A 60,948-nucleotide genomic window follows, 5' to 3' on the forward strand; every position below is an offset into this window, starting at 1 on the left:
GGTTGTTGTTTTTTGTCATCTGAGAACAGATTTTGAGAGAAGTGACTTTACATTTTTATTATTTTTACAAACTTTATGAACCTGGATTTTTTATCATAATTTGAAGATGAGACATTCATTTGATTATTACCTCAGGGTAAAGTAGAATCTTACTTTCGTGGACGGTATTTGCGAAAGACATAAATGGGTTTGCTTCGTTTTGATACGCCCCCTCCAAATTTGCACTTCAGCTTGGAGCTTGCGAGCATGATCTCCGCAAGCTGCTCTTGTGATCCCTCTTTGGAGGGATGCGCTCAAAAGGGATTAAAATAAATATTAAGAGGGTTGTGAAGAATCACCTAAAGTCCAGGATGCGGGTTAATCCGAGGATTGTCATTTAAATCTGTGAGGAAACTTTCTCCTGGATTATATTGTTTGTAGAATCGACAAAACTGCAACGTGACGTTTCTTCCTGTATTTTTTGTAAACATCTCCGCTTTTCAATAATGCTGCTGTCAAATCAACGCAACATGTGGCGTTATTCAACAAATTTCGTGGATAACTAGTTCCATTGCTCCGTCTAGTTTGCCTAACAGAATAAGTTCCCTCTTAAGGATAGGGTAGGCACGGTTGACGTCAATTCACTGTGGCCCAGTTGTCTAAGGCGATTCGCTGTGCAGAGTTGCGTCCCTTGGGCACGTCAGCAACCTATGATTGTGAGTTCGAATCCCGGTTCGCCCCGATTATGTTTCTAGGTTTATCAGCACCATATCGTGCTCGTGGGTTTCACCAAAGTGGTAAACCTCTGAGACCTGCATTACTTCGGACTTTCCTCCCACATTAAGCTGACACGCCGTGATATAACCGGAATACTGTTAAAAGCGGCGTTAAACCCATCTCACTCACTCTAAGTTGTAGATGTGGTCCTAACCTGGGTGATCTCAGCCATTGCTTTGGTTTGGAATAGAATAACAGTGGACCTCCATTGTTAAGGAACCACTGCCGATGTTTCGTCGTGTGAATTTTACCTCAGAAATACATGGATACTTGTTGTTTGCAACGAATCCTGTCTGTGGCAACCTGTAGCGTTTTCTTTTTTCAGCGATGGTTTATTCATTGGATGTTTTGTGATTCACATCGGGGTGTATTTAGTAGGGCACCTTGTAATAATCATGCATTGTCCCACCAAACCTTGACTGTTGTGAGAACTGGAGTCTGTCCGGCCTCTCAGGAGCATGGTAATCTCGGGTGTGACGACAGCGTGTTCCCGGAGTCAGTCGACCACGTCAGCAACTACCGCCACCCATGCGTCTCAACCTGTACCAAAGCCTGACACACATGGCAGTCGGGCTGCAACGAATGCATACAATACGTATCACGAATATAGGGTAACGAATACGAATATTTCTTTACGAATAAAATAACAATTCAGCAGTTGATGTATTACTTATGATATTCAGTGAAACAATAACAAAAAAAACTAAGCCGGAAATAGCAATCAGCTGTATACATATTTTCTCCCAATCTACGGTTGATTCAGTTACAAAATACCCAGTAATATAAGTTCAAAGAATTTTGATGCAATAGTCGGAAGAATTGTATCTGAAACTATTATTTTATCAGGAATAATATATACCGTTATCGTGTTATTTTAGCTACAGCATTTACTACACGTCACGTGTAACTAGTCAGCTGGCTCTGGTGCGAGAGTCTGTTGTGATCAACTCTGACCTTTAGGGGAGGATATCTGCTAGACACGTGCATCTCATTCAGACAGGCGAAGTGACGTCATAGGTTAGAATAAAGGCTATATTCACCTACATGTGCTATTTCAGGCAGCTGCACTCGCCAGTAGTGGGGATATCAATAACACGGGACGTTGTCCTTCGCCTGCCTTGCTGCAAGGTTGCATGTCACGGACTGATATTAATTCATTATTGTTTATAATTAGTATCTAAAACAAGAACACTTATGGAAAATGAACATTGCTTGTCGAGATTCTCTTCCGAAAACATGTCGAGTTTAACACAACAGTGTCGCCTCCACAGATGGGAAAGCCAGGTGCTCCAAGTCCTTCATTAACCAGGTGCATCATTGTCGCATCATATCAGTTAAAGATTGCAAACAGTTCGAACACTTGTTCAATTAGATACGCTTTAAGCACTCATAAATTCATACCTGGAGTGTACGTTACAGCTTTGTATAATTGATTTGAGTCATCGAATGTTGATCGGAGATCTTTTTTTTTTTGTAAACGGTCACCACAACGATGGATGGGTACTGATATATCAATGTAGTGAGTTCGGTTTAATGCCTTTTTAAACAGTATTCCAGTTATATGACGATGTGTCAGCTTAATGTAGGAGGAAAGCCCGAAGTGATGCAGGTCTCAGACGTTTACCACTTCGGTGAAACCTACGAGCACGAGTATGGTGCTGATAAACCTAGAAACATAATCGGGGCGAACTGGGATTCGAACCCACGATCATAGGTTTCTTGTGTGCCCAAGGGACGCAACTCTGCACAGCGAACCGCCTGAGACAACTGGGCCACCCATGCCCCCTTTGAAACAATGTAACAATGTACCCCTTTACAAGTGTGACATGTGATGTGTATCATTATGTAAGCATGTGGTACTTATGTAACCATGTGATACTGATGTAACCACGAGGTAACTATGAAACCATATGAAAACTCTGTAATCGCGTTATAACCATGTAACGATGTGACAACCATGCCATCACAATGTAATCATGGGATAAAAATGTAACCGTTCGATAACAATGTAACTTCGTGGTGTTGCAGGGAGGAGGAGACAAGTGCCGCATCTGCGAGAAGACGGTGTACGCCCAGGAGAAGATCGAGGCAGGAGGACTCATCTTCCACAAGAACTGCTTCAAGTGCAGCGTGGAGATTTGCAAGATGCAGCTGAAGTGAGTTATTGGATTTATCGGCCATCATATGATCCCATGTTGGGAAGGGTTGGAAATGTGTTCGCTCTGTAGACTCGGGTTGCTTCCGGCATGGCTGAGACAATGATCTAAGGACCCACGGCATTGCGGTGCCAGTATCCACAGGTCGTCATTTGGCCATGGTTAAGTTTCCTGGGTCTCGCTTTGTATAATGTGGTTCTGGGACTTGATCGTGGATCTCAACGTATGTGACCAACGTCAAACCTGTATTACTGTATTGATCATTCTCCACACTTTACAGGCCAATGAGATAGCTACAGTGTTGCTCTACACACTTGTCAGACCAATGAGATAGCTACAGTGTTGCTCTACACACTTGTCAGACCAATGAGATAGCTACAGTGTTGCTCTACACACTTGCCAGACCAATGAGATAGCTACAGTGTTGCTCTACACACTTGTCAGACCAATGAGATAGCTACAGTGTTGCTCTACACACTTGTCAGACCAATGAGATAGCTACAGTGTTGCTCTAAACACTTGTCAGACCAATGAGATAGCTACAGTGTTGCTCTACACACTTGTCAGACCAATGAGATAGCTACAGTGTTGTTCTACACACTTGCCAGACCAATGAGATAGCTACAGTGTTGCTCTACACACTTGTCAGACCAATGAGATAGCTACAGTGTTGCTCTACACACTTGTCAGACCAATGAGATAGCTACAGTGTTGCTCTTCACACTTGTCAGACCAATGAGATAGCTACAGTGTTGCTCTACACACTTGTCAGACCAATGAGATAGCTACAGTGTTGCTCTACACACTTGTCAAACCAATGATGTACCTAGACTGTTGCTCAACACACTTGTCAGGCCAATGATGTAGATACCGTTTTGTTATGTTATGTTATGCACAAGAAATTGTTGTTGTAACTCTGTAACAAGGGATCAATCGTCATGGAAACAAAATGTGTTTTGTTTTTCAGGCGTGAGAACTACGCCCAAGAGGGGGGCACGTTATACTGCAAGAAACATTTCGCCTCAGAAGTGACGGCGAAAAACACGCAAAACCCAACAACCTTTTAACTCAACAGGACACCGGAGTGCCTTTCTCAGTGCATTGTGGGATACATGCTGGTCACGTGATTTGACGTTATCACGTTTTGTAGTCTTCTAGGAGAGGTCGACTCCTGTGTCAACAGGTGGCAATACGACTCTCAGTGTGCCTAGCTGAAACCAAATACAGTCCATATATATTTATTAGCAATTTCATTGGAAATATAGACGCCTAGGAGCACTTGAAATGTGTTAGAAAGCGTGCATTAAGTTAATGCCAAACCTCAGCTTTACACCCATGGGAGAGAAATGGGCACTATGGCTTCTTTCCTGGTTCCACCTACGATACGCGCATTTACACAAGCCCAAAACACATTTCCGCCGCAGGGAGGTACCATTCTGCTGTTCCACCTGCCACCCCTGTCGGCAAAGTAAACTCTACCGTATTGCCTTACTGTAGCATGCGAGTGTGTATTCCAAGTAAAAACGTTTCATTGATAATTATAAGTGAAACATCACATTTCGTTTTCAATTGTAGTATAACATTCCCTTCATAAAGTCTCGTCTTCATTAGGAGCTTTTTTTATTTTGAATGGCCCCTGGAAGAGTATCGGTGTCGCCATCACAACAGCCCGTCAGACGCCATCTTGTAGAGATAGAATTGAGTATCTTGTCAAACATCTGATCTGAAACTTCATACATCATCCAGGTTTTGTAGATATACATTTGTGACATAAAACGTTTTGTTTCGTTTACTGTCGTATGTTGTTGTTTTATTTCACGCAAAGGGTGGGCCAGTGCTGTCACAGTCAGCAACATACCAACTATATCACAGCCTAGCTATGTCACTTGTCTGTAGTCAGAAACATAGTGTAGTCAGCAACATACCAGCTTAATCACAGCGGGCTTTAGACAGCAACATCACAGTTATATCACAGCAACAGCCTAGGTGTCATCACATGTCTGTAGTCAGCAACATTAGAGATAAATCACAGCGGGTTTTAGTCAGCAATATACCAGCTTAATCACAGCGGGCTTTAGACAGCAACATCACAGTTATATCACAGCAACAGCCTAGGTGTCATCACATGTCTGTAGTCAGCAACATTAGAGATAAATCACAGCGGGTTTTAGTCAGCAATATAACAGCTTAATCACAGCGGGCTTTAGACAGCAACATCACAGTTATATCACAGCAACAGTCTAGGTGTCATCACATGTCTGTAGTCAGCAACTTTAGATATAAATCACAGCGGGTTTTAGTCAGCAATATAACAGCTTAATCACAGCGGGCTTTAGACAGCAACATCACAGTTATATCACAGCAACAGCCTAGGTGTCATCACATGTCTGTAGTCAACAACATTAGAGATAAATCACAGCGGGTTTTAGTCAGCAACATACCAGCTTAATCACAGCGGGCTTTAGACAGCAACATCACAGTTATATCACAGCAACAGTCTAGGTGTCATCACATGTCTGTAGTCAGCAACTTTAGAGATAAATCACAGCGGGTTTTAGTCAGCAACATACCAGCTTAATCACAGCGGGCTTTAGACAGCAACATCACAGTTATATCACAGCAACAGCCTAGGTGTCATCACATGTCTGTAGTCAGCAACATTAGAGATAAATCACAGCGGGTTTTAGTCGGCAGTATAACAGCTTAATCACAGCGAGTTTTAGTCAGCAATACTACAGCTATGTCACAGCAACATCACACCTCTATCACAACATTACACTTGTATTACAGCAACATCACAGCAATATCGCAACAATCATATAGCTATATAACCGTTGTCTATAGTTAGCAGTATTATAGCTCCATGCTTGCCGTAAAAGGCGACTAAGTTTGTCGGAAGAGGCGACTAACGGGATCGGGTGGTCAGGCTCATTGCTCATGTAGCTTGAAAAACATATCCATTGATCACCTTGTTTCATGTTCGTATCCAAGTGTCGGTTAGAGGTTATATGCCGTGTCCTTGGGGAGCAACGCAAAGCAACACCGAATGAGTGAGTGAGTGAGTGATTATTGCCTAACGACGCATCAGCCATCTTCAGCTGGCCGGACATGAAGAGGACATTCTCGGAGTTAAGCTACATGTTGAAAAGTACTTGAAGGCATTGTGGGAAATATGTACGAGTGACCAAGGTCAACGCCAATATAAAACATCGATTCAACGTGTTTTGGTGCTGTACACGATCCAATAAACAAAGAAAGTTAGCGGGACAATTTCTGAGCAGGAATTTTGGCTCGGAATCGAAAAATCACGATATTTTTAAGGTTCTGAAGGCGCTAGCTCCAAGAGTGTGACTTCGATTTTCTTCATCTAGGACTCATTGTATAGCTACAATGGGTGTACAGTTTTATAGGGGTATTTCCAGTGGACGTTGTTGAATTCGTCCTCGAAAGAACTTGTTGAGGATGCCTCGTAACATCCCTCTCCTGTTATAATTCTGGTATACTGACACTGGGTGTGGCCATATATCATATAGCTGCTGTGTTTTGCGTTACAAGCCCATGTGCGTTAACGTCTTTTGAATAGTATACATCCTTCATTCAGTCTTTGCGTTAGTGACATGATACATATAGAGTTGAAATCTACATACTGATCACACCACACCTTCCTACAGTAAAGTACGGTTATAACGAACTCAAAGGGACTACTAATTTTAGTTCGTTATAACCGTAGTTCTTTATAAGCTTATATACAGCATAACTACAGCAAATAGTCGGGACCAGAAAAGTAAGTTCGTTATATCTGTAAGTTCGTTATAAGCGTGTTCGTTATAACCGTAGTTTACTGTATTTCCAACCGTTTACATCTGCTGTCATGTCTTTACATTTCTATCAAAAACTAAAATCATGTTATAACATTTCCTGGGAAATCTATATCGGGGTATATCTAGCAACCTCAAGAGAGACGTAATAATGAGTGAGTGAGTGTGCATTTACGCCGCTTTTAGAAACATCCCAGCAATATCACTGCGGGGGGACACCCAAATTGGTCTTTCCATAGAGTACCATGTGTGGAATCGAACCAGGGACTTCCTAAGGGTTCAATCACAAGTCTACCCCACTGCCCCAAATACTAAATAATCTTAATGTTCAAGTATATATGCATACTAGTAAATCTACCACATTCGCCATACCCCATGATACTGGGTGTATGAATCTTAACACTAATTAATTTTTTGCATGCAAATAAATGCTTGAGAAAATGGGAAGAGGAGATATGTTGGTGCCAGTTTTGCTGAAATATATTTTATAACCTTTGCTAAATGTATTTAAAAATCCTACAAAGGACAATCCAGATTTAAATAACATGCTTCTTACACCAGACACCAGATTCGTTTACACATCATCGAATTGCCCCATTTTGTTACATTGAAATAGGTATCTGTGAGTTTCCATGTTTAATAATTTTAACAAACTGTTTATGAACAACCAGACAGGGTAACAACAAATACAATGTTTTAACGTCTTTTGGTATGACGCGGCCGGGGATCGAACCCCCGGCCTTCCACTCTACCACTCGACCACGGGGGCAGTAAGGCCCTTACAGGTAATTTGAGGGTCCTGTAAAGTAATGAAAAGCTGCAGAGTACTGTACGTTTTGATAATTTCTTGAGAGACTCGAATGAATTAGTTATCATGTGGACATTGGTCATGATAGATGCATGAAATGACAGACACCCATAACTGTTTTTGATGCGCTGACTATTGTTGTTCGTCCCTCGGGACGCTGTATTTTCTTTTTCGTGGTCCAATCTCAACATTTGTGCTACTGGATGCACATTTGTGACTCGCGTGAAACCATGTGATTTTGTGAGGTGAGGTGACATGGGATTTAACGTCGGGTCCAAGATTATTGCACTTATATAGCGACGCGCATGTACGTGTGTGTTTGTGTGGCTGCTTGTACTAGTCCGGACTGATGCCGATTTATAGTGCTAGCTCACTGAGATACCATGCCGCAGTTTAACATGAATACCCCACTCAGACACATTATACTGACTCCGAGCCGACCAGTCCTTGTTTTAGCCCCTTAATGCCGAGCGCCAGACAGGGTAGCAACAAGTGCCATCTTTTAACGTCTTTTGGTAAGACGCGGTCGGTGATCGAACCCCGGACCTTCCGCTCTCCGGGCGGACGCTCTACCACTAGACCACGGAGGTGCATGTGATTATGGTGCCGCAGTGCTTTTCCTCGTGCGGCGCCAGCGTTCAGACGTGGGAAAGAGATGCAACGATTGGTGAGGCCATTACAGGTACATGGGCTGATACAAGTGTAGACGTCAAATGTCAAATGAAAATTCGTCAGTGCAACGCCCTTAACTGTATGAGTGCTGAGGATGGAGTGAACTTAATGTCAGTGTCGACGATCGTTTCCAAGAAATTCAGGACTGTTTATTTTGTATTTGCCGCCCGTGAGTGACAACATTCTCTCAAATATGGCTTGGCCGAGGCTCCGCGCCTCACGACAGAAAAAGTGGAGTTCGCAGAACTATTTACAAGAATTATTGGTTGATGTTGGGTAGAAGAAATGTATAGAGGAATCCTAGGTATCTTTCCAAGAAGACAAGGCTGTTGTATCATGACCGATTGGACGACACTGTTGTTAGTGTGCGCCGGGAAATTGTGTTTTGAACCATGTTCGTGGATCATAACCATATTATATGGGAAATAGGTGGTAGTAGTTCGCAAAACTATGTACAGGGACTACTGGACGATGTTGGACATGGTGGTCCAGTGGTATCGCGTCCGGCCGGAGAGCGGAAGTCTCAGCGTTCGATCCCCGGCGATATCATACCAAAAGACGTTAAAAGATGGAACTTGTTGTTACCCTGCCTGGCACTCGGCATTAATCTTAGACGCGACGTTAAACCCCATCTCAACTCACCTTATATACTGACTGAATGCAGGCATGTCATGTTTGTGTTCATGGGTGCTCATGTTAAACTGCGGTATGGTTTCTCAGTGGGCTAGCACCCCCCCCCCCCCCACCCCCCCCCCCCCCCCACCCCAGATGTCAGCTGACCGAAAGCCTCCTCCTCCCACCATTGCTATGTAATATTATTTCACAGACGATACGTCATGTCGAATGTAATGAGTTTAAATATAATTTGTTTTTTTGTTGACCATGCTTGTCGTAAAAGGCGACTATGCTTGTCGTCCAAGGCGACGTGGTCAGACTCGCCGACTTGGTTAATGCATGTCATCGTATCCCAATTGCGTGGATCGATGCTCATCATGTCAATCACTGGTCTTGTCCAGATTCATTTTTTTACAGACCGCCGACATATAGCTGGAATATTTCTGAGAACGGCGTTACGCTACAAACAAACAAACAAACATCGGATGGTTTAGGGCAAAACTGTCTGCCGAGGTTTAGATGTGCAAGTTATCTCGTTCTGTATTTTTTCAAGATTTCAATGACCGATCATCGCAAACCGCCAGGTCTCGCAAAATACCGCGCTTTTTATAGACCGGTTAGGACCTTAAATTTAACTGATTAGAAAACAGTAAGTGTTAAACATCTGCTTGGATGTATATTAAAATAAACTCTTGGCATATTTGATATTCCATTTTGACATCATCTTACGTGACCAAATGCTGTGGATGTGTTTTGTTGACAGAACACATTTCTTGGGAGAGAAGCAAAATAGCTATATCAGACAAGAGCAAACAATAGGTTTATTTTTCTGCCAGAGGCCTCGCAGCCAAGAGTACATATGTAACAGACAAGTTGTTTTTTGATGAAAATACACATAGGCAATAAGAATGATGCCAAGAAATGGTGAATTAATGTGGCTTCCTTACAAATAAATCAGTCATCGAAGAACCGCACCAGACGAAGACAACGCATGTGCTGACAACGATATAATCAAAGATGGCTATTATGACAATAACTAGTGAGTGAGTGAGTGAGTTAGGTTAAACGCCGCTTTTAACAGTATTCTAGTTATATCACGGCGTGTCAGGTTAATGTGGGAGGAAAGCCCGAAGTGATGCAGGTCTCGGACGTTTACCACTTCGGTGAAACCCACGAGCACGAGTATGGTGCTGACAAACCTAGAACCATAATCGGGGCGAACCGGGATTCGAACCCACGATCATAGGTTTCTGGCGTGCCCAAGGGACGCAACTCTGCACAGCGAATTGCGGCGCCTTAGACGACTGGGCCACCAGTGCCCCCATGACAATAACTAACGAGCTGAGGGGAATAACAGTTTATCTTTCCCAAGGGAAATTAATGTCATAGATAAGATCCGTTACATTAATTCCCAAGGGAAAGATGAACCGTAATTCCGAGTTATTATCGTTCTTGCTCGTAATCAAATTTACTGCTAACGTCTCCATCCCTTACCACCTTCGATATTATTAGCCAAAACTAACGTTCCCCTACGCAACAGTAGACATGCGACTTTTTTACTAGCTCGCTATTTCCATTCACATTTGGTATATTTGTAACACCTACTTATACAAACAAAACATGCAAAACGTAATAAACGTGTTGTTACATTTATGCAAGTCAACAATTCTATCAACGAAAAGTCAACATTCGCGAGAGCGAGAATGTTACTTCCGTGTGTCCCATTTTGAATCTGGGTCAATGTCAATGATGTGTGCCAATTTTGAACAATCGATTACAATCTGTTGATTATTTATATGATATAGAAAAATATACATCTAAAATCACTTTTGCCAAAGGTCTTTTTTGCAGAGTATATAATATGGCCATTAAGACTTAGTAATTTGATTTGCCAAGATGTATACTTCACATACAAAAGACTTAAGTGCCAAACAGTTGTAATCATTCCAAACATAGGTCGTGAAAGTGTTGATCAGTTCCCCACAATTTTCTGTTCCATGGTTTGGTTCTCCTGCGTCCCAGTTGGAGTAGGTGGGAGGAGTTCCATCTGTCCAAAAGTATGTGTCATTGCACCACAGATCCCTCAGTCCAATCCAAAAGGTACCTGTATGTCAGAGTCATATGTCAATGTTGAATTTACCTGTCATTAACGTACCACCTCCGTGGTCTAGTGGTAGAGAGTTCGCCCGGAGAGCGGAAGGTCCGGGGTTCGATCCCCGGGGCGTCATACCAAAAGACGTTAAAAGATGGTAATTGTTGTTACCCTGTCTGGCGCTCGGCATTAAGGGGCTACAACAAGGACTGGTCGGCACAGAGTCAGTATAATGTGTCTGAGTGGGGTATTCATGTTAAACTGCGGCATGGTATCTCAGTGAGCTAGCACTATAAATCGGCATCAGTCAGGACTAGTACAAGCAGCCACACAAACACACACACGTACATGCACGTCGCTATATAAGTGCAATAATCTTGGACGCGACGTTAAATTCCATTTCACCTCACCTCACCTCACCTCACCTCACCTGTCATTAACAAGCTCAACGTTGGGTGGAGACAATAATATATGACAAATATATGATTATTTGATAAACAGAAGCTTGAATGGTAATTTTACTTGAAGTGGGGTGTCGGCTTTCTGTTAACAAAAATTGGATTTCCAGGTTGACCAATGCAATCAACACGTCCTGCGTGTTTGGAATACGTACCTTTGGTTGTGACCAGTGTCATTACCTTTGTTTGGGACAGAGACACCAGAATGAATATCCGTTCATTTACCGTTAATTACGTTTCATGCACAATCTGATGCATAGGGGGGCGGTCGGGCAGCCTAGTGGTTTAAGCGTTCGCTCGTCACGCCGAAGACCCGGGTTCGATTCCCGACTTGGGTACAATGTGTGAAGCCCAAAGAAGTTTGTAACAAAGAAGTTGAACACATACGCTTTATCAAAGTCCTGACCATCAGTTTTTTAACAAAGACTCCTTTTTCCCTGTTTTTGATCTTGACCAGGCTCCCTCCATCCTTCTGACAGATTGCCTGAGCGCCATCCCAATTTCTGTGTACTCTGTATATCTTTAGATAACCTGTCTCCTTACCAACAACAAACTTCTTGTATCCCTTGGGTGGCCCTGTACCATAAATGCATTATCAATCTAAATATCAGAATATCATAAATAATATCCACGCAACATGTATGTGTCACTTTTCCTGTGATCACAAACGAACAATACCTCCATATACAATGTCAAGGGGTTGGGTTGGTTGGTTGGTTTGTTGTCGCCGCACTCAGCAATATTCCAGCTATATGACGGCGGTCTGTAAATAATCGAGTCTGGACCAGACAATCCAGTGATTGACATCAGGAGCATCGATCCAATTGGGATCGATGACATGCATCAACCAAGTCAGCGAGCCTGACCACCCGATCCCGTTAGTCGTCTCTTACGACAAGCATAGTCGCCTTATAACGGCAGGCATGGGTTGCTGAAGACCTATTCTACCCCGGCTCTTCACGTTAGAGGCATATATTGTCATTACAAATTTACTAGCATTTCATCAGTTCGCTTATTTTTGTCGGTAGTATATGTAAGTGGTTTCGCTCACTCACGTCGCCCTTCATGTTTCTATTTGAAGGAAGCAGGCTTGAAAAGAATATTCTTTTCACAAGAGTGAGTGAGTTGGGTTAAGCGCAGCTTTTAACAGTATTCCAGTTCTTGCACGGCGTGTCAGCTTAATGTGAGAGGAAAGCCCCAAGTGATGCAGGTCTCAGACATTTACCACTTTGGTGAAACCCACGAGCACGGGTATGGTGCTTACAAGCCTAGAAACATTATAGGGGCGAACCGTGATTCGAAGCCACAATCATAGGTTTCTGCTGTGTCCAAGGGACGCAACTCTGCACAGCGAATCGCGGCGCCTTAGCCAGGAAAATGACGACGAACATATCATACTTGCACTAATCTGATTCAAAGAGATACTCTCCTAACACTATCATCAACAAATACCCACCCAGCCCTCGACAACCAAACCCACATGAACCCAACCCCCAAAACTTACTTAGTTTAGTCCTGGGGCGTACAACGGTGACTTTCTCTGGACAGATATTGATGGATGTGGTGGTTGGCTTCTTGTTAGCCTGTTACAAAAATAAATCGCCATGTCATTTACCAATAATAATGAAGCAAGTGCTTTTCAAAGATGGAAACGATTCGAAAGGCTTACACTAAACACCATAGTGACAAACAAAATAGGTGTATTTTTCACCTTGGTAAACGTGCTTGGGCAGACACGTGTGTGTTACCTTGATATATGTGATTTGTCATCTGTGTAAACGTGTATAAAATGTATTTTTGTCATCTGGGTAAACATGTATGTTTGTCATCTGTGTAAACTTGTATCTTTGTCATCTGTGTAAACGTGTATCTTTGTCATCTGTGCAAACGTGTATCTTTGTCATCTGTGCAAACGTGTATCTTTGTCATCTGTGTAAACTTGTATCTTTGTCATCTGTGTAAACGTGTATCTTTGTCATCTGTGTAAACTTGTATCTTTGTCATCTGTGTAAACGTGTATCTTTGTCATCTGGGTAAACATTTGTGTTTATCATCTCGGTAAACGTGTGTATGTCATCCCGGTAAACGTGTGTGTGTCATCCCGGTAAACGTGTGTGTGTTATCTGGGTACACGAGTGTGTGTGTCATCACGGTAAACGTGTGTGTGGCATCTGGGTACACGAGTGTGTGTGTGTCATCTCGGTAAACGTGTGTGTGTTATCTGGGTACACGAGTGTGTGTGTTATCTCGGTAAACGTGTGTGTGTTATATGGGCACACGAGTGTGTGTGTGTGTGTGTGTGTGTGTGTGTGTGTGTGTGTGTGTGTGTGTGTGTGTGTGTGTGTGTGTGTGTGTGTGTGTGTGTGTGTGTGTGTGTGTGTCATCTCGGTAAACGTGTGTGTCAAGATCATCTCGGTAAACGTGTGTGTGTCATTACGGTAAACGTGTGTGTGTCATCTCGGTAAACGTGTGTGTGTCATCTCGGTAAACGTGTGTGTGTTATCTGGGTACACGAGTGTGTGTGTCATCTCGGTAAACATGTGTGTGTCATCTGGGTACACGAGTGTGTGTGTGTCATCTCGGTAAACGTGTGTGTGTTATCTGGGTACACGAGTGTGTGTGTTATCTGGGTACACGAGTGTGTGTGTGTGTCATCTCGGTAAACGTGTGTGTGTCATCTCGGTAAACGTGTGTGTGTTATCGGGGTACACGAGTGTGTGTGTTATCTCGGTAAACGTGTGTGTGTTATCTGGGTACACGAGTGTGTGTGTCATCTCGGTAAACGTGTGTGTGTGTGTGTGTGTCATCTCGGTAAACGTGTGTGTCAAAATCATCTCGGTAAACGTGTGTGTGTCATCCCGGTAAACGTGTGTGTGTTATCTCGGTAAACGTGTGTGTGTTATCTGGGTACACGAATTTGTGTGTCATCTCGGTAAACGTGTGTGTGTTATCTGGGTACACGAGTGTGTGTGTGTGTCATCTCGGTAAACGTGTGTGTGTTATCTGGGTACACGAGTGTGTGTGTCATCTCGGTAAACGTGTGTGTGGCATCTGGGTACACGAGTGTGTGTCATCTCTGTAAACGTGTGTGTGTCATCTCGGTAAACGTGTGTGTGGCATCTCGGTAAACGTGTGTGTGTTATCTGGGTACACGAGTGTGTGTGTCATCTCGGTAAACGTGTTTGTGGCATCTGGGTACACGAGTGTGTGTGTGTGTGTCATCTCGGTAAACGTGTGTGTGTCATCTCGGTAAACGTGTGTGTCATCTCGGTAAACGTGTGTGTGTCATCTCGGTAAACGTGTGTGTGTTATCTGGGTTCACGAGTGTGTGTGTCATCTCGGTAAACGTGTGTGTGTCATCTCGGTAAACGTGTGTGTGTCATCTCGGTAAACGTGTGTGTGGTATCTCGGTAAACGTGTGTGTGGCATCTCGGTAAACGTGTGTGTGGCATCTATGTAAAATGTCTCTGTCATCCGGCGAAAGGAATTTGTGTATAATCTGGATAAATATGTATCTATGTTGTTTTGGATTTGTTAGCTGCAGCAGGATTTGGTGTTAAGTGGTTTACAATGAATTCATGCAATATCTCTGAGCCGGGTGAAGCCGAGTGACTGCGAGACGAACGTGCGACCAACGCAACTGTTAACCAAAGACAAAATACCGAATTGGGTAAAGTTACCTTTATTAACGTTGACGTTTTTCTTCCGAACACAGGGCAGGACATTTTTTCTGCTGCGATCGTGAAGTGTGGGCAGTTCTTATAAAGACGCAACCTTTGACACAGCTTTGGAGCAAATGGTTTGGAATACATAGACATCACCTCCAAGCTGATAACAGGCAAGACAAACAGGAACTGCTTGCGAAGATACATCTTGTTCTAGAAAATGACATGGCAAAATCTGACTTCCAGTTTCTCTTCCAAAGTGATAATGATATCCCCTGTCTTCTCAAACCTAAATCGAATCGACATAATGTCATCTTCCCGAGGCAAGAGAGTAAACTGACTATACAAGTCCAGTTTCCACCCTTGACGAACTAGGCTGGTATTATGGAGTTACATTTGGGCTGGACTAACGAGTCTATGCATAGTCCAATCAAAATCGCGCAAGGAAATCGAAATCCGGTTCGTAAACTGTCATACAGATTTCGGTCGATTGCGAGATTTGTAAATCAAGTGCACCGCCAACTCGTTGTCAGCAGATATTTTCCAAATCTTTTCATGTTCTTAATCAAGGTGCTCACGTGATTTGATGCATTTCGCGATGTAAGACCCGTTTTATCACGATATAGAACTTGATCATCGATCAGATCGTTCTGACTGGGCGCCACCATTTTGTGTGAAGCAAATACAAGTGATTCGAGAGGTGGAATCTGATTGGTCCATAGGAGAGGTTTAGAAGGGACATAACTAGTAATAGCCACTGGTGGCGCAACGATCGAGCCCAGTAATTCCAGCCTAGTTCGGCAAGGGTGGAAACTGGACTTTTAAAGTCAGTTAACTCTCTTGCCTCGGGATGATGCATAATGTTGACAGTCAGTGAGTTAGTAGCAATATTCCAGCAATATGTCGATTGTTCCTACGACAGATATGGGTTTCACACAACTGACCCATTTGGGGAATAGAACCAAGGCCTTCGGAGTTACTAGCTACCGATTTAACCACTAGGCTACTGTCCTTAAAGAAGGATTCCATATTATTTAAACATCATACCGGGTATGCAGCCATTTATTAATAATCTCACGACACACACTAAAAGTTTCGTCCAAACAGTCACGATGGTGAGGTGAAATGGGGTCTAACGTCGTGTTAAACTTAAATAGCAACGTGTGTGCGTGTGTACGTGCGCGTGCGTACCCCGATTCTCCACGTGGGGAATTTCTGGTGTCCCCCGCCTTGATATTGCTGGAATATTGCAAAATGCCTCGGAAAACCACTATGGTATCCATTAATGGCAGCAAATGACTGAAACGAACGTACAATATCGAGCGATGTGGTGAACCACCCGCACCGGAAGTTCTCGCTACCGCCAGACAAAGATCTGAGGACATCCCATTAGGGGTCACGTCAGAACGACCTTTCATCCGACTAATCAGAGCCTCGCTTACCAGATCATGAAAGTGCCATTCGGAATGTGAATTCTAAAAAAGCAACCTCGGAAAACTTTAACACGGGTTATTCCGAACGATAGTTACGGGTTAAACGGCTGAATCCATACAATGTAGACCATCTATTAGCCTTTCCAGAATATTCTTTTGTTCAAGTTTCAAATTTGTAATCGAGAATTTGTCAAAATATGTTTCGAAGCATAGTCGCCAATTTGAAATTAGTGCCCTAAAGCACGAGAAAACTGTCTTCTGATTGGCTAATGTCGACTTCTTGTCAGTCCTTCTATCGGTCGGTCAAAGTTCGCGCAAGGTCGGTCTGACGTGACCCGCAATGGGATGTCCTCAGATCTTTGTTTGGCGGTAGCGAGAATTAAGATCTGATTTTAATGAGATTGGATGTACCGATCTGGGTAAACCTTCACGGTTCGATTTGAAAATCACCCGGTAAAAGTATGATAGTTAAACGTTATATTGTGCGTCTATGTTCAAGCGTAAATCAGTAATTCTAGTACCTAATAGCACTAAAAAAATGTTATTCCGTGTGAATAAATGTGATAACGACGACCAGAAGTAACAATGTAATGTTGTTGATGAAGTTAAGAGATTCATGTTTCCAGTACACAGTTCTTTATCTCGATACATGGCGTATAACCATATCTCTGTAGCCGTTTACCCATACCCCTACACCCGTTTGCCCATACCCCTACACCCGTATGCCTATACCTCTATACCCATATATCTCCACATCTATACCCTTATGTCTCCTGTCTACCTATTTTGATTGGTATTTGGAAAAGAATAAGCTTTTGGCAAATATACCACAATCACGATTTGACTAAATCCCTTAAACATTGTTATGCACTGAAAGGAAGCTTGTTTTCACTGCCAGTTGTTACGTATTTTGATGACTTGAGAGTTACCTCCCTTACTATACACACATGTGTATTACATGGACGTCACTGTTGTTGTCTGGTGGCGTTCTGGAAACTAAGAAGTAAATCCAATGACCCACCACTTCTGTCTGGTATAACTTGATAGTTATGAAGTCTGGTAGCATTAAACTCTTAACACACGTCAAATCTGTAGCAGACATGATCATGGTCCTGTTAAGCCCCCCCCCCCCCCCCCCCCCCCCCCCCCCGTCCCCTCTCTTCAGCAATAATGCATGTCATCGATCCCAATTGCGTGGATCGATGCTCATGATGTCAATCACTGGATTGTCTGGTCCAGACTCGATTATTTACAGACCGCCGTCATATAGCTGGAATATTGCTGAGTGCGGCGTAAAACAACAAACAAAACACACTGATTGTGTTTCTGAACACAAGAATGATACATATATGTATAACATCACAATAATAACCGTAACATCCGGATATTTAGAATGTGGTCTTCTCGCGGTTTTGTGCAACAGCTACTATTGGTAATCTAACGTCATTGTTATACACCTGCTTGTGATTTTGAATTCATTAATGTCAAGATGAATAAAATGGGTCATTGGACCCCATGTTACATTGTAGTTTTTTCAGTCACTGATGTTGCAATGTAAAGTAACTGTATGATAGATACCTTGTGTTACTGTGATGCTTAGCACCGCCACTGATTCCAGATAATACCAGCTCCGTCTTCCTCTTGCTTTACCTTCTGGTGAATGTGGCGTGCTCAAACTGCCCCCGTGTCAAATATGATTCACGGTTTTAGTGCCTAGTCAGTCGTATGAAAGGAACAGATGGGTTTTCAATTAAAGTTAAATTTTGATGTTTTGGATGTCTGGCCTGTCAGTTGTGCCTACTGTAATTTCGACTACACACGACAGCGGGTAATCCGTTAAGACACATGTAACATGTATGAGTTTCCTTAAATGTCGTATTTCAGCTTATGTTACATACTTCTCATGACGGTGGTTGGGAATGTTAGGCTAGGCTTGGTGGAGGGTAGTGGAGTAGGGTGGGGGATGGTTGTGGCAGGTTAGGTGTACAGAGTGAGGGTTGTCTTGGATGGAACACTACTACAAATATATGAGTGAGTGAGTATGGTTTTACGCCGATTTCAGCAATATTCCATCAATATCACAGCGGGTGACACCAGAAATGGGCTTCACACATTGAACCCATGTCGGGAATCGAACCCGGGTCTTCCGTGTGACGAGCAAACGCTTTAACCACTAGGCTACCCGACCGCCCCTACTACAAATATATGCATGACATATCTATAGTTCATTATTTACGATCCATGTATGCATTCTGATTAAAGGTAAAAACTGTTTTTTAGAAGAAAATTTAATTGACGGTAAGAAGGCGCTGATTCTGATTACCTACTATTCTTGGTACCTACTCTAATACAGTAAACTACGTTTATAACGAACACGCTTATAACGAACTGACGGATATAACGAACTTATTTTTACTCCCGACCATTTGTTGTATATATGTTGTATGTATGCTTATAACGAACTACGGTTATTACGAACTAAAATTAGTGGTCCCCTCGAGTTCGTTATAACCGTAGTCTACTGTACACCAAACTACTATGTTCCGCCTCCGGACTAGGACAGCTTTGGACACAGGACCATGCAACTGATAGTGTATAATGACGAACACCTGCTACATCTGTGGAAACAACAATGGTGGAAGCAGTCAACTCTAGACAACTCCTGTGACTTGCCTTCCCCTTGCAGATACCCAAATAAGTATGTGAGTTGCTGGATTGCCTGATGGACAATATCTTCTAATATTTGGGGATAGAATTTGGACAGTAGTATTTATTATGTACTTCAGTGTGAAAGACTGAGTTTTCTAAGGGTGAGAAAAGTGATATTTTCATTGTAGTGAACATAACACTTGATATTTCACTGAAGTGAACGTAACACTTTGACGGAACTGTTATAAAAGAGCTACCTCACCGCAAATTGTCTCCCGTTATCATAAATGTTTGGCCCGTACACAACTGTTGACTTCCTGTTTGCGTTAGTTCCACATTGACAACCAAAATAATGACAGGTGGTCATTTATGGAGTTATATAGGTTCTTGCCATTTGTTGTTTTCTTGAAAATGTTTTGTTATCAACTGTAAATTTCTCATTTATCTCGTCAATCGAGACTGTTCGTTTCGCAAAGTGCCAATTTTTGTGACTTGACCAGCGTGCACTCCTTTGCTTCCATAAGCGGTCCCGTAGTTTTCAAGAATATTTGTTTTGAAGTTGATTTTGTATATATTCCTAACCAAATGTATGATAAGAATTTTAGTTACCTCAAATATATTTTATTACTTTGGTTTATATTTTTGTAAGATTTTACAAACTCGGAACTACCTTTTAAGCCGCAATTACAATGGGTGGTGAACGTTTAAACGTTTTACATTTGTGAAGGTAAAAATTAAATTTCCGGTAGACAACTGCACAAAATGTATAATGTATAAAATGGTCAATCTAAAAGTGTGATATCTCGACAGACGGAACAATATCGGCCAACGGGTGGGGTTAGGATTAGGGTGGGAAGAGGGAGGCCTAGAAAGACGACTACTCCCAGGCAGGTTGGAAATGTACGCTCCACTGCGTTGAGGAACAATTCATTTCTGCAGCAATAATGAGGGACCTCTGGGCTGCCACAGGAATCCGATTTTCGACGTCAGCGTTACGAACAATCAAGACTGGTTGATCAAGACGTCCTTCCACATGAATGAGTCTGACTTTGGCACACAGGCGCCTCATACAACAATGGGCACAGCCGTTTTGGAGACGGCGTTGATACAGGTACTATCCTGCAGATCCAAGAACATGATAGGTCAGGTGGTGGCGGCGTCACCATCGGGCAGTACATCATCGGGCAGTACATCATCGGGCAGTACACCATCGAGCAGTACATCATCCAGCAGTACATCATCGGGCAGTAAACCATCGAGCGGTACACCATCGGGCAGTACATCATCGGGCAGTACACCATCGAGCAGTACACCATCGGGCAGTACATCATCGAGCAGTACACCATCGGGCACTACACCATCGGGCAGTACACCATCGGGCACTACACCATCGAGCAGTACACCATCGGGCACTACACCATCGGGCAGTACACCATCGAGCAGTACGCCATCGGGCACTACACCATCGGGCAGTACATCATCGGGCAGTACATCATCGGGCAGTACACCATCGGGCAGTACATCATCGGGCACTACACCATCGAGCAGTACACCATCGGGCAGTACACCATCGGGCAGTACACCATCGAGCAGTACATCATCGGGCACTGCACCATCGAGCAGTACATCATCGGGCAGTACACCATCGGGCAGTACACCATCGGGCAGTACACCATCGAGCAGTACATCATCGGGCACTGCACCATCGAGCAGTACATCATCGGGCAGTACACCATCGAGCAGTACACCATCGAGCAGTACATCATCGAGCAGTACACCATCGGGCAGTACATCATCGGGCAGTACATCATCGGGCAGTACACCATCGAGCAGTACACCATCGGGCAGTACACCATCGGGCAGTACATCATCGAGCAGTACACCATCGGGCAGTACACCATCGGGCAGTACACCATCGAGCAGTACACCATCGGTGGCAGTACATCATCGGGCAGTACACCATCGGGCACAACACCATCGGGCAGTACATCATCGAGTAGTACACCATCGGGCAGTACACTAACGAGTAAAAATATGCTGTCATAGCTGGATTTGAACGGCGAGTAGCAAGTAGCTTTCTGGAAAGGGTTTGTGCCTGTAAAGGTCATTCAAACATATCTGCAGGATCTATCCACTAACGTAGCCATGCATCCAGACCCGCGGAGCTCTGGGTTAGAACAGATATTCGGCAACCCATGCTTGTTGTAAGAGGCGACTATGCTTGTCGTGAGAGGCGACTGACGGGATCTGGTGGTCAGGCTCGCTGACCTGGTTGATGCATGTCATCGCATCCCAATTGCGTGGATCGATGCTCATGATGTCAATCACTGGATTGTCTGGTCCAGACTCGATTATATACAGACCGTCATCATATAGAATAGGGACCGCCTCCGTGGTCTAGTGGTACAGCGTCCGTCCGGAGAGCGAAAGGACCGGGGTTCGATCCCCGACCGCGTCATACGAAAAAAACGTTAAAAGATGGTACTTGTTGTTACCCTGTCTGGCGCTCGGCATTAAGGGGCTAAAAACAAGGACTGGTCGGCTCGGAGTCAGTTTTCTGTGTCTGAGTGGGGTATTCATGTTAAACTGCGGCATGGTATCTCAGTGAGCTAGCACTATAAATCGGCATCAGTCCGGACTAGTACAAGCAGCCACACAAACACACACACACACACACGCACATGCACGTCGCTATATAAGTGCAATAATCTTGGACGCGACGTTAAACCCCATTTCACCTCACCTCACCTCATATAGAATAGTATATTGAAAACGTGTAGAATATTGAATACTATCACAGTTTCGACAAGGTATGGTATTTTAAAGTATATGTATTGATATCACAGCAATAGTAAACTTTAATAAAAGGGATAATGACAGGATACGATTGGTGTACAGCGAACTGTGAAATAAATAAAGAGATAAACATTTATAAGACAAATACTGGCCTGTGTGAATGATTTCGGGGCCCTGTTTGTTTTCAGCATCGGAATGCGCAGTCGGCGGCCAGAAGGTAGAAACTGATATTCGGAATGAAGAATATGACTGCTGTCATATATTATCTTACGAGTCTTTCTGACAATTTGCTGCTCACCGATGTGTTGAAATTTGATACCTGACAATTTGCTTGCTGTGTTTAAAATTTTACGTATTTTAGATTTATTTCGAACAGACATGCTCCCATACCAGCATTTAACTTTAAAAACAAAAATCCTTTGAATAATTGTTTTGTAAAACAGAGTGTTTTGTAATATCAAGTTTAAAATACCTAAGATGCCGTTTGATTTTTTATAAACATACTCCTGTTAGCATTCCAAATGAGTTTCGAATCAATAATAGTGCCAAGATAATTATCTTGTTCAACAAGATCAATATTTTCGTTACCAATAACAACAGGCAGAATTTCGGTCTTCTTTTTTTCTTTAACCTATAATCATTTCCTTCGTCTTTTTAACATTTAGAGCGTATGAAAATAAATCTTGCGCCATTGGACAGTTTTGAAATTTGGGAGAGATAATGAATTTCAGACTGCTTAATGAATCCGACCAGCGCTGTGTTATGTGTAAACTTAACGGTTAAACAATTATTACAATTACTGATACAGTCATTGGTGTATAAAATAAATAAGACGGGCGAGAGCACACAACCTTGGGGACAGCAATAGCGGTAGATGTCAAGGTCACAGATGATTTGATCCCTTTTACAGTCACAAATTCTACTCTGTTTGCAAGAAAAGATTCTATCCCTTTAATAATTGTTGAATTAACAGACATGTTAGACAATTTTTGCATAAGTTGAGGCTAACAAACAAACAAAACCCATGCAAAAAATTGACCAAGGTCATAGTTAAAAAAATAGACTATATTCACAATAAACATCGAATCCTGGCACTACTTAGGAATGCGACTATGCAATTGAAAAGTATATAAAAAAAAGAATGTTGATATATACTTGGAACATGCAATCGATCAGAATCTTGTTGACCGATCGTGAGAATAATCCTGTACGTCGTCACGGATGGTTGTACTATGGTAAGATCGTGACGTTAAAGACACTGCTTATTTCAGGTACCTTCTGGATAGTTCCACGTCTATCCATGTCATCAGTGTGGAGCTATCCCAGGTATAGGTCCAAAGCACTCTGTTGTTGATTCGTATCCCGCCTCTTCCCCTTTCATCATTGAGCCCGACTGACACAAACGTGTTTAGTGTAATAGTTCACAGTTAAAAATCTTTCAAAAAATGTTTTCATAATTATTTATTTATTTCGTGTTTACACATATCATTATACATGTACGAGATAAAGATTAGGTTTCTTTTAAAATATTTCTTTTACATATTTCCTACTATTACTTCTCTCCATGTAACTTTCTCAAACCAAAGACAAATATAGCAATAACTCGATAATCCCTGCGTAGTTCGGCAAGGGTGGAAACTGGACTTTTTGGTCAGCTAACTCCCTTGCCCCGGGAAGATGGTATAACATTGGACGTGAACGTTATTCTCTGGAGGCTGGGAGTGATCATTAAGGACAATGTAGTCATGGAAAATTGAAAGGGATGTACACCCCTTGTCAATATATACAAAGTGTTACAGTTTCGTCTAGTTAAAGTGCATTGCGTTGCTAAAAATGATTCTATTTACTAAATATGTCAAAAACATATTTCTTAAGGCGCTGGGCGGTCAGGTAGCCTAGTGGTTAAAGTGCTCGCTCGTCACCGGAGGACCCGGGTTCGATTCCCGACATGGGTACAATGTGTTAAGGCCATTTCTAGTGTCCCCCGCCGTGATATTACTAAAAAACATAAAAACATACTCACTCACTCACTCTTAAGGCACCTTCAATGCGAGCAGTTTATTATACATGAACAGTGATGATTTGTGAATATCAAGACACTTCTTCAAGATAATTCCTAAAGATATTTTACGTCCGCTTCAGTGACTATTGCAGTGAGTCGGGTGAACCGATAGGTTCAATCTGTCCGAGGAGATACGTGGCTTTTCGCGGATATATCTCAGTATCGCATTTTTTGCATCAAAGGCGAATCCAGCGGGTGGATGCACAGGGCCACGTATAGCCATACTATACTGTCTGTACTGATTACGACTCTTTATTATACATGTAATTAGTACAATTATATAGAATACACTTTGTTATTAAGTATCAGTATCCCGGGCGTTATTTAGTAGGTCCGACGTTAAGGACCATCCCCAAAATATACAGATCCATAACTATGTTTGTTCAGCATAAATACATACATGTATATATTTTTATATGTACATTTACATATACATACATATAGTCGGGTGTTGACTACCCGATAAGATAATTTACGTTGTCATGGCTGGTTTAGAAGATAAAAATGGCTACATTGGGCAAGCTTATCTAAATATATGGCAAATCATCACATTTTTATCACGTCTCATTCACACAAACATCCACAAAGTTACACTGCTTCATGGGCCGAAAAACGTAAACAAACCCAACTCAAAAACACGTGCAACTTCCGCTGGCCGGTGTTCCCTGTGCGCATGTGCAAAGGCTCTTTTCCGACTTAAATGGCATGAGCGGGTTGTTGAATGGTGTCGACAGGAGTGGAACGACGTGTATATATATGCAGATGTGATTGTGTGACACTGACAGGTAGGTTGGACACAATACTGGGGTGTCAGGGGAATGAATAATGGAGAATGCTGAGTCAGTGACAATTCTAGAAAAAAGTCTGTTTACATACGAGGTCTACACCTGTACACAAGATCTATTATGGTGAGTTTTTCATTAAACAATATTTCATATGACTAACCATGGGTCTGGGTAGTCATGTGGGTACCCAGGTCCTACTCAGGACCCACCCAACCCAAGTACCCGAGTTACACGTTCCAGCCCTAGTAGTGGAAAACCAATATCAAAATCACTGATAGGGAGTCAGCACAGAGATAAGGTTACAGCAGCTAGACCTACTGATGACTATACTCGCATTGCGATACAGTGCATATACAGTGAGATCCGTGAAGATTCCGTGAAAGAATAGGTCTTCAGCAACCCATGCTTGCCTTAAAAGACGACTATGCTTGTCATAAGAGGCGACTAACAGGATCGGGTGGTCAGGCTAGCTGACTTGGTTGATGCATGTCATCGATCCCAATTGTGTTGATCGATGCTGATGATATTAATTACTGGATTGTCTGGTCCAGACTGGGGGCACGGCTGGCCCAGTTGTCTAAGGCGCCGTGATTTGCTGTGCAGAGTTGCGTCCCTTGGGCATGCCAGAAACCTATGATTGTGGGTTCGAATCCCGGTTCGCCCCGATTATGTTTCTAGGTTTGTCAGCACCATACCTGGCTTGTGGGTTTCAACGAAGTGGTAAACGTCTGAGACCTGCATCACTTCGGGCTTTCCTCCCACATTAAGCTGACACGCCGTGATGTAACTGGAATACTGTTAAAAGCGGCGTTAAAACCAACTCTATTATTTACAGACCGCCGTCATATAGTTGGAATAATGCTGAGTGCGGCGTAAAACAACAAACTAACCAAGCATAAACAGTGAATTGTTACATCCTAAAACGTCTTCTTGATATTGGCTAGGTCATCTCTATTATAAATCAAGAAGAGTGAAACGGTTCAATGGATACTGACACAGAAAGCAGTAACCATGACGACCAATGTGTTGGGATGGAGGAGGAAGACAGCTGCTATATGTTCGAGTCCGATGATGCTGCGCTGAAGGGCAACTCAGACTACCGAGCGCTGCTGAAGACGATCACTAAGTTGGAAGCACAGCGCAGCCAGGCAATACGGGACATGGAGGCCCTAAACGTGGCTCAGGGGGAGGCTCTGAAGGATCCAATCAAATTTGTGGAAAAGCTACAGCAGGGTGTGAAGTTTAACTTTCCCCAGCAGCAGGAGATAGCATCGGTGCCGAACATTGACTGGGAGAAGTATCGAAGTAATGTGGACTTCACTTCCTTCGGTGTCCCGCGTCACATGACTCGACAGAAGAGGCTGCTTACAGAACTGGAAGGTGAATTATAATTAAAACAATTTCCAATTACTCAAAATTTACAAAAATAAGAACATTAAAATAATCAAATTTTGATCGATATCACAATGTTGTCCCAATTTGCTTGCCAAGGGCACTTAGTTTGGAATCCTAAATGAATCCCTGACCCTGGCTCAAATAGTGTATTGTAATATAGCTGGAATATTGCCGATTTTATCATAAAACAAACAACTACTTATGTTTCTCCGCTAACGTCCACATGACTATTCTTATCATGGTGCTTATGTTTTAGTTTGTTGTTACTTCATGTGAGATTTGAAACTTGTGTTGATGAAGTTCTCCAATGAACATGCTGAATAATTTTGGTTGTGAGGAGGATATTTCATTTTAAGTTGTGTTGGTGAATTAGTAACAGGTTACCAATGGCTTGATGCTCTGTTCAAACAATCTGTGGTGGTAGAGAATCTGTTATTTCTGGAACCTGTGGTAGAGAATCTGTTATTTCTGGAACCTGCGATAGAGAATCTGTTATTTCTTAAATCTGCGGTAGAAGATCTGTTTATATGTTGTCAGAACCTGTGGTAGAGGATCTGTTAATTGCCTGAACAAGTAGTAGAGAATCTGTTTGTATGTTGTCAGAACCTGTGGTAGAGGATCTGTTAATTGCCTGAACAGGTAGTAGAGAATCGGTTTGTATGTTGTCAGAACCTGTGGTAGAAGATCTGTTAATTGCCTGAACAAGTTGTAGAGAATCGGTTTGTATGTTGTCAGAACCTGTGATAGAGGATCTGTTAATTGCCTGAACAAGTAGTAAAGAATGTGTTTGTATGTTGTCAGAACCTGTGATAGAGAGGGAGAAGACAGGACGGGTTCCCCAGGCAGTATCACTGTTTGATGACCCTAACGAGGTCACCGTTGTCCGAGGTCGCTTGAAGACAGAATCCAAACCCCCGACCTTTAATCAGCTGTGGACTGTTGAGGAACAGAAGAGGTAAGCTGGATGTGTGGAGCTCAAGTGATCAGTTGAACTACCTTCCACTTCTCTCTACTCGGCTGGCCGGCAACACTATTTTTCATTGAGTAGTGACTCTTAACATGGTTATGCCTCCAGATACAATTCACTGTCAACTTGTTCACAGCCATTATTATTACACCATTGCTTGTCATTCTTATGAAATGTAATAAATACCCGGTGGTTGTAAGTGGATGAGACCGCCTCTGTGGTCTATTGGTAGAGCGTCCACCCGGAGAGAGGAAGGTCTGGGGTTCGATCCCTGGCCACGTCATACCATAAAATGTTAAAAGATGGTATCGTGGTAAACGTCTTTTGGCCGGGTGAGTTTAAGTTTCCTGTCATATTCGGCTGACATCACTGAACTACTCTTTACTTTCAATGCGTTGTTAATCTTTGCCCTCTCACGAGCAGGCTCGCCCACGTTGCCATCCACTAACTCACTCACTTACACAGTCATACATTATGAGACCGCCTCCGTGGTCTAGTGGTAGAGCATCCACCTGGAGAGCGGAAGGTCCGGGGTTCGATCCCCGGCCGCGTCATACCAAAAGATGTTAAAAGATGGTACTTATTGTTACCCTGTCTGGCACTCGGCATTAAGGGGCTAAAACAAGGACTGGTCGGCTCAGAGTCAGTATACTGTGTCTGAGTGGGGTATTCATGTTAAACTGCGGCATGGTATCTCAGTGTGCTAGCACTATAAATCGGCATCAGTCTGGACTTGTACAAGCAGCCGCACACACACACAAACACACACACACACATGCATGCACATCGCTATATAAGTGCAATAATCTTGGACTCGACGTTAAACCCAATTTCACCTCGCCTCACCGTAAGTGGATGAATGTTTATATTAATGTCAATAATACTACGCAAAAGAAGTCAAGGACCACCCTATTCTTTCATATTACTACAGTTAATCTATCATGCTGATTCTTTCATGTTATTGTAGTTAATTACAGATTAACTATTGCAATATGAAAGAATCAGGTGTCCTTAATTTCTTTTGAGAATGTGTATATACTATAGTATATTTTGAACAGATTTCATTGCTAGTCCACAGATATATTGAGTGAGTGGGATTTTACGCCTCTTTAGCAATATTCCAGTGATAACATGGTGGGGGACACCAGAAATGGGCTTCACACATTGTACCCATGTCAGGAATCCAACCCTTGTCTTCGGCGTGACGAGCGAACGCTTTAGGAAACCACTAAGCTACCTGACCGCCCCTTCACAGAAAAACAAGTATAAGTTGAATTGCATTTGTTTTAATGAAATGATTCCAACAGCACTCGGAAATGTTTTGACCCCACAGAAATAGTTTTTCGATCATTCTTGTTTGAAATGCTCATGTTCAAATGCCAATGTGGACACCTTCAAGAGTTACGTGAGCCGCTGGGTGATATCAGAGTGACAAGGTCATAAATGGTTCTTGTGCATCTGTTCTGCTGTGTAACCAGCTGTCTCCAGTGTGAGTTGTCTCCCTTATGTTGAGAGTTGTCTCCCTGTGCAGGTTGGAGGAACTGCTGTTGGTGTACCCCCCTGAGGAAGTGGAGGCCAAGAGGTGGCAGAAGATCGCTGTTGCCCTCGGCAATCGCACTACGCAGCAGGTGAATTGCATTCAGGAACAAAGAAGAATGAACACCATTGGCACTTTTCATAACCCACTTCTGGAAGTTTCTCTGTTGATACATGTATAATACCTTTGCTATAGTCGGTTTTTTTATCTGCCTCCTGACCTGTGAAGATCCGGGGTAGAATAGGTCTTCAGAAACCCATGCTTGCCGTAAAGGGCAACTATGCTTGTCGTAAAAAGCGACTGACGGGATTGAGTGGTCAGGCTCGCTGACTTGGTCCCAATTGCCTGGATCGATGCTCATGATGTCAATGACTGGATTGTCTGGTCCAGACATGATTATATACAGACCACCGTCATATAGCAGGAATATTGCTGAGTGCTGCGTAAAACAAACAAACAAACTCTGTATCCTAGACATGTCAGTCTCACAACTGAGTACACAGTGCATTTATGGGCATGATTATTTTCAGGCCGCCATGTTATGGCTGAAATATTGCTGACTGGGGCATAAAACAACTTAGAGTATCCGTTAAAATTACTGATACCTTTTTCTTAGATTACGATGTGGATAAACATCTAGTGCCTTAATATCTGGGTTATTTAAATCAACTGCCTGAATATCTAAACAAAAATCTCAGGGCACTGCTGTTTCTCCCATTTAGTTGGTAACACCCAAAGGCTATCAGGACTTTAAAGAAAATACATCGGTTGTGTCATAAATGACGCGTGTTGTGTCTCTAGGTGGCCAGCCGGGTGCAGAAATACTTTATCAAGTTGGCCAAGGCTGGACTACCTGTACCAGGGAGGGCTCCCAACATCGGCACTGGGAACAGGAGGGTAAGTAGCTTGGGCCTTAAGGGCAGGGAAATGTAGGTGCCGGGAACAGGAGGGTAAGTAGCTGGGGGCTTAAGGGCAGGGAGATATATAGGTGGTGGGAACAGGAGGGTAAGAAGCTGGGGACTTAAGGGCAAGGAAGTGTAGGTGCCGGGAACAGGAGGGTAAGTAGCTGGGGGCTTAAGGGCAGGGAGATATATAGGTGGTGGGAACAGGAGGGTAAGTAGCTGGGGACTTAGGGCAAGGAAGTGTAGGTGCTGGGAACAGGAGGGTAAGTAGCTGGGGACTTAAGGGCAAGGAAGTGTAGGTGCTGGGAACAGGAGGGTTAGTAGCTGGGGACTTAAGGGCAAGGAAGTGTAGGTGCCGGGAACAGGAGGGTAAGTAGCTGGGGACTTAAGGGCAGGGAGATGTAGGTGCCGGGAACAGGAGGGTAAGTAGCTGGGGACTTAAGGGCAGGGAGATGTAGGTGGTGGGAACAGGAGGGTAAGTAGCTGGGGACTTAAGGGCAGGGAGATGTAGGTGCCGGGAACAGGAGGGTAAGTAGCTGGGGACTTAAGGGCAGGGAGATGTAGGTGGTGGTAACAGGAGGGTAAGTAGCTGGGGACTTAAGGGCAGGGAGATGTAGGTGGTGGTAACAGGAGGGTAAGTAGCTGGGGACTTAAGGGCAGGGAAATGTAGGTGCCGGGAACGGGAGGGTAAGTAGCTGGGGACTTAAGGGCAGGGAGATGTAGGTGGTGGGAACAGGAGGGTAAGTAGCTGGGAACTTAAGGGCAGGGAGATATAGGTGGTGGGAACAGGAGGGTAAGTAGCTGGGGACTTAAGGGCAGGGAGATATAGGTGCCGGGAACAGGAGGGTAAGTAGCTGGGGACTTAAGGGCAGGGAGATGTAGGTGCCGGGAACAGGAGGGTAAGTAGCTGGGGACTTAAGGGCAGGGAGATGTAGGTGGTGGGAACAGGAGGGTAAGTAGCTGGGGACTTAAGGGCAGGGAGATGTAGGTGCCGGGAACAGGAGGGTAAGTAGCTGGGGACTTAAGGGCAGGGAGATGTAGGTGGTGGTAACAGGAGGGTAAGTAGCTGGGGACTTAAGGGCAGGGAAATGTAGGTGCCGGGAACGGGAGGGTAAGTAGCTGGGGACTTAAGGGCAGGGAGATGTAGGTGGTGGGAACGGGAGGGTAAGTAGCTGGGGACTTAAGGGCAGGGAGATGTAGGTGGTGGGAACAGGAGGGTAAGTAGCTGGGAACTTAAGGGCAGGGAGATATAGGTGGTGGGAACAGGAGGGTAAGTAGCTGGGGACTTAAGGGCAGGGAGATATAGGTGCCGGGAACAGGAGGGTAAGTAGCTGGGGACTTAAGGGCAGGGAAATGTAGGTGCCGGGAACAAGAGGGTAAGTAGCTGGGGACTTAAGGGCAGGGAGATGTAGGTTGCGGGAACAGGAGGGTAAGAAGCTGGGGCCTTAAGGGCAAGGAAGTGTAGGTGCCGGGAACAGGAGGGTAAGAAGCTGGGGACTTAAGGGCAAGGAAGTGTAGGTGCCGGGAACAGGAGGGTAAGTAGCTGGGGCCTTAAGGGCAGGGAAGTGTAGGTGCCGGGAACAGGAGGGTAAGTAGCTGGGGCCTTAAGGGCAGGGAAGTGTAGGTGCCGGGAACAGGAGGGTAAGTAGCTGGGGCCTTAAGGGCAAGGAAGTGTAGGTGCCGGGAACAGGAGGGTAAGTAGCTGGGGGCTTAAGGGCAGGGAGATATATAGGTGGTGGGAACAGGAGGGTAAGAAGCTGGGGACTTAAGGGCAGGGAAGTGTAGGTGCCGGGAACAGGAGGGTAAGTAGCTGGGGGCTTAAGGGCAGGGAGATATATAGGTGGTGGGAACAGGAGGGTAAGTAGCTGGGGCCTTAAGGGCAGGGAAATGTAGGTGCCAGGAACAGGAGGGTAAGTAGCTGGGGCCTTAAGGGCAGGGAGATATATAGGTGGTGGGAACAGGAGGGTAAGTAGCTGGGGACTTAAGGGCAGGGAAGTGTAGGTGCCGGGAACAGGAGGGTAAGTAGCTGGGGACTTAAGGGCAGGGAAGTGTAGGTGCCGGGAACAGGAGGGTAAGTAGCTGGGGCCTTAAGGGCAGGGAAGTGTAGGTGCCGGGAACAGGAGGGTAAGTAGCTGGGGGCTTAAGGGCAGGGAGATATATAGGTGGTGGGAACAGGAGGGTAAGTAGCTGGGGACTTAAGGGAAAGGAAGTGTAGGTGCCGGGAACAGGAGGGTAAGAAGCTGGGGCCTTAAGGGCAGGGAAGTGTAGGTGCCGGGAACAGGAGGGTAAGAAGCTGGGGCTTTAAGGGCAGGGAGATATATAGGTGGTGGGAACAGGAGGGTAAGTAGCTGGGGGCTTAAGGGCAGGGAAGTGTAGGTGCCGGGAACAGGAGGGTAAGTAGTTGGGGCCTTAAGGGCAGGGAAGTGTAGGTGCCGGGAACAGGAGGGTAAGAAGCTGGGGCTTTAAGGGCAGGGAGATATATAGGTGGTGGGAACAGGAGGGTAAGTAGCTGGGGCCTTAAGGGAAAGGAAGTGTAGGTGCCGGGAACAGGAGGGTAAGAAGCTGGGGCTTTAAGGGCAGGGAGATGTAGGTGGTGGGAACAGGAGGGTAAGTAGCTGGGGGCTTAAGGGCAGGGAAATGTAGGGGGCCTTAAGGGCAGGGAGATGTAGGTGGTGGGAACAGGAGGGTAAGAAGCTGGTGACTTAAGGGCAGGGAGATATAGGTGCCGGGAACAGGAGGGTAAGTAGCTGGGGACTTAAGGGCAGGGAGATGTAGGTGGCGGGAACAGGAGGGTAGGGGGAAATGTGCAGACCATGAGATACTGAGTTATGCCTTGTAGTAAATTTAACATTGGTCCTGTAGTGACTTGCTGTCTCCTCTTTCAGCTCAGCCGCCAACAGCGCTACAACCGTGTGTACTACCAACCTTCGACATTCCTACAGGCCTACACCCCCCCAGTCTACATGTCTGATGACGAGGACACACGGGCCTACTATGATGCTGTGTCGGAAGACAGGTTCCTGCAGAAGTACGAAAAATACGGAGACAATCTGTCATCTGATGAATCAGTGAGTTACGTCTACAACTCTTCATTTCTAGACTATCTTCTAGAATGCTTTTTGGTTGAAACTGCTCTCAATGTCGGTCAAATTGTTTGCAAAATATATATTTTGAAAATTAAACTGCTGTGGTTTATAGTTTTGCAATACGAATGGGAAGGTATGGTTTATGTAAATTGACAGTAATAGTGGGAGATATGGTGTGTATATTCAAGTTGTCAGTAGTAGTAGGAAGATATGGTGTGTATATTCAAGCTGACAATAGTAGTGGGAAGATATGGTGTGTATTTATTCAAGTTGTCAGTAGTAGTGGGGAGATATGATGTTTATATTCAAGTTGACAGTAGTAGTGGGAAGATATGGTGTGTATATGTTCAAGTTGACAGAAGTAGTTGGGAGATATGGTGTGTATGTTCAAGTTGACAGTAGTAGTGGGGAGATATGGTATGTATATGTTCAAGTTGACAGAAGTAGTGGGGAGATATGGTGTGTATATTCAAGTTGACAGTAGTAGTTGGGAGATATGGTGTGTACATTCAAATTGTCTGTAATAGTGGGGAGATATGGTGTGTATATTCGAGCTGACAGTAATAGTGGGAGATATGGTGTGTATATTCAAGTACCGGTATATCCCCATGTGTTGCCAGGACGAGGATGAGGAGGTACCCCTGGAGCTGCGAAACTCGGAGGAGTACCGAGAGCTGCTGAAGCTGAGGTCCTTCCGTGCTCACAAACTGCAGCAGACAGCTGTCCAAGTCCAGCATGACGGCTTCAGGGTGGGAGTAACCATGACAACACAAATCTTCATCAAAAACTATTTACTTCTTAGCCTATGAGTTTTTGGAGCCATAATGAATGCCTGGTTTCCATACTTGTCAAGGATCAGATGCTTCTATTGTGTGCTATATTGCTGATTTTTATCAATTTGGATTGGCGCTCATTTTATCAACCACTGGTTTGCCTGACACAGGCATGAAGCAACATTCACGCGCTCTCAGCGGTAGATATTGGCACTAGTCCAGAAGTCCTTGCCAAACTGTCCAATAGTTAAGGACCAGTAATTTGACTCTTTTTGAGGGTATTGCTATATGTTATCATTAAAAGGACTAGTGGACTAGGAATGTTAGTTTCTATCGCTGACTCTTAATATTTTTGGTGGCAAAGAATAATAAAACTTCTTTTTTTTCAAAACGCCACTTCATTGTCAAATGCTCATGTTATTTAAGACCACATGAGGATGTGATCAGATTGAATTATCAGTGTCATATATTTGTGCCAATCTAGATAAAAGCAACTCTTTGGCTCTGCTTTGATGCCACTGTGCATGGAGATCTGACAAACACGTTGGTAGGAAGTATCAGTTGAACACTGAGCAAACTTTGACTGCCGAGTCTAAATGAAGGTGGTGTTTTGAGCCAATCAGATCTCAGCTTTCTAAAACAACTCAGCTTTGCTTCGGGCGGCACGGGTGGCCCAGTTGTCTAAGGCGCCACAATTCGCTCTGTAGAGTTGCATCCCTTGGGTATGCCAGAAACCTATGATAGTGGGTTCGAATCCCAGTTCGCCCCTATTATGTTTCTAGGTTTGTCAGCACCACACCCGTGCTCGTGGGTTTCACCGAAGTGGTAAATGTCTTGAGACCTGCATCACTTCAGGCTATCCTCCCACTTTAAGCTGAGACGCCATTAAACCAAACTCACTCACTCACTCTTTTCTACATCGGTTTGGAAATTGCAACCTTAACAGAAAACTCACACACAACAGAAATATTCCCTCAATGATTTACCCTTTTTGGTGTCAATTCCATGACACTTATAAATGAAGGGTCTCCAACAGTATAATATTACAGCCTTTATTATGTTCTATTCAGAACTGCTGGTTTATGTTCATTCTTGAGGACAGAAAATATGAAAGTTGAATTTGGGAGCCTCAAAGCTGATTGGCTGATTAAAACATTCACCTGAGGCGACTTTCAATGAATGGTTTGTCAGATTGTCACGTATAGGTAGCTATTGTGGCAGTGTAGAATATCTCGTTCTGTTTCATTGCTTCAATTCGGTGGTGCTGAATATTCATTGATTCTGGTTCCAGTGCGACATGTGTGGTTGTGAGCCGATTATTGGCACCAGGTGGCACTGTATGGACTGTCTGGAGGACGACTCCGTGGACTTCTGTGATGACTGTGTGGACAGGTAGTGACAACATTGTTAATGTTTCCAAACAGATCTAGACACAGCCGATAAATTTCTATTTTCAAAAATGGGGTAGGTGGGTAATCAATGTTGTTGTTTTTATTGTTTTTAGCATTTTTAGTGATCTACTTTTTGCTCTCTTAAACTTTTGACTTTGTTGGAGCCCAGTTTTCTGCAATAACTGTGTGACAGGCAGTGACAACATTGTTAATGTCTAGCAGGTCTACTAAACACATACGATAAAGTTTCATTTAAAAAGACAGGTAGATGGGTACAATACTTTTTTGCTCTTTTTAACTTTTAACTTTGTTGGAGTTTAGTTTTACAAATTTGCAAATTGGCCAGTGGTAATTATCCCCACCTGACCATATAGAAACAGGGTCCTTCCGCCATTCCTTCACATTTTGTTTCAAAAACAAAACTCCGAAACCAATTAGTATTTGTTCATGAATCTTTTTTCAAAACATAAGGCATGCACTGAACTGGTGACGTTTGCTTTTAAGGGGTGTTTTAGTTTATTTTATTTTTTCATTTTCATGGCAACAAGGTTAAATGAGGGTGGGGTTTGTTTCCAGAGCATTACTCATACACCATTAGATGTTACTTCATGAGGTATAGATGAAAGTTGGTGGTTCAGTCAGTTGGCTGCATCGTACCAAAAGATGGTACTTGTTGTTACCCTGCTTGGCATTTGAGATTAAGGGGATAAATCAAGGACTCGTCGTTGATATATCAAAGACTTTGTCTTTTTGTTTGAACTGCTAACCCAAAACCATATCAAACCTTTTTTTAAATCTTTAATTCAATTCTTTATTGCTCAAAATGATTTGACATTCAATGTCATGGCACTTATCATTGGCTTGATTTCCTTGCCATGATCACTGGATTGTCTGGTCTAGACTCGATTATTTACAGACCACCGTCATATAGCAAGAATATTGCTGATTGTGGCGCTAAACAACAAACCAACCAACCAACCTTGCCATGACATTTTCATAGCATTGGTTTTGCTGCGTTTTTATTGTGACCAAATTTGTTTTCCAATCACAATTGTGAAAGGCTTCGGTTCACAGAATGATATTGTTTTTGAGGTCTTAGAATCATTGCTGTTCCATAAGACAAATGTTGAAAGCATAAATGTTGCTCAGGAGACACCCTCAGGAAGAAATTTATATGTGACATCCCTGAACCCTCCAAAACCAGAGATGGGTTAAGCCCCTTCTCCTCCTCTTTTTTAAGAACGTAGCTTCCAAACTTGACACAAATTATGTTTTTGTCTCCTAGCAACCATGAAACAGAGACTCACAACTCAAGCCATCGACTGAAGCCGGAACAGAAGAAAGTGACATCTGCAGGCGGTGATCAGGACTACATGAAGTTTACGCTCGCCGACAGCAACTACCTTGACCCCAACTACATGCCGGCCAGCTGACCACACAGTCACGTTGACGCAGTACAGTACACCAACCTGCACTTGAACTGGAACATTAGTTTCTTTAGATCCAATTGTGAAGTGATGGGGTTCTACACCGATGCTGGACGTGTGTATCTTGGGACACCTCATGTTTGGGTTGTGGGAGTGTTGGCGAATACAGTGAGACCTTGTTACTATGGACACCTTGTATTCCAGACTCTCACAGTGAGAGTGTTTGTGAATACAATGAGACCTTGTTAGTGTGGACACCTTGTTTTCCTAACTGGCTGACTAAAGAGGATTGTGGATAAATACAATTAAACCTTGTTACTGTGGACACCTTGTATAGCAGATGTCCCACACAGTGGATGTGTTACAAGATAGACACAATTTTTATGGATAACAACTTCTTTAATACTGTAAAAGGCGACGTTTCGGTATAGATCCTTATACTGTTGTCAAGCAAGACAACGGTATAAGGATCTATACCGAAACGTCGCCTTTTACAGACAACTGTATAAGGATCTATACCGAAACGTCGCCTTTTACAGTATTAAAGAAGTTGTTATCCATAAAAATTGTGTCCATCTTGTCATCCGTCAACTTCTAAGTAATGCCTATCAAACAATTTAGTGGATGTGTTGGTGAATACAATAAGACCTTGTTGCTGTGGACATCTTGTATTCCAGACTGGCTCACTGGGATTGATGGTGAATACAATTAGCCCTTGTCAATGTGGACAGTGTGTATTACAGACTGTTGTTGGTTTGAATCAACTGTTTTCCATATCAGGTAGAGAACAATGGACAATGTTTGAGACAGATACTGTTAAATGTGCACATGTTCCACTGAAAGTTGATGTGTGACCGACTTCACTTGTTTCAGCCATCAAGGCTACAATAATACTGAAGATGACACAGGCTGTTATGTTGTTTCTTTCAAGTGCAGTTGCACTACCCTGCTTGCTTCGAAACCCCCAAACCTTTTCCCCAGAAGCCTTTGTGTGCCTATATGGAAACTTTTTCTGCTCAGAAACCACTTGACCAATGAAGCTGAAATTGACCTATTCTACCCCGGATCTTCACGCGTGAAATGTAGATAGTAGTGAGTGGGGGTGGGGTGCAATGCATATGCTCAGTTTTGACATTAATTTGATCTTTACACAATGAAGCAGATATTCACACGAGTGGTTTGAAATTCACATTTGTCGCTAATTCAAAAATATACTATTAATGATGACTCTAATGATCATCCTCAAGAATATGAAACAAGCTCCACTGTGCTCCAAAGGCTTTGGACTTGTAGACCAAATATAGTTTTAGAGGGACACATTTCGAGAAAAAGCTCAAATGTTTCCTTTGCCATGCATTGATTAGACATGTTAGAAACTTGGTATGTTTTATTACTTGACCTCATGACCTTGACCTTATACAGAGGCCACTTAAAGGTTATCCCGCATTAGAGATCATGTATACTTAGTTTCATCAAATTCCTTTCATAAGTGTTCTAATGCCTAGTTCACACTGAGTAACTTTGACCTTACATGTCATCCATTCATGTGTCAGAACATTTCGCCAAGGCTTATAGGAGTGAACGTGGGTGTGAAGTCTGAGAAAACAAACTACAGGGGCCCCACTGCTAAATAATGTCATGTCACCCCTCAGACTTTGGAGCGAAACTGAGGGAGTCAGTTCATGTTAGCAATATTACAGCAATGTCACCGAGGACACGAATGAATGGGTTTATCGCCTCTTTGAACAGTCTTTCATTTGTCTAATGGCATTACACACTGTACCCTTGACACAAATCAAACATGGATGGAAGTATCCACTAGACTGCCTCATAGCAAACAGTGAGTTAAAATATTTCTACCAAACAAGTGCTGTCAAATGTAGCTTAACGTTGCGAATATTGCACTTATATATCGCGAAGTGCAGGCACAGGTGTGTGGGGACGCTTGTTCTAGTCCGGACTAGTTTTATGGTGTAGCCCACCAATACCATGCTGCAGTTTAACATGGATACCCCACTCACACACAGTACAGTGACTCAAGCCTAACAGTCCTTCTTTTATCCCCATGTATCAAACCGTCAACCTTTCACTCTCCACTAGACCACCTCTGTGGTCTAATACCAAACACCAAATAAGCACTACTTCTGCCATGTAGCTCTGAGGTGCATCATTGGACATAAAACAAATAAACAAGCTTATAAAACAAATAAAAATAGTTTATTTTTAAATGTAAAGTGTGTACAGACAGCTAGGTGCATATGATGTAGACGATGTTCTTTGTCGTAGAGGAAGCTGCCTAAGACATCAAGTAGCCCCTGAAACAAAAATACATTCATGAATCAAGTGCCCACTGGATTTCTTCTTTTCTTGTAGGTCCATGCTAACATGGCCGTCGTAACTCGGCTCATGTTGGGTACATTATGCTAAAAACATACATACTGGAGCTATAACAAACTTTGTAAATCGATAATAACGTATGTTACAAAAGACTGGCATGACAACAGTCATGACAATACAACTATTGTAAGTCTATGCTAACCTACGTTATGACACATTGGTGCTACAACTAAAGTCAATGCCAACATATGAGTTACAACAGCCCAATGCTATATGGCAACAGATTAGTGCTTCAACTTGGTGTCAATGCTTACATGAGTTACAACGGCCCAATGCTATATGGCAACAGATTTGCGCTACAACTTGGTGCCAATGCTTACATGAGTTACAACGGCCCAATGCTATATGGCAACAGATTTGCGCTACAACTTGGTGCCAATGCTTACATGGGTTACGACAGCCCGGCACTATGTTCTACTTACAGAACCTTGATTCTCTATGCTAACGTACAAGTTACAAGAGTGATGCTCTACTTACGGAACCTTGATTCTCTATGCTAACATATGAATTACATCGTTGATGTTCTACTTAAGGAACCTTGATCCTCTATGCTAAGGTACGAGTTACAAGAGTGATGCTCTACTTACGGAACCGTGATCCTCTATGCTAACGTACAAGTTACAACTCTGATGTTCTACTTAAGGAACCTTGATCCTTTATGCTAACATACGAGTTACAACGCTGATGTTCTACTTACGGAACCTTGATCCTCATGAACACCCGGCACATGAAGAAGGAGATGAGGATGGCGATGAAGCCGACGCTGAGAAGGAGGACTCGGTTCAGCCGTGGCATGGACGGCTTGTTGGTCTGGTCGAGGATTACGAAGCCCAGACCACCGAGAGTAAACAGGAAGCTTGAGGCTAAGCCTTCCATGATGTACTGCCCATTGATTCTGTACGGCATGAAGGCAACCTGAAACAGACACAACTCTAGCCCTTCAAATACCAAACACATAACACTAGTCAAGGTGTTCAAGATGCAATCTGACACTCACCCCTGCTAGCCCCAGTCATTTTGTTTAATGTTTAAGATGTCCAGATGGCTAGTAGAATTGCAGGGTTTTGAGAAAGTGTCTAAAGTGTCCACATGTTATCGGTATTAAGGCTTGTAGATCAGGCCGAGCTGCATCACTAGTATTTGGAAGAATAAATGAAAAAAGTAGGCTATTAAAATGGCTACTACTAACCATGCTAACTGACAAAGAGACCTAGTGTCCTATTACATATAGAAATGAATCATTTTTGCCATTGATTCTTTTGGCTAAAAGCTCTGTTTACGAACCATGGATATAACAAATTAAAGCAGTTATTACTATGCGTGGTGTGTAGAGGTAGACAGGAATAAGCAGAAAGAGACAATTTACAAGAGAGAAACTAAAGCCAAATTTATAGTCTGAAAAATTGCTAAAAGAACAACACCAATGCAAGTTACAAGTTGCATGTACATTTGATGATGGAAAGAAGAAGCCAACATTGACATTTTTCTGAAATATTATTAAATGAAAGTAGACAAGATCCAAATGCCATGAATGTGGTTTTGTGCAAAAAAAAGGAAAAATGTGATCTTATGCTATCATTGCACCAATTTACTTATGAATCTTATTGCATATGTATTTTGAGGAAACTCCCTGTATTTTCAGTATTTTTCACACCTGTCAGAGATATGGAATAAGTGTGTTACACAACATGCACAATGCGCATCACCATGAACATGATGAAACAAGTGAGTGAGTGAGTTGGGTTTAAAGCTGCTTTTAACAGTATTCCAGTTATATCACGGCGTGTCAGCTTGATGTGGGAGGAAAGCCCGAAGTGATACAGGTCTCAGACGTTTGCCACTTCGGTGAAACCAACAAGCCCTGGTTCACCATGAAACGATGACCTATCACAACACAGTATGATCTGTTCAATGTCGCTTGGCCCAAAAAATTCTTGTTTCTTATAGGGTCACATTTTTTCAACTTTCAGCAACATTTTATGTGTAAACTGCCACCTTTCATAGACATGATAGATGCTTAGGTGGTGAGCATGTTCCTATTAGTAAGATGTAAATAAGTTGTTATTTTGGTATGATCATTGTCTTTCTATAAATAATCAAAAATCAATATACCTCCAACAGTGGCTTTGGCCTAATCATGCTAATGGGATTCAAACAGCAAGCATGCTGACTCTTCTGATAAAACTACTTTTCACACTAACGAGGTCAATATTTTTCCTCTAACTGAAAGCCCGAAAAGACCTCAGGCATAATTAGTGCCACTGCTGTTAATTACTATGCATGTTTAATGAGATGTCAGCTGGTGATGTGGGATTAAGAAGACGCAACTGACACTCAACAATACAAGCGAGTCAGTCACACAGAGCCCACCTAAAGCATATCACAGTATACAATGTACCAGATACTTGATGACTAGTTCATCTCTAATGTTTACACTGAGGATTACTTTGAAGAGAATACGGTAAGGAATGGATAAAGAAATCGAGAGTCGTGTTTCAATGTGAAGTGATACACATCAAATCTGTAAACATTTTATCATTTTAATCTGTTAATAGGGGATATTGTATTCAGAATATCAAAATGAGTTTGAACAGAGCAGTTTTATTCAAAAGTTGTTGTACTTTATAGGTTTCCCTTTGTTTGTAGTTAAACACTGCCCTCAGCAATATTCTAGCTATATGATGGCAAAGTAGACACATTTTAAGGATAACAACCTCTTTAATTACTGTAATGGCGACGTTTCAGTATAGATCCTAATACTGTTGTCAAGCAGTCTTGCTTGACAATGGTATAAGGATCTATACCGAACGTCTTTACAGTAATTAAAGAAGTTGTTATCCTTAAAATGTGTCTACTTTGTCATCCGTCACCTTCTAAGTTATGCCTATCAAACAATTTATATGATGGCAGTCTGTAAACAATTGAGTCTGGACGAGACTATCCAGTGATTGACATCAGTATCAATCTATGCAATTGGGATATGACAACATGCATCAACCAAGTCAACAAGTCGGACCTGATCTTTAACCTTTAACCACTAGGCTACCCGATAGGATAACTTTGCAGTATCATATTTGGTAGTCTGATAGAACATTTTTATAAAATTAATGGTGTATGTGAAAGTTGCCTGTATCATTTTATAGTATTTATAGTTTTCACTAATTTAACTTCAAATCTCATCCATTTTGTTTTCATACGCTTGAAATTTGTGTTGAATAGAACTTTGGGGTGAGCAATGAGACTGGCATCCTCATTTACCCTGCCCTGCTGTAGCTACTTATATTGGGTGCTTTATGATACTCACAGGCTTTGTATTTCCTCTCTCATCTGTCGTAGAACCTATACTTGGAGGCTCAACGATAACATCATATATGATGCCTGCAACAAATAAACAAAACTGTCAATCATTGTGTATGACTTCTACAAAACTAAAATCTCAATCTCTAGCATTGCAAATGGAGTTGACATAGAATTCGTGATATTGAACAAGTTAACCGGTACGCTCACCTCCTGTGACGAGGAAATATGAAAGAAGAACTAATGCAAACACCATCATAGCAGAAGGCTGTTTGAACCATGATGGTTTCTTCAATTTTATATTTGGGCACTGCAGAAAGCTATAAGGTACACTATAGACGGCCTCCATGTTGATGTGGCAAGTGCGTGTCCACTCGGAAAACCTCGGAAGAGATGCGACCGTGGAAGTCACACGTATGCGATCCGATTTACCGCAAGGCTACCGTCTATTTAAGAAAGCGTTTTTAGGTACTAAGTTGTCCGCGCATTTTAGACAAACGCACCAGTTCAGAGATTAACTGCTACGAGCGCCATCTATTCTAGTAAGGGCGATAATTAATTCCGCTAAAGGGGGGGTAACTTGGAAACTAACGCTTAAAGCTTGTGAAATGGTTCATCCTTTGTGATTGTGTACGGCAGATTATTGGTGTAAGTTGCTTTAATTATGGATTTTATGCATCTTAAGTTACCATTCAACAAGTCTTGATACAAATGACTTGATTTCACAGCTCTCAACGTAGGATATTTGACTAATTGACTCAGCTATCTAGAAAGATCGCATCTTCACATCTTCACATGATGATCTTGTCGAAGCCGGCGAAGGAACTAAAAAACGTGATGCAGCCTGCAAAATACAGTACCAGCTGATTTATCGGAAAGACTTCCGCCCGTTTCTCACGTCCAAAAGTAATATATGTATGTATTGTTCAATCCTTTGAATCATATATGTTTTAGGGGGGACACGCGCGGCAGTCTTACCGATTTATCTGTTTTAGCGTTCAGTGACATGCCGTGTACAATGTGTTGTGTAACTGCGTTAGTTTATAAACCTACTTGATACGTTAATTATAAGGACACAATTCTTGTTCAAAGACTGAATAAGAATGATAATTTTGAAAAGCAAGCCTACATATAATCATTAAGAATACCATATCACTTATATGTAGATAATTAGGCCTACCTCATATGCCTTTTAATGATAACTACATGACTGCCAATACGATTTATGGTATTATTTATCAAAGTTCGGAGCCTATATAGAATATTTTCACTGCAATTTTCATTCACACTAATAAGGGCTAAGGATAAAGTTGATTTACCATACCCTAAACCTAACTTGACTAACCTTAACTGCATGCAAGATCAGTGAAGGGATACTAGGCTAAATAATCTTTCTTGAGATATACTAGTTTTTATGATATTTTTTAGTGACTCAATCATCACACCCATGGGTTCAGCGAAACCGCAACACCTGTGGTTTGCTTCGTTAAAAAAGGGAGATAAATCTTACCTCCATCTACAAGCACTTGTCCAATTATTGATAAGAACATTCACCATCACAAAATACACTGTTAGAATATTGGTTTAATATGTCAACCAACAATAAAAGTTTATAAAGAATTCAAACAACTAGATACATTGTGTCATAATATGATGGCTATGACTAAAGCAACATAAAGTGCTGCTTTGCCTTGCTCACAACTGTGTTATAGGGCAACAACATTTACTAAAATAAACACCATATAAAATTATATAAATATATTTATGCACTAAGTTTACACTGCAAAAAATGTTAATTTGATGAATGTTCTATCCATGATTGGGGATGGGAGTTTTCAAATAAATCATCTGAACTCATAATGACAAAACACTGCGAAACCTGGTTCTTGACTCATTAATATCCATGAGCTGCATCCTTATGTAGAGAACTTTCCCTCGCTTAAGCGCTTTTTATTGATAGGCGTTAACCTTCCATGTCATAGATAAGGGTAACCTGGAGAATTTACATACTCTCTGTGAAGATCCGGGGTAGAATAGTTCTTCAGAAACCCATGCTTGCCATAGAAGGCGACTATGCTTGTTGTAAAGGCGACTAACCTGATTGGGTGGTCAGGCTCGCTGACTTGGTTGATGCATGTCATTGATCCCAATTGTGTGGATCGATGCTCATGATATCAATCACTGGATTGTCTGGACTCAATTAGTTACAGACCGCTGTCATATAGCTAGAATATTGCTGAGTGTGGTGTAAAACAACAAACCAAACCAAAACAAAAACGAATTGTCATTGCCTTAACGAGCTGTAACTCAATGCCTTTAAGAATGGAAGCAGTTGATGATGGATTAACTTTGGCAATGTTGTACAGACAACACATGTAAATGAAGCCTTTTGTAATTTCATCATGTTTTGTTTTTAGAAAAGGTTATTCTTTTCTCCGGAACAAGGAACATAGCTTGCTTCCATCAGATTATTGTTTTGAATTACTTTCCTCCTTCTTTTTCTGGGCGGTCAGGTAGCCTAGTGGTTAAAGCGTTCGCTCGTCACGCCGAAGACCCGGGTTCGATTCCCGACATGGGTACAATGTGTGAAGCCCATTTCTGGTGTCTCCCGCTGTGATATTGCTGGAATATTGCTAAAAGCGGTGTTAAACCACTCACACTTCTTTTTCTGTGTGTTGTAATTCAAGGATCCGTCTTCTATAATTTTTCTTCTAATTATTTCCTTCCAGTAGAATCTTCAAATCAATTCTCAATTTCCTTACTCACATAATTCATAGCTATTTTTGCTGTATATGATTTTTCTGTCTTGAAAATTCAACGACAATGCTCATTTTATCATTTTTGTAAATGTGTTTATCCCATGCATGCTTGTAAGATCCTAGAATGCAGGACAACCATATTTGTGGAAAAGCCAATTTTTCGACATAAGTGTCACCATTATTTCAAGGCAGCAATATTGGATTCCCAACAAACTTTGGCTTTGAAATTGTGGAAAAAGTGATAGACTGGCGCCACCATCGGGCAAACATGCATTGTTTTTCAGTCCCTAGACACTATGCCAATAACATTGACATGTTTTTAGTTCCAGTGAGGTGTGAGTGTTGCAGAATGGAGTAAGCCAACATCAGAATCATGTCTGCTACAGAAGAAGAGTATGCCAAGGTGAGACTTCCAACCAGTTTGAACTGACCTTGGCACTTCCATGTTAGGTCAAAGGTCACTTACCTTTCCATGTTTCAATCTGTTCAATTGACCTGATTACTTGACATGCAAAACTCCTTGCATATTACAGTTTGGACCTTTTTCATAGTTTACAGGTTGTTGTTTTCCATTATTGATTGATTTATTTTTTTATTTATGGGTGTGATTATTATGAGAAAGGTGTATTACAAACAAACACCTGAATATTATATTCATATCTGGCTGCCAAATTACCACAAATACCATGTTTGTCAAATTTTGGTTTCTTTTGAAACAATGAGTGAACTATTCATGTGATATTTTCAGTACAGATGATTTCTGGGGCTCTAATCATGCTAATATTTGCCAATTCAGAGCAATAGATGAGTTGCATATTTCTATGAATATGCAGCATATGTCCCATTGCCCAATTAATTTTGTGCTGCTTGCATACAAATAACCATTAAACATTTAAGCATGTTAACATTGAACCAAATAGTATAACATCATTGTGCATAATTACCCATGTAGCCTTTTCAGCATACATGTCTGTCTTTCTTTATATTCTGACTGGACCGCCTCTGTGGTCTAGTGGTAGAGCTTCCGCCCAGAGAGCGGAAGGCCCGGGGTTCGATCCCCGGCCACGTCATACCAAAAGACGATAAAAGATGGTACTTGTTGTGACCCTGTCTGGCGCTCGGCATTAAGGGGTTAAAACAAGGCCTGATCGGCTGGGAGTCAGTATACTGTGTTTGAGTGGGGTATTCATGTTAAACTGTGGCATGGCATCTCAGTGGGCTAGCACTATAAATCGACATCAGTCCGGACTAGTACAAGCAGCCACGTGCATGCAGTGAGTAATCATGAATGCACACATTGTCACCTGAAACAGCATTTTTTGCAGAATTGATTTTTAAATTGGTTATTACTGTTTTATCACTTACATGTTCCAAGATCTGATAATCACAGGTTCTAAACCTTGCCTTTATTATTACTGTTCATTTTTAATGTGCCACTACCATACCTTTGTGCGTGAGTGGCAAATGTTAGAGACCTTCCTCACATAGAAAGCAGCATGAAGTTCCATGATATAACTGAAATCAGGATTTTACACAATGCACAATGTGCATCCAGTATGCACAATTGTTTAGATTGGACGCCGAAAAAGAATATACTGCGCCCCGAGGGACGCACAATAAAATTCATTGTACCTACAGCGTACATGGCTCAATTTAGCCATGTATAACATGCACAAGTGCAACCTATTATTGAAAAATGCAACCTAATATTTATGTCTACATGCACCCATTGCATGTACAAAATTCCTACCCTTACTATAATACTTATCTGATCTTTGAACCTAATATCTCTAAGTCTAAGCTTCATTTACCTTACTACATCACCATGATCACTACTCCCTGTGTTTTGTGTAATTCATGACACATATCACAGTCATCAGAGACCTGAGATTTTATTTATTTATCCTAGTTATGTGCATCAATTTCATCTTTGAATGGGACAAGGGTGCAACCTGGTTTTTTCAGGTGCAAATAGGTTTTCATGTCAACATGCACCTAGTGCAAGTTAAATCAAGTTCCTTAATCATGTTAATTCGAATCCTGGCGCACCAAAAGCAGTTAAGGGTGTCTGTCATTCATGACCGCTGTCCACATGATCACTGATTCATTCCAGGCTCTAAAGTAATGATAAAAACGAGCAGTAAACTACACCATTTCATTACTTTACAGGATCCTCGCATTGCCTGTAAGGACCCTTAACATCGATTATTAGGGGTCCCCTGGACACCCACTTTTGTAAGTCAAGATAAAATCCTGTGAAATAATGTTCAAATCGGCCAGTGAAATCAACTCATTCATTCACTTCTTATCTGTTTTAGTTCCTCTGTTTCTGCGAGCAGTCCCTGAGTGGTCCCAGCAAGCAGCTCATCACCCTGGTGAAGAAACGCTATGATGAGTGCTCTGACAAGTTCAAGGGCACCCAGGAGCTGTACCAGTTACTGGCGAGCTGCAGACAGAAGATGGAGTCTGACAACAGGCACCTGTTCGTCCATCTCAAGGACTGCTTGAATGAGCTGAAGGCTTACGCCAAGGGCAGGAAGGGAGAAAAACGTAAACAACCATCTGAGTATGACTCGGATGACACTGTGTGGAAGAGGACCAAAACCTCTAATGGAGAGTTCCGAGATAAAGAAGATAAGAACAGTAAGAGTCGATCACTGACATCTTCTCCAGTACTTGGGGAGCCTTCAAAACAAGCCATAGATAATGCTCTGCAGTCTTCCACACCAAGAGACAAACAGCGGGAAAGCAAGCTGAAGATATCTCCTCACTCAGCGTGCTCGTCAAAGCTTGCAGACATCATCAGGAACCTGAAGGATAAGAAAAGCAGTGGTGAAGCTTTGACTGATGACACTGTTGCCAGCGAGGCAGATTCCCTTGGTAATGGATGTACGACCAACATAGATGGAGATCTGAAATCTGAAGATGAGAAGAAGTCAGTGCTGCCTGAAACAGGCAATGCTGAGAGTGCAGTGTTGAATAATGATGATGATGATGACGATGATGATTGTATTCTGATTGATGATAGTCCACCATGTGAAAGCACAGATTCACTAAAAGCGACAGCTGCCAACACTGATGTAAATTTTCAAGATGATGGTTTGAAGCCATCAGGTTCTGATTCAGCATTAAATGTAGCTGACAGTAAACCAGCCAAGGTTAATAAATTGTCTCTTTCCTCATCTAGGACTCTGACTGGTTTCCGACCTCTTACCCCTGATATATGCAATGCTGATATTTCACTGGCTACAAATGGAACAATAGAAGCCGCCAGTAATGTAGTTACTGGTGACCATTCTGTTGCCACAAATAGTGCTCGGTCACCATCAGCAGATGATGGGGGCCATTCAAATAATGGTCAAAAAACATCTCTTAATTCAGGTAAAAATTCAGTTGCACCTATGATCTCAAAGTTAGATACAGTTGTAAATAAAACCTCTGATGTGGCGGAAAAAGATTCAGAGTTACAGCCTGACGTGAAGTCGGACTCTGTTGATGTTGAAGAGGATGAGAAACCAAAGAGAAGTACCCCATCTGTAGATGAAGCAAAAATATGTGAACAGTCACCAGGTTCGAAAGACACTGAGATTCTAACAGTTTCTGCACCTGAATCAAAAGACTCTCCACTGGAGAGAACCGCCTCGTCTGGGACCAGGCAGCCTGAAGCTATGTCATCACACACTCCATCTTCTAACTCGAACATTCCTTCACCAGCAGCTGGAGAAGCATCTCAGACCAAGTCCACCACAGAGGGGTCACCAGGTACATCTGAAGTTACTGCTGAATCAGCGCTTGCCATTACTGGTGAGTCTTGTGACTCCCCCGTTGTAATAACCTCAAAGCCTTCTGAATCACCCTGTGGTAGTACCTCTGAGCATAGTGACTTGCCCATTGTTGTTAGTGTAGAACATAGTGACTCAACAACTGATGTCCAACCCGAGCATTGTGACTCAACCATTGGTGTGACGTCTGAGCATAGCGACCTGCCTGATGTTATCACTGGAGAATGCAGTGACTCACCAAGTGATGTCATGTCTGAGCACTGTGACTCATCTGTTGGTGTGACATCTGAGCATTGTGACTCACCCATTGTTATTATTGCGGAGCATAGTGACTCACCAACTGATGTCACATCTGAGCAGTGTGATTCATCCAGTGGTGTGATATCTGAGCAATGTAACTCACCCAGGACCAACCAGGCAACTGGTTCAACATCTCAGGGATCAGCTTTGGTAAGAGGGGAAGTGAAGAAGAAGGAAAAACCAGTGAAGAAGAATGAAGAACCAGTGAAGAAGAAGGAAGAACCGGAGAAGAAAAAGGAAGTGTCTGAGAAACACATCCAGCGATTGGAGAAGCTACTGGAGGTAAGTGCATTCACAAGTGCTGGCCCTCTCCTCAGATGTAGCCAGTCAATGTGGGAAATTATAGAAACAGTATCCTTTGTCGTATGTCACTTGTGTGTATCCATGTTATCATGGCTATTTGACATATAGTGTGAGTGCGTGTAGAAGCTGCAGACTAAGATGTTACTAGCTGTGTTTGTCCGTGTAGAAGCTGCAGACTAAGGTGTTACTATCTGTGTTTGTAGAAGCTGCAGACTAAGATGTTACTATCTGTGTTTGTGTGTGTAGATACTGCTGACTAAGATGTTACTATCTGTGTTTGTCCGTGTAGAAGCTGCAGACTAAGATGTTACTCTCTGTGTTTGTAGAAGCTGCAGACTAAGATGTTACTATCTATGTTTGTGTGAAGAAGCTGCAGACTAAGATGTTACTATCTGTGTTTGTGCGTGTAGATACTGCAGACTAAGATGTTACTGTGTTTGTGTATGTAGATACTGCAGACTAAGATGTTACTGTGTGAGTGTTTGTAGAAGCTGCAGACTAAGATGTTACTATCTATGTTTGTGTGTAGAAGCTGCAGACTAAGATGTTACTATCTGTGTTTGTGTGTGTAGATACTGCAGACTAAGATGTTACTGTGTGAGTGTGTAGAAGCTGCAGACTAAGATGTTACTAACTATGTTTGTGTGTAGAAGCTGTAGACTAAGGTGTTACTATCTGTGTTTGTCCGTGTAGATACTGCAGACTAAGATGTTACTATCTGTATTTGTGTAGATACTGCAGACTAAGATGTTACTATCTGTGTTTGTGCGTATAGATACTACAGACTAAGATGTTACTATCTGTGTTTGTGTAGATACTGCAGACTAAGATGTTACTATCTATGTTTGTGTGTGTAGATACTGCAGACTAAGATGTTACTATCTGTGTTTCTGCGTGTAGATACTACAGACTAAGATGTTATTATCTTTGTTTGTGAGTGTAGATACTGCAGACTAAGATGTTACTGTGTGAGTGTTTGTAGAAGCTGCAGACTAAGATGTTGCTATCTATGTTTGTGTGTGGATACTGCAGACTAAGATGTTACTGTGTGAGTGTTTGTAGAAGCTGCAGACTAAGATGTTGCTATCTATGTTTGTGTGTGTGGATACTGCAGACTAAGATGTTGCTATCTGTGTTTGTGTAGATACTGCAGACTAAGATGTTGCTATCTGTGTTTGTGTAGATACTGCAGACTAAGATGTTACTATCTGTGTGTGTGTGTAGATACTGCCGACTAAGATGTTACTATCTGTGTTTGTGTAGATACTGCAGACTAAGATGTTACTATCTATGTTTGTGTGTGTAGATACTGCAGACTAAGATGTTACTATCTGTGTTTGTGTGTGTAGATACTGCCGACTAAGATGTTACTATCTGTGTTTGTGCGTGTAGAAGCTGCAGACTAAGATCCAGCAGGTTCAGGAGCGCGAGTTGAGCCTCGATGACCTGGCTGAGGAAGACTCCACCTACATCTACCAGGACAAGCTCACGAAGAAGTTTGTGGCTGTGTGGAACAAGCTGTGTGAGCTGAAAGACCGCGCCCCCACCACTGGCCGTCCCACAGAGAGGAGGTTCAACTACCAGGGTACTGAGAGTGGTTGCATAGGGGACACATTGTTCTATGATATTTTCATGTTTTGTGAATGATACATTAATTGTCTGGGGTTGTAGAAATATAATCTTTCATAAAGTAAACTGTTAAAATCGATTTACGATTTAGTTTATATAATGAGGGGGCTTTTTAAGGCTTGTTCATATTCTTCATCTTGTTAAGCTTTGTTACATCTTCTTTATGATAAGTCGACCCATGAATATCTGGGGTTGAATAGGTCTTCAGCAACCCATCCTTGCGGTCATAGGCTACTATGCTTGGCGCAAGAGGCAACTAACGGGATCGGGTGGTCAGGCTCGCTGACTTGATTGATGCATGTCATCGCGTCCCAATTTCATAGCCCATTTCTGGTGTACCCGTCCATGATATTGCTGGAATATTGCTAAAAGCAGCAAAAAATCAAACTCACTCACTCACTCACCCAATTGTGTAGATTGATGCTCATGATGTCAATCACTGGATTGTCGGGTCCAGACTCAATTATTAAAAGACTGCCGTCATGTACTGATATAGCTGGAATATTGCTGAGTACGGCATTAAAACAACAAACAAACAAAACTTTATGATAAGTCACAGTTGCCCAGTCACTTATGTCTCACATTAACATCTCTGAAAGTACCAGTGTTCCTTAAATGTTGTAGAAATTTCATATCTGCAGATTCAAGGTGTCCTAGCAACATTTTGGGAATATTTTATGTCCATGGAGGTAGGGATCAGAATACTAGATGTTTTATGGTTGCAGGTACAAGGTACCCCGAGGTCAATAAGAAGATAGAGAAGATGATTAACAAGAAGAAGATCTTCCCAGACTTCCATGACATGAAGAGACTGGTGGCTAAAGTCAGCATCAACCAGAAGCTGCATCTCAGGTGAGCATCGATCATTTATCAAATTTGGACTTCAGATGAATGGTCAAGAGTAAGTTACATGATGATTGACCCACTGACCCACTTTATCAGAGCCCCATTGAGATGAAGGGAGCAGTTCAAGACTAGTTTATGTGTTGTCGTGGACTGTCCGACATTGTGCAGACTATTCATGTTTCCTGTGTTTGTTGCCAGTCAAAAAGAGATAGACAGCGTCGCTCGTGAGGCCTTCACTGACGTAGGAAACCTGCTGCAACAGCGACGACAGGACGACTACATCACAACCTTCGGCTGCAAGCTGACTGACTACTCAGAGTAAGATCCTTATCCACATTGTCAACACTGTGCGGAGTTCAGGACAGAATAGGGCCCATGCACCCTATGCTTGCAGGGTTAGACACAGCTAACACTGGGGAGTCAAAGCCAAAATATGACCCACCCACCCTATGCTAGCCGGGTTAGACACTGCCAACACTGTTATCATTCCTGGCTAGAATAGGGCCCATGAATCCTATGCTAGCAGGGTTGGACATTGCCAACACTGTGGGGAGTCCAGACCAGAATAGGCCCCTTCCACTCTATGCATGCAGGGTTTGACATAGCCAACACTGGGGAGTCCAGACCAGAATAGGCCCCTTCCACTCTATGCATGCAGGGTTTGACATAGCCAACACTGGGGAGTCAAGGCCAGAATAGACCCCTTCCACCCTATGCTAGCAGGGTTTAGACACGCTAACACTGGGGAGTCAAAGCCAAAGTATGACCCATCCACCCTATGCTAGCAAGGTTAGTGATATGTTAGTCCGAATATCTCGATGGATAAGTTGTTTTCTCAAAAAATCTAAATGATCTAGTTACATTAGTCATTACATAAACCACAGACCTTTAGTCTAGTTGGTTATAGCCAGTGGTACAACTAAGACATGTAAAATGGATGGTCACAATGAGCATGTGTTATCCTGTCAGAATTGATCATTGCTAATGTATCAACCCCTGGTTTGCCTCACGCAGACTCAGTTATTTACAGGACAATATGAACTAGTTGGAATACTGCCTACTGTGACATAAAACAACGATTATTCATATAATAAAACAAGCAGTCAGGTGATGGGTCTTCTTGAAACGTTTGAGGCCCCTTGAACTATTTGTACCCCATGCTTGTGCAGTCTGCTGCATCAACCCCAAGTCCTAGGTCTGAGTCAAGTTAAAGTTCTTTCAGTGGAGCTCAGCTAATCATATACTGAAATCTACTGAAAGTGATGCCCGAAGAGTTTTTAAATTTCTGTAGTCACAGACTGCTTGTGGCATGAGATGCCAGAACTCACTGTGGTACTCGGGATGACCAGTGACAGCTGTCTATTGATGATGCTGGAATAGGTGACTGCGGAGTGATGTCATGGTGATGATCCTCCTGATTCGTCTTCTTTGCTTTAGGATCCATGAACCATGAAGATTTGCTTTAGGATCCATGACCCATGAAGATCTGCTTTAGGATCCATGACCCATGAAGATCTGGGTTAGAATAGCTCCTCAGCAACCCATGCCTGTCGTAAGAGGCGACTATGCTTGTTGTAAGAGGCGACTAACAGGATCAGGCGGTCAGGCTCGCTGACTTGGTTGATATCTGTCATCGCATCCCAATTGCAGGATCTATGCTCAGGATATCAAACACTGGATTGTGTGGTTCAGATTCATTTTTTTTACAGACTGCCATCATATAGCTGGAATATTACTGAGTGCGGCATTAAACAACAAACAAACAAAACTTTAGGATCTGTATTATTGTGCTAACTCAAGTATCAGTGTGGACGTGGCCTGATTTGTTTCAGTATGAATCACGACCCAGCGATGTACGACTTGGAGTTGAAACAGAAGCTTGAGGAGAACCAGCAGCAGGGAAAGACTAATCTGGAGAACGTGAGTAAATGTAGTAGTGTATATCTGTGTACCATGGATAGTGGTTACGTTGATAGTCTAGAACTCTATACGGTGTTTGGTGTATTACTGTTTCCCATGGATAGTGTTTAACATGCACAGTGTAACATTGCTGATACCGGCACACGCAGGATACCTCCATCACCACCAGCACACACAGGATACCTCCATCACCACAGCACCGGAATTGGATGGAGACTTTCCTACTCAGAATCCTAAGCGGTCCTCCTTCACATTAATTATTGAAGATCAGGACCTGGCCCACCTGGATACTTCTGCTCATAGCCACCATCCTGTAAGCTACTGAGGCTCTTGCCACGTACTTTGCGAACGCCAAGTCTTCAAAGGAAGGTACCCTGGCACTTCAGGGGGTCACTGACTTGCGCGCTGTCGCCCTGGCCCCCTTCAAAATTGCCAGTGGGAGGACCACATTAAAGTCTGACTCTACTAGATACCCTGGTCCATGCCGTATCTGTTCGCCAACTTAATTCAAGAAGTAGCCTAGGATGTCATCAGAGAAACACACCTCCAGGTTTCAGTGGATCTCCCAAAGCTGCAGAAACAACACCTCGAGGAACAGAGGAAGGAACAGCGCCACCTTAAGTTCACCCTCTCACGAGACTTACGTGATGTTCTCGGTCATACAACAAGCTCTTTTTGTGGCTGAGGACATGGACATTAAAGGCAACGAGGCTCCAAGTCAGTCAACACCAGGACTGTCTACTTCACTCCCAGCAGGGACACAGGAGAGCCAGCTAGGCCAGGCGATGCCTCCACCAAGTGATTTACCTCGTCTACAGGACAAATGGGAACTTCTGCCCCCAGTCATACCCGTTTACAAAACCCCAGTAGAGAGCTGGACCCTTTTGTCACTCAACTCCTCAAGGAAGGGTAAAGGCTGCCATTAACAGGGACAAATTCGACCACGTCCATGCCTTGACAGAGGGAGTATCCAGCCAAATATCTTCTTGTTCTGTAAGAGACTATCGGTATGTTGGATCTCTATACAAACCAAAGCATGTCTAGGGTACCCCAGGAGTTTTCTTGCTGATTGTCCCCCGTTGCGCGAAAGCGCGAAGCGGGGGATATAGTATTCACGACCGTCCGTACGTCCCACCTGTTTGTTGCCGCGATATCTCAAGAACTAAACACTGGATTGTCTTCATATTTGGAACTATGGTGTATATACAGACTCTGCAGACACCAGTCAGTTTTGGTGACCTTGACCCCATTTTCAAGGTCACAGCAGGCAAATCTGCTTTTGGAGATGGAAAACGGTGTTGCTGCGATATCTCAAGAATTAATCGCTGGATTGTCTTCATATTTGGAACTATGGTGTATATACAGACACCGCAGACACCAGTCGGTTTTGGTGACCTTGACCCCATTTTCAAGGTCACAGCAGGCAAATCTGCTTTTGGAGTTGGAAAACGGTGTTGCCGCGATATCTCAAGAACTAAACACTGGATCGTTTTCATATTTGGAACTATGGTGTATACACAGACTCCGCAGACACCAGTCGGATTTGGTGACCTTGACCCCATTTTCAAGGTCACAGCAGGCAAATCTGCTTTTTGAGTTGGAAAACGGTGTTGCTGCAATATCTCAAGAACTAATCGCTGGATTGTCTTCATATTTGGTACTATGGTGTATATAAAGGCGGGGGACATTTCGTCACTATTTGACAAATACTTGTTTTCCTTGTCCTGAAGAGAGACAGTGACATACTTTGGATGATCTTCAACATGAAGATGTTCAACGTGCTATACATTTTAGATCCGCCTCACTTTCACATGTTTTCCATCGCTCTACTCTGAACTGTCATCTGACAAGTCTTTGTTCAAGGATATTTCCACACCAGGATCGAAAGAAGGAAGAAATTCATAGTGTGAGATATGATAAGTATATAAATATACAATTATCATAAAACTAATGATCAGGCTGGACCTGTAAGACACTTATCTTCAGGTACATATCCATCAGGAGTACATTAGAGATCCAGTACATTACCTCTGGTTCATTTTCCAAGGCCTTCACTACCAATGGAGGGTGCTCCCATTTGGAATTTCTTTTTGCCTGTGGCTTTTCACCCGTATGTTAAGGCAATCACGGAGTTCCTGTAGATCCTGGAGATCTTGGGGGATCATTTTCGAGGCCTACATAGACGATTGCATTCTAGCCCAGTTAGATCCAGATCCACTTGTGAAACACCTAGAGTTCACACAGTAATTACTTTAACAGCTAGGGTTGCTCGTCAACATGGGAAGTCCAAGACTTATCCCACTCAACATCTGCAGTTTATAGGTGCTCTCTTCAACACTGAGCCGGGCAAGATGTTCATCAGATGCTCAAAGCTACATTGAGTGCCGTGGACACTCAAACAACCTCTACTCCTTCGTCAGGGCAGCAATATTTGGTCTCGTAACGCGGGCGCAAGCACTCACCCTGAGGGACCAACTTCAAGTCTGATTGATTCATTGCTTCATTAAGCCCTCCCTCCCAGACGACAACTGTGTTATCACTGCATCAGCATTTCCATTGGAGGCTGTTCCGATTGAATTTTTGCGAAGGAGGCTCTTTGAAGCCGTTCATCCTGACACTTTTTGTCAACACTTCAAGCTTGGGCTGGGGAGCTCACGTTCTCGATTATCAGAAGGTAGGGGCTGTTCCATTGACGAAAAGAAGCTCCACCTCAACAACTTGGAATTCAAGGCAGTCATTCTGGCAGTATCCCTTTGGGCCGAGATTCTCTGAGAGTCACAACTTATGATCTGGTCAAACATCAACAGGATATGTTCCAAGTCCTCATCCCTCATGACTCCAACTGTGTAACAATCTTGTGGTTGAAGCATAGTTTAGCATCTGCACCCCATCGTCCAATCGTGGAATAAAATGCAAAGTATGAGAAAGGATAAGTTAAAAAATTTGAAAATTTGACAAAAATATAGTATACTTGCTGGTCCTATCACACATGCTATATGCCCAACCGACAATCCCCGCATCACAGTTAAACTAGCCTGTCTAAGAAAGAGAATGATGTATCAGGTGATTCATGTAGTCTGTGTTCAAGGATATTTCCACACCAGGATCGAAAGAAGGAAGAAATTCATAGTGTGAGATATGATAAGTATATCAATATATAGTTATCATAAAACTTTCAAATTTTCAGTGATATGAGGTCTCTGATTGGTCATTTGATCAATCCATCTTTGTTGTTGCAGACCGGGAACTAATAATATGTATACCAATATTACACAGCTAGTTAGTGTCGTGATGAATGTTATGAATGTGTGGAGTTTTCACCACGTTTCACTTTTGTCTTTGGCTAATGCCAATGTCAAAGCGAAAACTCACATCGGTGACTGTCATGAGTGAAGACCATTTTTAAAAAGTTAACATTACTCTTTTTCTCCTGAAATTACTGTGTTGTACTCCACTGATTACTCCAAAGCTTCAGTTTAGGTTGGCATCTCTGTTTTATAACATGGATGGTATATAAATGTATATTATGGATAGTGTTTAGCCGTGTAACATGGCTAGTGTTTAACCGTGTAACATAGATAGTGTTTAACACAGGACATGTATATATATGTGACAGCTGTGATGGTGTAGACTGTTCTGTCGCCAGGTGATCCGGAAGTTCTCGGACATGCAGTATGAGACGGGAGAGGAAGCTGTGGAAGTGCCTGAAGGATCAGAGGAGGATGAAAGACTGGAAGAGGAAGACGCGTCAGATGAGGATGTGATGGTGGTAAATGAGGAAGGTGGGTTGCTGAGGCAGGTGCATGAAGGAAGCATTAGTTGGATCAGTGTTGAGCAATCTTCTATCTGGTAAAGTTTTGAGGGCACGGGTGGCCCAGTCGTTTAAGGCGTCGCAAATCGTTGTGCAGAGTTGCATCCCTTGGGCACGCCACAAACCAATGATCATAGGTTAGAATCCCAGTTCGCCCCGATTATTTTTCTGGGTTTGTCAGCACCATACCTGTGCTCTTGGGTTTCACCGAGGTGGTCAACGTCTGAGACCTGCATCACATCAGGCTTTCCTCTCACATTAAGCTGACACGCCATGACTTAAGTACTGTTAAAAGCGACATTAAACCTCACTCACTCACTCTGGTAAAGTTAGTGTTCTCCATAGTCCAGTAAATTGGAGTTGTAGATTGATAAGGAGTAACACATACAATGGATATGGATTTTGCCAAGGGAGCAAATCGGAATTGGCTTGTGGAGTATAGTAATGTATATCCATATAAATATAACTGATCGATTTGAAAGCACTTAAAATTGTATTCACTCTTAACTTTCTTAATTATCCATCAAAATATCCAAATCATGACTATTTTGTCAAGCGTTTGTTCTGATGAAATTTCAAAGGCATTTATTAATAGTTGATGGAAAGAACCACTATGTGAATGCCAGGGATCCGGAAACCAGTGTGCGCCAGACTTGTCCAGTTGTGACTGCAAATTGTCCAATTTGAAAAAGAGCCGACCTGAGATTTTAAAATTTGCCAACCGGATATTTTTCTTGAAGGGACATTATAACCTGAGACTGGATTATCATAACAAAGGACATGAATTGAAGAGGTGTAGCCAGACTGACACATGCATTTGTTGATTAGTGTATACATGACTTGCAAGGGTGACCGAGCGCTATCGGTCACCATCATATAATGCGCAGTAAAAAACTACATAGTATCCATTCCAGGAATTTAGGGGTTAACTAACTTAAATGGTCAATAAAAATGTGAAATTTGAGCAGTGTTGAGATGAAACATCAGTAGACATGATGACTTACCAATTAAATTGTATTTCTTGTTCTGCCAGGTATTGTTTTATATGCAGATATTAAATTTACAGTGTCTATTTTCTCAAAACTAAGCTGGAAATAGCAATAATGTGTACAAGCATTTTCTACCAATCTACCAGTGATTTGATTAAAAAATATACAATAATATTACTTTAAACAATTTTGATGCAATGATCGAATGTCTTTGAAACTATTATTTTATTAGCTATCATATATTCCAATATCGTGTTACTTTGGTTGCAGCTTTATTACCATATTTATTCGAAATAATAATAACCATAAGAGTAGCACTTTGGAACAGCTGATCGCTGTTGCCAGATCATTTTTACGTGTGGAAAAATTTGACCCATCATTGAGACTTCCCTCGGACTTGCAAAAATGTTATGTTGGCATATATACGATAGTCAAGCTAAAACAAATATGACTTTTGGTGTGTTCATCTCAAGGCATCAATATCGGTAGTGTGACTGTTGTTACTATAAATAACAGTGAGTTGTGCAATCTACCGATCACTTCACACACGATTTCACACACCACACGATTTAATTAATGTTAACAAAATTGAATTAAATTTTGAATACATTTAATGAAATTGATTGCGAACATTTATTTACCTTGAAAACATCAAAAACTCATTGTGGTGTGTTTTATCGAGAAAAAGTGTGCAGTGTACTCCAGAAAGTACAGTGTATGTTGTGAAAGTGCCCCTTGATTTTATTTTTTGTTATTTTATTCATACATGCACCACTATCCAACAACAACTGTCAAATATGAGGTGGGTATAACCAAAATACAAATGTCTGATTGTCTGATCCCTGGTTAAGGCTGAGCATATGATTGATAGAGCCCCTGGTTTTACAAATGAGAATGTTTTTCCTTATATTTGTATTGCAGAATCCCATTGTACAGTCATTTTCTGTTTTCAGACCTTGCCAGTGATGATGAAGATCTGATTGAAATCAAACCCCGCTCAAAGAAGAGTTGTATTGAGCTGCTCTCCGACACCGAGGACAGATCTCCATCCTCCTCCCCAGAACCCCAAGCGCCTCCAGGCCCAGCGGCTCGTCCAGACATTGTGTCCCAGTGTTGGCCCCAGACATCGGAGCTCCCCCCACACTGGCTGGCCAAATCTCCAGGCAGCATCATACAACCCCGATCCCCCAGCAGGCAGGGGGGCCCGTCTACCAGCACCCCTCCACCCCAGGTGTCCAGGACCCCCATGGGCAGCTCCCTCTCCACCCGCACCCCTCCACCCCAGGTGTCCAGAACACCTGCAAGCAGCACCCTCTCCAGCAACCACCTCTCAGGGACTTCTCACAATCAGGTCACATGTAGGCCAAAGCACAGATCACCATCACCCATTGAAGTTGACGATTCAAATGATGATTCATCCATTTTCCCAGAAAGTAAGAACCGCATGAAAGTCCATGATAAGAGTCTTGTGCCTTCATTTCTGGACTCTCCAGGCGACCATCTGCCTTTGACTTCAACGGTTAAGAAACAGTTTCAAACTAAACCTCACTCAGGGGGTCAAAAAGTCCTCTGGTGGTCATCGCTGGGCAGTAATGATAGTGCAATGAAAAGACTGAACCCTACAAATAGTGTAAACAAGCGAGCAGTTCCAAATCATGATTCTGTGCATTCAATTCCTTTCTCCCACAGACCACCATCTTCCTCTGTGTCTTTTTCAGCCTCAGTATCTCCTCACAAGCGGATTCCACTGACAACACACACGTCCAGTCCTGTACGATCCATGAATGTTAATGGTATCAGTGCAAACAGACAGAGAGAGTGCGTTCCTCCTGTGACGAATGTTCCCCCTGTGAAGAGTGTTCACCCTGTGAAGAAAGAGGCCCCGATGTCGCCCCTTAAGCAGGCCATGCAGATGTCGAGTCAGTGCTATATCGACATCGATGAGGCTGGAGAAGAACCGGATGTGTATGAAGTAGAGCCGCCAGAGGAGGTCAAGGAGGTCATTGTTCTTTCAGATTCAGAATGAGGTGGATTAAAGAGAGAATGCTGGTGAGAATGGAGTTGAGAGTAGACATCTGTAAATTTGACTCTCACAGGAGACGTGTATGAAGGGAGGCTTTTCATTTCTTCTCTGTGCCAGGAAGTAGACGTTGGAGCTCCTCAGTTTTCTCTGACAGGCAGTAGATGTGAAGGGAGATTGTCATTCCTTCAGACAAGCTGATATATAGGAATGTTGTCATTCTCTCGATGACAGGAGGCTGCTTGAAGAGGTGTCCTATCTCACAGGAGACAGATGTAAAAGCAGGTAATCGTCATCATTTCTCGGTGACAGAAGGCAGACATGAAGGGATGTCATCATTCTCCAGTGACAAGATGCGGATGTGAAGAGAGGTCATCATTCTCTCTGTGACAGGGGGTCGCCCTTCCCTCAGTTGGTGAAAGGGGACGCACATGACGGGAGGTGATCATTTTCTTGGTGACAGGCAGCAGATGTGAAAGGTCATCATTCTCCGCTCTAACAGGAGTCAGATGTGAAGGGAGGTCGTCATTTTCTTGGTAACAGGGGACAGCCTTGAAGTGAGGTTGTCATTTTCTCGGTAACAGGAGTCAGACGTGAAGGGAGGTTGTCATTTTCTCTGTAACAGGAGACAGACGTGAAGGGAGGTCGCCAT

At 42.8% G+C, this 60,948-nt stretch overlaps 5 protein-coding genes across 7 annotated transcripts in view; 4 read left to right on the plus strand and 1 right to left on the minus strand.

The window, feature by feature from the left end:
- LOC139458849 (uncharacterized) overlaps nt 1-4,702 on the plus strand; it is a 7,372-nt gene extending 2,670 nt beyond the window's left edge. The window contains exons 2-3 of the mRNA XM_071240278.1: nt 2,785-2,912; nt 3,880-4,702. Of these exons, the coding sequence (XP_071096379.1) occupies nt 2,785-2,912; nt 3,880-3,979 (228 nt within the window). The 3' untranslated portion in view covers nt 3,980-4,702. The remainder of the gene's footprint in view (nt 1-2,784; nt 2,913-3,879) is intronic.
- Nucleotides 4,703-20,155: 15,453 nt separating this feature from the next.
- On the plus strand, nt 20,156-21,168 carry LOC139459444 (sperm acrosomal protein FSA-ACR.1-like). Its single transcript, XM_071240892.1, has 2 exons — nt 20,156-20,233; nt 20,401-21,168. Exons 1-2 carry the CDS (start codon nt 20,156-20,158, stop codon nt 21,166-21,168), a joined length of 846 nt encoding a protein of 281 aa, XP_071096993.1.
- Nucleotides 21,169-24,678: 3,510 nt separating this feature from the next.
- LOC139458850 (ZZ-type zinc finger-containing protein 3-like) lies at nt 24,679-36,623 on the plus strand. 3 transcript variants are annotated; one of them, XM_071240279.1, is made up of 9 exons: nt 24,679-24,765; nt 25,710-26,145; nt 26,962-27,115; nt 28,659-28,755; nt 29,466-29,561; nt 32,452-32,634; nt 33,273-33,401; nt 34,717-34,817; nt 36,102-36,623. In XM_071240279.1, exons 2-9 carry the CDS (start codon nt 25,749-25,751, stop codon nt 36,247-36,249), a joined length of 1,305 nt encoding a protein of 434 aa, XP_071096380.1. In that variant the 5' UTR covers nt 24,679-24,765; nt 25,710-25,748; the 3' UTR covers nt 36,250-36,623. The 3 variants fall into 3 exon arrangements, with proteins under 3 accessions (XP_071096380.1, XP_071096382.1, XP_071096381.1); XM_071240280.1 differs by lacking the exon at nt 24,679-24,765 and adding an exon at nt 24,781-24,888; XM_071240281.1 differs by lacking the exons at nt 34,717-34,817; nt 36,102-36,623 and having other exon boundaries at nt 33,273-34,067.
- A 1,815-nt stretch (nt 36,624-38,438) lies between these two features.
- On the minus strand, nt 38,439-42,368 carry LOC139458851 (oligosaccharyltransferase complex subunit ostc-like). Its single transcript, XM_071240282.1, has 4 exons — nt 42,148-42,368; nt 41,945-42,018; nt 39,338-39,555; nt 38,439-38,558 (listed from the first exon to the last, which is right to left on the minus strand). Exons 1-4 carry the CDS (start codon nt 42,284-42,286, stop codon nt 38,540-38,542), a joined length of 450 nt encoding a protein of 149 aa, XP_071096383.1. The 5' UTR covers nt 42,287-42,368; the 3' UTR covers nt 38,439-38,539.
- Nucleotides 42,369-42,512: 144 nt separating this feature from the next.
- On the plus strand, nt 42,513-60,691 carry LOC139459581 (serine-rich adhesin for platelets-like). The gene is made up of 9 exons (XM_071241134.1): nt 42,513-42,585; nt 45,020-45,099; nt 47,015-49,060; nt 50,474-50,666; nt 51,436-51,562; nt 51,755-51,874; nt 53,389-53,476; nt 57,123-57,258; nt 59,230-60,691. The coding sequence occupies exons 2-9, from the start codon at nt 45,070-45,072 to the stop codon at nt 60,300-60,302; spliced, it is 3,813 nt and encodes a 1,270-aa protein (XP_071097235.1). The 5' UTR covers nt 42,513-42,585; nt 45,020-45,069; the 3' UTR covers nt 60,303-60,691.
- Nucleotides 60,692-60,948: the final 257 nt, after the last annotated feature.

The sequence above is a fragment of the Haliotis cracherodii genome, unplaced genomic scaffold (assembly GCF_022045235.1).
Source record: "Haliotis cracherodii isolate W230 unplaced genomic scaffold, xgHalCrac1.p SCAF_13, whole genome shotgun sequence".
Classification (NCBI taxonomy): Eukaryota; Metazoa; Mollusca; class Gastropoda; order Lepetellida; family Haliotidae; genus Haliotis; species Haliotis cracherodii.

What these genes read in the sequence shown, in the direction of transcription:
- LOC139458850 (XM_071240279.1), top strand. Translation starts at nt 25,749, where the DNA reads ATGGATACTGACACAGAAAGCAGTAACCATGACGACCAATGTGTTGGG. An exon ending in ATCTGTCATCTGATGAATCA is followed by an intron (nt 32,635 to 33,272) that starts GTGAGTTACGTC and finishes ATGTGTTGCCAG; the next exon opens with GACGAGGATGAGGAGGTACC. An exon ending in TGTGATGACTGTGTGGACAG is followed by an intron (nt 34,818 to 36,101) that starts GTAGTGACAACA and finishes TTTGTCTCCTAG; the next exon opens with CAACCATGAAACAGAGACTC.
- LOC139459444 (XM_071240892.1), top strand. Translation starts at nt 20,156, where the DNA reads ATGAATGAGTCTGACTTTGGCACACAGGCGCCTCATACAACAATGGGC. An exon ending in TGGAGACGGCGTTGATACAG is followed by an intron (nt 20,234 to 20,400) that starts GTACTATCCTGC and finishes ACCATCGGGCAG; the next exon opens with TACATCATCGGGCAGTACAC.
- LOC139459581 (XM_071241134.1), top strand. Translation starts at nt 45,070, where the DNA reads ATGTCTGCTACAGAAGAAGAGTATGCCAAG. An exon ending in CAGAAGAAGAGTATGCCAAG is followed by an intron (nt 45,100 to 47,014) that starts GTGAGACTTCCA and finishes TATCTGTTTTAG; the next exon opens with TTCCTCTGTTTCTGCGAGCA. An exon ending in GATGGTGGTAAATGAGGAAG is followed by an intron (nt 57,259 to 59,229) that starts GTGGGTTGCTGA and finishes TTCTGTTTTCAG; the next exon opens with ACCTTGCCAGTGATGATGAA.
- LOC139458851 (XM_071240282.1), bottom strand. Translation starts at nt 42,286, where the DNA reads ATGGAGGCCGTCTATAGTGTACCTTATAGCTTTCTGCAGTGCCCAAAT. An exon ending in ATATTTCCTCGTCACAGGAG is followed by an intron (nt 42,019 to 42,147) that starts GTGAGCGTACCG and finishes TATTTGTTGCAG; the next exon opens with GCATCATATATGATGTTATC. An exon ending in AGAGAGGAAATACAAAGCCT is followed by an intron (nt 39,556 to 41,944) that starts GTGAGTATCATA and finishes TGTCTGTTTCAG; the next exon opens with GTTGCCTTCATGCCGTACAG.